General features: G+C 38.3%; 1 protein-coding gene across 1 annotated transcript; it reads right to left on the bottom strand.

Annotated features, from left to right (window-relative positions):
- Positions 1 to 12966: 12966 nt before the first annotated feature.
- Positions 12967 to 68357, bottom strand: LURAP1L (leucine rich adaptor protein 1 like). Its single transcript, XM_005891016.3, has 2 exons — positions 67349 to 68357; positions 12967 to 14767 (listed from the first exon to the last, which is right to left on the bottom strand). The coding sequence occupies exons 1-2, from the start codon at positions 67652 to 67654 to the stop codon at positions 14393 to 14395; spliced, it is 681 nt and encodes a 226-aa protein (XP_005891078.2). The 5' UTR covers positions 67655 to 68357; the 3' UTR covers positions 12967 to 14392.
- Positions 68358 to 72089: the final 3732 nt, after the last annotated feature.

Here is a 72089-nt window from a genome sequence, read left to right as displayed (position 1 = left end):
TTAAAAAAAGCACAGAACTACACAGAGAAAGACACTTGGGTAGAGGTGCTATGTAAGGTAATATACATATCAGTCGCTCAGTCGTGTCCGACTCTTTGTAAATTAGGTAACATAATCACAGGTTTTTAAAAATGGGGAGGTAGATATCTTTGGGGGTTCATTACACTTCATAACAAATTCTGCTCTCTGGACCTCACAGTGTATAACCATCTCACATGTAAATGCATTCACTCCATTTCAACATTCCCAAATGTTTCAACTCAACACAGCATCTCATCACCTCAAATGTCCCACATTTATTGAGCTAAATCATCTAAATCAGGTATGTGTGTGGCTTGGGTATAACCCATTCCCAAAACACAATTCTTCACTATATTCAAACCTGTGAAACTCAAGAAATAGATTATATGCTCCCAAAATACAGTGGTGGGGCATTTATAGAATAGCAGTGAATTTGATATCTCTATTGCTTTCAGTCCAAGCTAACAAAGGATTTGTTGGTATAAGATTATCAAGAATGTTATGAGTCTCCTGTGTATGTCACAGAAATTCATTCCATTAGATAAGAAGCCCTTCCACAGTCCTTTCTTGGAAAATTCCATCTCTATTTTTGGCTTTCGCTCACATAGTTCAGAGAATCCATTAGTCGGTCACATGTCTGATCTCTTCAAAGAGACATCACTGTGCTTGAATGAATACTCAGAACTCTGTATTTTTTTAAAGCATTAGAAAAAGGTTGTCCAGACACAATCTTGGTTTTCCCTCCAGAACATTCTTTCTCAACAGTGACTCTCCTAACAGTAGTGTCTTTTGCAATCTAGACAGCTAAGAACTATTTCATCAAGTCCTGACTTCCTTTTGACTCAACTCTTTCCTCTTCCTTATCTTTTTCCTCTTGCATTTTACTATAAGAAGCAGTAAGAAACCAAGCCATATCTTCAACATCTTCAACAATTTCCTGGGTTCAGAAAAAATATCCAAGTTCATCACTTAAAAGTTCTGCTTTCCATGTAACTGTAGGACATAGTTCTGCTAAACTTTCCGCCTCCGTATAACCAGAATTTTCTTTCTGCCAATTTCTGGTAATGTTTCCCATTTCCTTTTGAGCCTTTACCAACAATGCTTTTACATTCCTTTCAAGAGACAGCTTATGATAACTAAGTATTCTCTAAGAAATACAGCTTTTCTCTACTTTTCTTCTCACTTCCAAGTCTTTACTAGCAGAGTCATTAAAATCCATATTTTTACCAACAGTCTTTTCAGAGCAATCTGGGCTTTTTCTATCATGCTCCTCAAAATTCATCCAGTATCTATCCAAAGCCACTTCCACATTTTTAGATACTTCTTTCATCAGCATCTCACTTTTTGTTACAAAAGTCTTAATAGTTTCCTATTGCTACTTTAACAAATTACTACAAACTTCGTGACTTTAGTGACTTAAAACAACACTAATTTATTGTTTTATAATTATGGAGGTCAGAAGACCAAAATACATCTTACTGGGCTAAAATCAAGATGTCAGTAGAGTTCTAGGTGGTATTTATTCCTTTGTCTTTTGAAGCTTCTGGAAGCTTTGTCTATGTGGATAATCCAGGGACATCTTCCCATCTCAAGATTCTTACCTTAGTCACATTTGTGAAGTTTCTTTTTTCCATGTAAGGCATTCACAGGTTCCAGGGATTAGGACATGACATCTTTGGGTGGTGGGAGTGAGTATTATTATTTGCCTCTTGAGGAATTTGTATGCAGGTCAGGAAGCAACAGTTAGAACTGGACATGGAACAACAGACTGGTTCCAAATAGGAAAAGGAGTATGTCAAGGCTGTATATTGTCACCCTGCTTATTTAACTTATATGCAGAGTACATCATGAGAAATGCTGGGCTGGAAGAAACACAAGCTGGAATCAAGATTGCAGGGAGAAATATCAATAACCTCAGATATGCAGATGACACCACCCTTATGGCAGAAAGTGAAGAGGAACTCAAAACCCTCTTGATGAAAGTGAAAGTGGAGAGTGAAACAGTTGGCTTAAAGCTCAACATTCAGAAAACGAAGATCATGGCATCCGGTCCTATCACTTCATGGGAAATAGATGGGGAAACAGTGGAAACAGTGTCAGGCTTTTTTTTTCTGGGCTCCAAAATCACTACAGATGGTGACTGCAGCCATGAAATTAGAAGACGCTTACTCCTTGGAAGGAAAGTTATGACCAACCTAGACAGCATATTCAAAAGTGGAGACATTACTTTGCCAACAAAGGTTCATCTAGTCAAGGCTATGGTTTTTCCTGTGGTCATGTATGAATGTGAGAGTTGGACTGTGAAGAAGGCTGAGCGCTGAAGAATTGATGCTTTTGAACTGAGGCGTTGGAGAAGATTCCTGAGAGTCCCTTGGACTGCAAGGAGATCCAACCAGTCCATTCTGAAGGAGATCAGCCCTGGGATTTCTTTGGAAGGAATGATGCTAAAGCTGAAACTCCAGTACTTTGGCCACCTCATGTGAAGAGTTGACTCATTGGAAAAGACTCTGATGCTGGGAAGGATTGGGGGCAGGAAGAGAAGAGGACGCCAGAGGATGAGATGGCTGGATGGCATCACTGGCTCGATGGACGTGAGTCTGGGTGAACTCCGGGAGTTGGTGATGGATAGGGAGGCCTGGCGTGCTGCGATTCATGGGGTCACAAAGATTCGGACACGACTGAGCGACTGAAATGAACTGAACTGAACTGAACCATGAAAACATACTACACAAGAGTTTCTTGAGATCAGGGTTTGTACCTTCCTTTTTCCATCACAAATCCCTAGAATAGTCATTGCCTGTTACCTAGGAGGCACTCAGGAAATTAATAATTGTTTCAATAAAAATAAAAATGTATTTGGTATCTATTGTAAGACACAGATTTTCTAGTTGATGGGAGATACAGTGGTAGAGGAAACATAGTTTTTGTTTTCCTAGAACTTATATTCCTGTGTGAGAAAGCACAAAATATACACACAAAATAGGTATCAGATGATAATATGAAGAAAAATAAACCAAGGTAAGAACAAAATGTTCTAGGTGTGCTTTGTAAGAAATCCCTTGCCATTTGATTGGAGATTGGAAAGAACTGTGTAATCAAGACTTATGAACATTTCAGAAAAAGGATATAAGAAGTGCAAAGATTCTAAGGTAGGAACTTGTGTAGATTTTGAAATTTTTAAAGAATTGTACAGATGTAAATAAGGCTTACAATGAGAGAGGGTGGAGAATGGTATAAGGTGAGTTCAGACACTAGAAAGGTGAAAGACTGCATAGGATTTTGTAGTCTATGGTAAAGAGTTGACTTATATGCATATATGAAGTATAAAAACATTACAGCATTGGAATTCAGTTCAGTCGCTCAGTCGTGTCCAACTCCTTGTGACCCCATGAATTGCAGCACGCCAGGCCTCCCTCTCCATCACCAACACCTGGAGTTTACTCAAACTCGTGTCCATTGAGTCAGTAATGCCATCCAACCATCTCATTTTCTGTCGTCCCCTTCTCCTCCCACCTTCAATCTTTCCCAGCATCAGGGTCTTTTCCAATGAGTCAGTTCTTCACATCAGGTGGCCAAAGTATTGGAGTTTCAGCTTTAGCATCAGTCCTTCCAATGAATATTCAGGACTGATTTCCTTTAGGATGGACTGGTTGGATCTCCATGCTGTCCAAGGGACTCTCAAGAGTCTTCTCCAACACCACAGTTCAAAAGAAAGGCTGGCAAAAATCCAGCTTGTTTCTTAATAGATTACTCTTGTTGCTGTGATGAAAATTAACTGTGGGGAGGTAAAGGTAGAAGCAATAAGACAAGACAGGGCTATTTAAATAATCCCAGGGATAAGTGACACTGACTTCATTAGAGTCATAACAGGGGTAAGGGACACAGATGTAAGGAACAAACATATGAACACCAGGGTGGGGAAGAAGGGGTGCAATAAATTGGGAGATTGGCATTGACATATTTACACTACTATGTATAAACTAGATAATCAATGAGAACCTACTCTATACCATAGAGAACTCTATTCAATGGTCTGTGGTGACCTAAATGGGAAGGAAATCCATAAAAAGAAAGGGATTTGTAGTTGTTTAGATGCTAAGTCATGTCCAACTCTTTGTGACTCCATGGACTTTAGCCTGCCAGGCTCCTCAGTTCATATAATTTCTGAGGCAAGAATACTGAAGTGGATTGCCATTTTCTTATCCAAGGGATGTTTCTGACCCAGGGATAAAACCCATGTCTACTTCTTGGGAGGTCTTCACCACTGAGCAACCTGGAAATTCTACCTAAAATGAAGGGATGTATGTATACATATAGCTGATTCACTTTGCTGTACAACAGAAACTAACACAACATTGTAAAATAACAGTACTCGCTAAAAATTTTTAAAAGTCTATAGCTCGTTCTGGATATATTTCTAAGGTGGTTCTTTTATGATTTACATGACAGATTGCATGTGGTAGACGTGGTGTGAGAGAAAGAGAGCACTTTAAGAAATGAGTTCAAGGATCTGGGCTGAGCATTTGGTAAATAGAGAAAGCATTTACTGAACTGGAGATTACAGAACAAGAGCACAATTTCAATGTTGGTTGTGTTTTGACTGAGATTTTTTATCAGAGATCAAGTAGAGATGCTGTGGTATCAGATGGATGTGGGAGACTGAAGTTCAGAAGGGAGACTCGGGCTAGAGATAGACTTGGAAGAATCTCAGCATGTAGATGACATTTAAAGCTATAAAACTGGATGAAATCCCCATGGGGACAATTTCAGAAAATGTTGCCAGAACTATGCCAAGAGACACTCGTGTGTGTGGAGGTCAGGAGGATGAAGAAAATCTAGCAACAGAGTATTCCAACAAGCGGGCAGCAGCAATGAGGGAATGCGTGAGATAGGGGTGTGCTGGATGTCAAACGAAGACAGTCTTCAAGAAAGGAGCGATCAAATTGGTCAGTTATTGCTGAGATGTCAATGATAGGAGAACCTCAAAATAACCATTCATTTTGGCATCACGGAAGCAATGGTGTTTTGATGGACTCAGGAAGAATACATATTGACGACATTAATGGTGGAGTCCCAAGTACCTTTACAATTCACTCAGCAACAAAGAATCATATTGCATTTCTTGTTGTTGTTTAGTTGCTAAGTCATGTCTGACTCTTTAGCAACCCCATTGACTTTAGCCCACCAGGCTTCTTGGTCCATGGAATTCTCTAGCCAAGAATACTGGAGTGGGTTGCCATTTCCTTCTTCAGGATATCCTCCTAACTCAGGCATCAAACCCAAGTCTCCTGCCTTGGCAGGCAGATTCTTTACCACTGAGCCATCAGGAAAGTCCACATTGCATTTCTAATGGTTGGTAAATACCTAGAACTAATTGATGCTGTGTATGCAGTTTGGGGCTGACATAGTATAAATACTGGAGTTTCTTTGAAATTAAGACTTCTAAGTTGATTATCTTGAGTTTCTTTATTTGCAGAACTCCAAATATGTACTAGCTTTAAATTGCCTAAATTCCTTACCTCCAATTGTATTCTTCCCAGCATAAGACAGACAAATCCATAAAATGTAGAGGCTACTGTAACTGAGGAAAATTCCATTTTTCTGGGAGAACACAACTCAATGCAGGCAGAATAGTTTGAAGGCACTTTAACTTTTTACCCCATTTCTTCATGGTGCTGACAGAGATCAAGTATCAAGTGTTCCAGCTCATACATTGGTTATGGGAATTATTTATTTGAAAATGCATCCATTCTCTTGAGACCAATGAATATGTCAATAATTAGTGTTTAGCTTCATATTCCCCTCTTCTTAGTAAAATCAACTATCAAAACATTGTTGGCTTATGTGTGACTCCATGTCTAAATCATAGACTGTATATTTGGTATCTTCTACAAAAAATAGGAATTACAGTGAAGTACATAAAATAATGAAACTTATATAGCCAAAACACTTTCAAGTTTTCTGCCAGTGTTCATTATAGATTCCTTAAAATAAGATGCATAAATGAAAACTGTTCTACACATTTAATTCATATTGTATTCAGGCTTTTTCATTTCCTTTCTATAGAGATGAAATTTATAGAGGGCCTGGGATGGAGATAGCAGGGGAACATGATTGGAAAATGGAGCATGTGAAAGAAATTGGTCAGATTGAATTTACAATGTGAAACAGTGATCTGAGGACAGAACTCATCTTTCCTGTGCCTGGCTTATTCTAGACAAATCTCAGGTTTTGAAGAGGTTAGAATTTAGCCTTGATGCCTCTTATAGTTTTGCTGTCTCATTTCCCTCTTGTTGAACATGTTCTTGCAGTGCTGTAGACATATAGTTACAAATGTCATTACTCTGTGTTTGAAATTCATTAACTTAGTTCTATCTACTAGATCATAATGCATGATCTTGGATTTTAATCTGGTAAAAAACTCTGTGCTAAAAGTTGCTTGGTTTAATTCCACATTAAAACCAAACAAAATAGCCAACCCACCAGCCTTTACTAAAAGTTTAAAATGAAAGCAAGTAGAAAGGGGTAAAAAAATGGGGAATAGCTGGCACATGGCCAACTCCCTGCTTCACCTATAAACACAACACTGACTATGGACATGTGATGTCAGGAATGGACTCAAAAACCTCAGGATTTGAGCATGTATGTCCTACTAATTTAGAAGAAAAATGATAGGTCACTTTTTGTCATGGGTTAAGTTTGCTTTCTCATTTCCACTTTATTATTTAACTTCCATAGGTACCAAGTTTTTTTGTTTTTTGTTTTCTTTTTTTGAATGTTGAGTTTTTTTTTCTAATTTTTTTAAATTAATTTTATTTTATTTTTAAAATTTACATAATTGTATTAGTTTTGCCAAATATCAAAATGAATCCACCACAGGTATACATGTGTTCCCCATCCTGAACCCTCCTCCCTCCTCCCTCCCCATACCATCCCTCTGGGTCGTCCCAGTGCACTAGCCCCAAGCATCCAGTATTGTGCATCAAACCTGGACTGGCATCTCATTTCATACATGATATTTTACATGTTTCAATGCCATTCTCCCAAATCTTCCCACCCTCTCCCTCTCCCACAGAGTCCATAAGACTGTTCTATACATCAGTGTCTCTTTTGCTGTCTCGTACACAGGGTTATTGTTACCATCTTTCTAAATTCCATATATATGCGTTAGTATACTGTATTGGTGTTTTTCCTTCTGGCTTACTTCACTCTGTATAATAGGCTCCAGTTTCATCTACCTCATTAGAACTGATTCAAATGTCTTCTTTTTAATGGCTGAGTAATACTCCATTGTGTATATGTACCACAGCTTTCTTATCCATTCATCTGCTGATGGGCATCTAGATTGCTTCCATGTCCTGGCTATTATAAACAGTGCTGCAATGAACATTGGGGTACACGTGTCTCTGTCCCTTCTGGTTTCCTCAGTGTGTATGCCCAGCAGTGGGATTGCTGGATCATAAGGCAGTTCTATTTCCAGTTTTTAAAGGAATCTCCACACTGTTCTCCATAGTGGCTGTACTAGTTTGCATTCCCACCAACAGTGTAAGAGGGTTCCCTTTTCTCCACACCCTCTCCAGCATTTATTATTTGTAGACTTTTGGATCGCAGCCATTCTGACTGGTGTGAAATGGTACCTCATAGTGGTTTTGATTTGCATTTCTCTGATAATGAGTGATGTTGAGCATCTTTTCATGTGTTTGTTAGCCATCTGTATGTCTTCTTTGGAGAAATGTCTATTTAGTTCTTTGGCCCATTTTTTGATTGGATCATTTATTTTTCCAGAGTTGAGCTGTAGGAGTTGCTTGTATATTTTTGAGATTAGTTGTTTGTCAGTTGCTTCATTTGCTATTATTTTCTCCCATTCTGAAGGCTGTCTTTTCACCTTGCTAATAGTTTCCTTTGATGTGCAGAAGCTTTTAAGGTTAATTAGGTCCCATTTGTTTATTTTTTGCTTATTTCCAATATTCTGGGAGGTGGGTCATAGAGGATCCTGCTGTGACGTATGTCAGAGAGTGTTTTGCCTATGTTCTCCTCTAGGAGTTTTATAGTTTCTGGTCTTACATTTAGATCTTTAATCCATTTTGAGTTTATTTTTGTGTATGGTGTTAGAAAGTGTTCTAGTTTCATTCTTTTACAAGTGGTTGACCAGATTTCCCAGCACCACTTGTTAAAGAGATTGTCTTTAATCCATTGTATATTCTTGCCTCCTTTGTCAAAGATAAGGTGTCCATATGTGCGTGGATTTATCTCTGGGCTTTCTATTTTGTTCCATTGATCTATATTTCTGTCTTTGTGCCAGTACCATACTGTCTTGATAACTGTGGCTTTGTAATAGAGCCTGAAGTCAGGTAGGTTGATTCCTCCAGTTCCATTCTTCTTTCTCAGGATCGCTTTGGCTATTCGAGGTTTTTTGTATTTCCATACAAACTGTGAAATTATTTGTTCTAGCTCTGTGAAGAATACTGTTGGTAGCTTGATAGGGATTGCATTGAATCTATAAATTGCTTTGGGTAGTATACTCATTTTCACTATATTGATTCTTCCAATCCATGAGCATGGTATATTTCTCCATCTATTAGTATCCTCTTTGATTTCTTTCACCAGTGTTTTATAGTTTTCTATATATAGGTCTTTAGTTTCTTTAGGTAGATATATTCCTAAGTATTTTATTCTTTCTGTTGCAATGGTGAATGGAATTGTTTCCTTAATTTCTCTTTCTGTTTTCTCATTATTAATGTATAGGAATGCAAGGGATTTCTGTGTGTTGATTTTATATCCTGCAACTTTACTATAGTCATTGATTACTTCTAGTAATTTTCTGGTGGGGTCTTTAGGGTTTTCTATGTAGAGGATCATGTCATCTGCAAATAGTGAGAGTTTTACTTCTTCTTTTCCAATTTGGATTCCTTTTATTTCTTTTTCTGCTCTGATTGCTGTGGCCAAAACTTCCAAAACTATGTTGAATAGTAATGGTGAAAGTGGGCAGCCTTGTCTTGTTCCTGACTTTAGAGGAAATGCTTTCAATTTTTCACCATTGAGGATAATGTTTGCTGTGGGTTTGTCATATATAGCTTTTATTATGTTGAGGTATGTTCCTTCTATTCCTGCTTTCTGAAGAGTTTTTATCATAAATGGGTGTTGAATTTTGTCAAAGGCTTTCTCTGCATCTATTGAGATAATCATATGGTTTTTATTTTTCAATTTGTTAATGTGGTGTATTACATTGATTGATTTGCGGATATTGAAGAATCCTTGCATCTCTGGGATAAAGCCCACTTGGTCATGGTGTATGATCTTTTTAATGTGTTGTTGGATTCTGATTGCTAGAATTTTGTTAAGGATTTTTGCATCTATGTTCATCAGTGATATTGGCCTGTAGTTTTCTTTTTGACTGCTTTCTCTCCCTTTGGACTCTCCTTTTTCTCCACCAGGTCGCTTGTGTCTCCTCCCTAACCCCTCTCTACTCTACCCAACTCTGTGACTTTCTGTGTGTTCCAGACGGTGGACAACACTTAGGGAACTGATTACTGGCTGGATCTGTCTCCCTCCTTTTCATTCCCCCCTTTTATCCTTCTGGCCACCTCTGTCTCCTTCCTCCTTCTTCTCTTCTCTGTATAACTCCGTGAACATGTCTGAGTGGTCCAGTTGTGGAGTGCACATAAGGAAGTGACTACTGCTACCCCACTCTCTCCACTATTGATTCCACCTCATCTCATTTGGGTCACCTCTAACTCCCTCCTCCCAATTCTCTTCTCCATGTAACGCTGTGAACCTCTCTGAGTGACCCTCACAGTAGAGAAACTTTTCATCTTTAACGTAGATGTTTTATCAATGGTGCTGTATAGAAGGAGAAGTTTTGAAACTACTGTAAAAATAAGACTGATAACTGGAAGCAGGAGGCTTAAGTCCAAACCCTGACTCCAGGGAACTCCTGACTCCAAGGAACATTAATTGACAGGAGCTCATCAAACGCCTCCATACCGACACTGAAACCAAGTACCACACAAGGGCCAACGAGTTCCAGGGCAAGACATACCAAGCAAATTCTCCAGCAACAAAGGAACACAGCCCTGAGCTTCAAAATACAAGCTGCCCAAAGTCACCCCAATACCATAGACATCTCATAACTCATTACTGGACATTTCATTGCACTCCAGAGAGAAGAAATACAGCTCCACCCACCAGAACACCGACACAAGCTTCCCTAACCAGGAAACCTTGACAAGCCACCTGTACAAACCCACACACAGCGAGGAAAAGACACAATAAAGAGAACTCCACAAACTGCCAGAATACAGAAAGGACACCCCAAACTCAGCAATTTAAACAAGATGAAGAGACAGAGGAATACCCAGCAGATAAAGGAACAGGATAAATGCCCACCAAGCCAAACAAAAGAGGAAGAGATAGGGAATCTACCTGATAAAGAATTCCGAATAATGATAGTGAAATTGATCCAAAATCTTGAAATTAAAATGGAATCACAGATAAATAGCCTGGAGACAAGGATTGAGAAGATGCAAGAAAGGTTTAATAAGGACCTAGAAGAAATAAAAGAGTCAATATATAATGAATAATGCAATAAATGAAATTAAAAACACTCTGGAGGCAACAAATAGTAGAATAACAGAGGCAGAAGATAGGATTACTGAATTAGAAGATAGAATGGTAGAAATAAATGAATCAGAGAGGATAAAAGAAAAACGAATTAAAAGAAATGAGGACAATCTCAGAGACCTCCAGGACAGTATTAAACGCTACAACATTCGAATCATAGGGGTTCCAGAAGAAGAAGACAAAAAGAAAGACCATGAGAAAATACTTGAGGAGAAAATACTTGAGGGGATAATAGTTGAAAACTTCCCTAAAATGGGGAAGGAAATAATCACCCAAGTCCAAGAAACCCAGAGAGTCCCAAACAGGATAAACCCAAGGCGAAACACCCCAAGACACATATTAATCAAATTAACAAAGATCAAACACAAAGAAAAAATATTAAAAGCAGCAAGGGAAAAACAACAAATAACACACAAGGGAATTCCCATAAGGATAACAGCTGATCTTTCAATAGAAACTCTTCAAGCCAGGAAGGAATGGCAAGACATACTTAAAATGATGAAAGAAAATAACCTACAGCCCACATTATTGTACCCAGCAAGGATCTCATTCAAGTATGAAGGAGAAATCAAAAGCTTCTCAGACAAGCAAAAGCTGAGAGAATTCTGCACCACCAAACCAGCTCTCCAACAAATACTAAAGGATATTCTCTAGACAGGAAACACAAAAATGGTGTATAAACTCAAACCCAAAACAATAAAGTAAATGGCAACGGGATCATACTTATCAGTAATTACCTTAAACGTAAATGGGTTGAATGCCCCAATCAAAAGACAAAGACTGGCTGAATGGATACAAAAATAAGACCACTACATATGTTGTCTACAGGAGACCCACCTCAAAACAGGGGACACATACAGACTGAAAGTGAAGGGCTGGAAAAAGATTTTCCATGCAAATAGGGACCAAAAGAAAGCAGGAGTAGCAATACTCACATCAGATAAAATAGACTTTAAAACAAAGGCTGTGAAAAGAGACAAAGAAGGTCACTACATAATGATCAAAGGATCAATCCAAGAAGAAGATATAACAATTATAAATATATATGCACCCAACACAGGAGCACCGCAGTATGTAAGGCAAATGCTAACAAGTATGAAAGGAGAAATTAACAATAACACAATAATAGTGGGAGACTTTAATACCCCACTCACACCTATGGATAGATCAACTAAACAGAAAATTAACAAGGAAACACAAACTTTAAATGATACAATAGACCAGTTAGACCTAATTGATATCTATAGGACATTTCACCCCAAAACAATGAATTTCACCTTTTTCTCAAGCGCACATGGAACCTTCTCCAGGATAGATCACATCCTGGGCCATAAAGCTAGCCTTGGTAAATTCAAAAAAATAGAAATCATTCCAAGCATCTTTTCTGACCACAATGCAGTAAGATTAGATCTCAATTACAGGAGAAAAACTATTAAAAATTCCAACATATGGAGGCTGAACAACATGCTGCTGAATAACCAACAAATCACAGAAGAAATCAAAAAAGAAATCAAAATTTGCATAGAAACGAATGAAAATGAAAACACAACAACCCCAAACCTGTGGGACACGGTAAAAGCAGTGCTAAGGGGAAAGTTCATAGCAATACAGGCATACCTCAAGAAACAAGAAAAAAGTCAAATAAATAACCTAACTCTACACCCAAAGCAACTAGAAAAGGAAGAAATGAAGAACCCCAGGGTTAGTAGAAGAAAAGAAATCTTAAAAATTAGAGCAGAAATAAATGCAAAAGAAACAAAAGAGACCATAGCAAAAATCAACAAAGCCAAAAGCTGGTTCTTTGAAAGGATAAATAAAATTGACAAACCATTAGCCAGACTAACCAAGAAACAAAGGGAGAAAAATCAAATCAATAAAATTAGAAACGAAAATGGAGAGATCACAACAGACAACACAGAAATACAAAGGATCATAAGAGACTACTATCAACAATTATATGCCAATAAAATGGACAACGAGGAAGAAATGGACAAATTCTTAGAAAAGTACAACTTTCCAAAACTCGACCAGGAAGAAATAGAAAACCTTAACAGACCCATCACAAGCACGGAAATTGAAACTGTAATCAAAAATCTTCCAGCACACAAAAGCCCAGGTCCAGATGGCTTCACAGCTGAATTCTACCAAAAATTTAGAGAAGAGCTAACACCTATCCTGCTCAAACTCTTCCAGAAAATTGCAGAGGAAGGTAAACTTCCAAACTCATTCTATGAGGCCACCTAATACCAAAACCTGACAAAGATCCCACAAAAAAAGAAAACTACAGGTACCAAGTTTTATTACCAAGTTTTATTTTTAGAATCAGACAGACTTAAGTTTAAATTCCAATTTTGACAATTACTGGGAGATCTGACCCAGTTACCTGCCTTCTTTGTGTTTCATTTTCCTCAAACACAGAAGGGAGACAATCCTGACATCTTGAGATTGTTGTTGATCAGGATTTTATCTACGATTTATGAAAAAAGGACCAGTGTGAAATATAGACCCCGTAGATCTTAATTGGAAATTGAATAATATATAACTTGGAAATAATAAATTTGACCGTGTGTAATATGTATAATAACAAAGGAAATTTGGGGGAAATTATTTCTGGAGTATGGCCATTTTTCAGTTACGAGTAGAGTTTTTGGTTCACATTGTCAAGTGTTTAGTGCAGAAACATGTATCATTACAGAGAACAGTTTGAAATCTCAATTAGATTTACTCACGAGGAATCATCAAGATAAAGGAAATGTAGAAGATTAATATCACATTGAAATTTTCACTACATGAATGATATTTCAGACATCATTCCAGAAAACAAAGAAATTATTTATTCTTCTCAGAATGAAAGGATCTGTTAGGTTTTGTAAGTAAATAGTGATACTACTTCCGACTTCATTCATCCATCATACATCCATTGTATGAATCTATGTTTTTATATACCCTATAATTGTAAAGTGCTTATAGTAAACATCAACAAAATCTCAGAATACAATAAATCTAGGACACCTTAACCTCTAATCACCTTTTTACTTAATTTCAATTATTCTTTGAAATTTGGGAGAATCATATATTTAATTACACAAATTTGTCTACAGCTTGAGTTAGAATCACTGGTGACAAAATGATCATCTACAGTATGAACACAAACTTGAATTGAATAGATTGCATAGAGTTGGGGCTTCCTAATGGTTGTCATGAGCAATGTGTGGTTAGCGGTATTATTGATTACACACTAGGAACTTGTGGCCTCAAAATAATGCCTAGCTTAGTCCCAAGCATGTTGTCCAACCAATATAAAAACAGTAATAAACCACAGTGTTTTCTGGAAAACAAACCTTTGAATCATTTAAGAATACAGACAACAAAATCAGCTATTATGAGATTTTGGTTTATTGTAAAATTTAGCGAAGTTTATCTTGTAATCCCTGACCCCTTGCTCTGAAAACAAAAGCAAAGATATAATTATTGCTTATTCTTTTCCCCCTACTTTATTTGTGCCACTGTGAAAGAAGGGAGAAAAATCATCATAATAAATAGAGAGACTTAAGAGAGAAAGAGAAATCAGTCCAGACGAGAAATACTAGGAGCAACAGAAACACCATCAAGCCATTCAAAATAAGCTTCCTTTTAAAAGGTTGTCGTACTAAAAAAAAAAAAAAAAAAATTCACACCAAAAATATAGCAGCGGAGAAGGAGGATAAATACAAGTTAATTGCACACCAATCCCATGCATTAAACTGGGGCATTAGCCAAAGCAGTAGTATTCAGAATCCAACTTGGGACGCTTGTACAGTGCGTGTGAGTCCCCTACGACTGAACTGTCACTGAACTGGTCCAAGTCTGAGGGGGTGTGATGGCCTGGGACGTCATCCGCCAAAGTGTCCAGGTAGCTCCCCACGGAGATGCCGTCGAGCCCATCACTGCCATCGTGGAGGCTGTTGCAGCTGCCGTGTAAGGAGGTGCTCTGACTCTCCAGTAAGCTGCACAGGCTGCCACTCAGACTGCTGCCTCGGCTGGTGATGGTGGCTTTCTCTTCAATCATCCACTTGATGGACTCAATGCTCTCATTGATGAGGAGCAACTGGCGCATGAGCTTCCCGTCTGTGGCTCTGAGGTTAACCTGTGGAGGGCAGGGAGAGAGGAGAGACCTGCCAGTTAGTCTGTGTTCTTGAAAGACCCCAAAGTCATTTAAATTCTGTCTCCTGCAGTCCATCATTTTACATTCAGAGAATAAAATACAAATTTACTTGAGCGCGGGATCTTTTTGAAAACTGCTGACAAAGGCTAGGAGTCATATTCAAAGAACTCACTTCCTTCCAGCCTTAACAGGCTCTGAAAGGGACTATGAACTCTCACTGCATCTCTGACCTTCACCAAGCTGCCTGGAAATAGCCTATTGAATGACAGATTCTGTCAAGAGACTTGTGCTCTCTATGGCCAGATTGTTTGTTGTTGTTGTTTTAGTTGCTTGGTTGTGTCTGACTCTTTTGTGACCCCATGGACTGTAGTCCTCTATCCAAGTGATTTCCCAGGCAAGAATACTGGAGTGGCTTGCCATTTCCTTCTCCAGGGGATCTTCCTGACCCAGGGATTGAACCTGTGTCTCCTGCATTGGCAGGCAGAATTCTTTACCACTGAGCCACCAGGGAAGCTCAGATTTAATAGTTTATCCTTGTTAATTGAGTATGTGTGTGGATATTGAGAGAAGGGGGGATAGGAATCTGTAGAAATTAAGGAATCATCATCATCATTGTAGCAGCTCCTATTTTTGAGAGATTAGGTGACAAACACCATTAATAAAAGCTCTACATGCATTATATTGGGTTGGCCAAAAAGTTCATTCAGGTTTTTCGATGTTATAGAAATGACCAAGCGAACATTTGGTCAACTCAATAATAACCCTGTGCCTTAAGTATTATTATTTCTATCCTTCTTTTATAGATGAAGAAACTGAAATCTGCAAATAAAAAATTAAGAGTACAGAAAATGTCTGTACCTTTTATGACTATACTGACAAATATGTAGTGCTGAAAAATGCTTTCATGTTTAACAGGAACCAAATTGTTTCAATATTCCCTGAATCCAAGAGGCTGATAAATGAGGCTGATCTACTTTACACAATGAAGTGTACAAGTATTTTCTGTATATTTCATTATTTCCTTCAGATGTGTCAAGAGCAGCTCCAATCAAAACTGGGATATGAGACTCTGGGACAGTTCCCTTAAATGACTTCTAGGTATGTAGTCTTTCTGATGGTTTTAAATTACTTCAGAGAAATCTGTCTTAGTTACAAAGCAGAATTTCTCTGTAGGCCCTACAGTTCAACAGGAATATCTATTAACATGAAGATTGTTTCTGAAGGAAGTAGGGGGAGAGCGCTGCAAGATAGCCCTTGTTCTGGTTGGAATTGAAGAGATAAGGCTCCTACAGAGATTCCAGTGGACTGGACTGTGAGGCAAGGACAGATTTAGCCACCAGAGGTCCTAGTCACATTCATCAGGGTTTAAATGAAATTCCAATTTTTTTTCGCCTGAGGTCTTTTAACCCAGGAGACTGGGCCTTGCTTATTCTCTCTTGAACACCCAGGATAATTCAGATTTATGGGTTTCTAGAATTATCCAAGGCACTCTGTTGTGAGTGACTCAAGTCAAAAGAGAGAAAGAAGCTTATATATGCATTTATATTGTAAATGTATTTCTAGGAAACAATCCATCTCTGAAGGAGAACTTTGGATTGAGTGAATGTGACAGACAGCTATTAAGAGAGATGAAATTTTTAGGATGACTTCAGAGATTTAAGATTGCAGGTAAATTCCATGTGTATATGTACAAAAATGCTTACGTATGTATGTATAAAGTATGAAGTATAATTTAAAAACCGTTAATCTACCTAGGATATTAAATAAAGTGACTTAGGAGACTACCTTATCTTCTCTGAGAAATGTACCAAAAATTCTTAGGCAGTCAGCAAGGAAAATCAATTTTCTCTGAGACATCCATGAACAGAACTTAGTAAGTCTTGAGATGGTTTTCTATTTGTGGTGTTGTCTCAGTGACCTTGCTTTAAGGTTGTGTGGGGGAAGGAGGTTTTGTGGCAATTTTTTTATATTTGAATTTACCCCCACACCCTATGAGTCATCAAAATACTGTTCAAATTACAAGTAATACAACAAATATTTACAAATGACCAACAATTTGCCTAGAACATCCACAGAGGAGCCAGGAAAATCAATAGAAGTCAAAGTCTTGCAAAATTGTTCAGTTAAGCATCTGTAGCCGATAAAACATGCTGTGCCCATTGTAGGAACAGTGCAATGGAAGTGTGGCCATTTCCCAACAGCTCCCCAGATGAACCACAGCTGCATTTGTTCACATCCCCACCCTGTCCTGTCAGAATGTTCCTGCGCATGCCCAGATCTGGACATATTCCCTGTTACTCCCTTCACTTGAAATACTGTTTTCCCCTCCAAATCCTCCCCATTCTTAAAGTCCTAATTCTTCCATGAAGTATCTCTTCTGCTGGCCTGTTTACCCTCTACTGTGTAGTTTGTATCTGACAGTCTACCTTAATTTTGTACACTTATGTTGCTACCTATTATTGTGTCTTTTAGCTGTTTCTTCAGCTAAGCTTTCAGTTCCTTAAAAAAGCTGTGTCTTATGTTTTGTCCATCTCTTATGGTCTGTTTTAAGGATGGATTGATTTTGCGGAGGGGAAATAGTCGTAATTTTAGGATCTGAGAAAGTTCAGCTCTTAAGACAATAATGCACATTCCCAGCAACTGTGTCACTGGAGGGTTAAAACATACTTATACTCTTTTCCCAGCAGTTTTTGTCTGAGCTACACAGTGGCTGCATCACATAAGAAGTGTTCAGTTTTGTTGAGCAATATGAATGAGAGGGGAGTAGACTCTGAAGTAACAAAAGCTTCCTTTGACCATGAAATGATTTATTTAAATAAAAAAATTCTTTTCTTCTGAAAGCAAACATTCACAGGCCATTGAACCACTGTAGGGGAAAATATGACGAAAGCAAGTCACTAAGAACGTGTTGGTCAGGCTGATAATGATTACACACTTAACTGCATCTAACCCTGTGTCCTCCGGGGAGAGAGTAAACAGCTTCCCACCGTGGGAGCGAGCCCTGGGCCATTCGGTTCACACGGCTGTCTGCCTGTTACCTGGCACTCCACCTAATAGTGCTTTCTCCTGGAATTAAGGTACAGTTATGTTACTCCTGGTGAACCTTCAAAGCAGGAACGATCCACCACCAGGGCTAAATCACCATGTGGCTTCTGTCCCCAGCAGCTGCCCTGCCTTTCCTCACTGTTATGCACATCAGTCCTTAGGAAGTCTGCCCATCCATTCAGAAGACAGCAGTCTTGCCCAGTGGGCGGGAACCTGTGTGGTTTTCCCACTTGAGGTCTTACAAGATCCCAGGATGTTTCTCTGAGGACAGTGGTGGTTGGGAGGACTTCCTCATGGTCTGAGTTTAAGTGACCCCTCCTTGGAGAGCCCCTTGCTGATCAATCATAGTATCTAATTCCTGTGCTTAGTTGTACACAGCATTTCTACATTTTTATGTTCCCTTCATAATACTTATGACTAATGGAAATCATCCTACTTATTACTTGTTTACTTTTTATTTTCTGTCTCCCATATGAGCATGTAAGCCATCACAGAGGGCAGGGGACTTGGTCTGTCCTGTTCACCACTGTACCCAAGACCTCTAAGAGTGCTTAACGCATAGTGGATGTACAAGTCTTATTTGTCCAAGGCCTGAATGATTGCCATAAGATGAACCATCTGTCAAGAATGCCCCTCCCTTGAGTTTTGCTATAAGTCAGTAATACCATAGGGCTTCTCTAGTGGCTTAGATGGTTAAGAATCTGCCTGCAATATGCGAGACCCAGGTTCAATCCCTGGGTTGGGAAGATCCCCTGGAGAAGGGAATGACAACCGACTCCAGGGTTCTTGCCTGAAGAATCGGCAAGAGTCGGACACAAATGACTGACTAACACTTGCTAGTGATACAGTGCTTGAGGGGAAAGAATAAGGTAGCAAGAAAGAGCTCTTCAGTATTAAAGCATTCCAAGCACGGAATCCCACTCCCACCAACTCACAGAGTTCAAACACTGAGTAACTAGGGCAAGGTTATTCCCAGCTTAAATGTATAGGTTACAAGAGAGTATCTCTGAAAGGAAGTGGACTTCACGACGTAAATCACACTCCAAGCATTATTCTGTGTGTTCGGAGGTGGTAACTCGTACTAATACAACAACACTGTTCTGTAAACACTTGGTGAAAGAAATTAAACAAAGGGAACAAACAAATAGGATGCTACCAAAAAAAGATTTTTTTATAAGGTTTGCATTAATTGATCCAAAGAGATGTCAATGTCCTTTCCTCTTTTCCTCTTCACTTGTCACCTCTGGCCCTTAGGTATTGCAGTACAGCCCATCTTCGTACTTAATAAGCCTCTCGTGCCTCAAAATTGTAGCAAAATAGGTCTCTCAACTCTAGACAGAATGAAGACTGAAATTTCATGTCAATTATGATCAATGAACTGGTCTATAGAAGAACTTAATGGGGGGTCTTGAAAAGCAAATATTCTTAATAATAAACTTTTCCAGATCTATGTTTTTGTCCGATCTATCATTTTACTACTACAAAAATACAAAGGTTATGAATTGTCTCACTGGAATCCAAGAAGGAATATGGCCATGCTTTCACTTCATCATGAAGTTGCCAAATAAACTGACTTCTTTGGTGGTGGTGTGTAAGGAACCCAGGACAGAGCTCTGGCCTGTCATTGTCACAGTCTACCTTTGGGCAAGGTGACTTGGCATATACAATCTTCTTATACAAGAAGAAGAATCCTGGGGATTAATTTTGAGCTCTGGTGAACCCCTGGACTCAATAGACATAGTAAAGCTGTCTGTGAACAAAGTCTAATTTCTGCCCAATATTGAAAATGTAATTCAGTAGAGAAATCCACGTATCACTTTTCTCTGCTCTCTGTATTGAGGTTTCATTGAAATTGTTATAAGAAGATTCTGTAGATCAGATCATCTCAGGACTTCCCTTCATTCTAACATAGTCTCTGATTGTCATTCCTGTGGCCATTTGATTACTAAATTGTTTCTGCTATGAGAGAATCATTCAAGCTATACAGGAGACAGAGCAATTAATTTACTGCTCCATCTCTGGCAAATTACTTAGCTAGTAAAAGCTCATGGCTAGAGTTTGAGCTCTATGTGAATTTTAATCACCTTATCAGAAATTCTGTGGCGATAGTAATTTTAGCTCTTGCCATTTGGGTTTCACTAAAAGTAATATTTGTGTTCTGTGCCAAGATAAACATACATACCATATTTAATGGGTCTATATATTAACTGAAATGTGCACATGAGCTGCTGAATATATCTGCCAAATAGGGACATTGCTTATTCCTTCTTGTCATCCTGCAGGCTTGCATAGCACCAGTGTTCATATCTCTCACAAAGCTCCCCTGTACCATTCTTATCTTTTTATTTATGGGAATTGACTAATCAGATAAAAGCAGGCCATCTCCCAGTTATGCAACCTACTGTAAAATCCACAGTATCCATGACCCAAATCCCAAATGTCCAGCAAGCTGTTATAGGAAGACTATTTTGCAAGCAAGTTAGTGATCATGAATATGAAGGAAGGAGAATAAATTAGATTTACCTTTTAATGTGATGTCCTAATCCTAGTGTCTAAGGTGAAAAAAACAATCAGCATTTTTTTTTTCAAATTTGTAATTGGCGGAAGGCCTTTTTTCTAGCTGTATTTATTTCTAAATATCTAAAAAAAAAATCAAAAGCATCTAATGTACTAAATTAAAGGGCTGTTGTAAAGATACTTAGAATATTATTTCTCTAATAGTTTATCCCAGTTTATCTGCATGTTCCCTTTGTATAACCTCCTCTTGTCTAAATGTACTCCCTCCTCAAATTTGCCACATCCTCTGAAGAATACAGATTTCCTGTCTACTCATCCTTAAAATTTCTAGCAGTTTCATTAATAGCTGTATTTCTAAAGCACTCCTGTTTTGTCCAGAGGACCCTTAAGGATGGCACCATCTTACTGCAGTCTGAGAAGACACAGTACAATACTTGCATCCAATGCTTTGGGTTTAGAATGCGTTAGGAGAAGAGCATGTAGCATTTGCAAGTCAGAGCTAGTCTGCCAAAGTTTTCCTCTGCTTTCGTAGCCAGTTCAAAATTTACAACAGAATTTGTTTTGAATTGGGCAACAGAGGATTCCATTTTTCTATCAGTCAGCTTTGTCTTCCTCCATTAGAATTGTTTTTATGTGGAAATGAACAATAACTAAAACAGTTCACTGTTTTCCCAAAACCTCATAGAGGGGTAATTTCCCCAAAGACTAAATTACATACATAAAAACACTATCATCAGCACAGCTGACCAATTGATATTGTTTTGATAAATTAGATAGCTGCATCTGGTTTATTTGAAAGGGGCACATGTGACTCTCCTGAATCTTGAACATAAATTCCTGCCATCAGGCCTGCTCATGAGATCTGTATAGTGTCTGCTGGTGAGTCCTCTGATTACCAAAGGAAGACAGAGAACTCTACAGCCTTATTCGGTCAGGTTTTTTTTTTTTTTTTTTTTCGGTCAGGTTTTAGCTCCAGTTGATACTTAGATGCCTGTGATGAAAACTCCTTTACCATAACCTAATACAGTGAAAATTTCTTTCTTGAGAGATTTCAATATGTATATGCAAAGTATAATTCTGGCTAATGTATAAGACTATAAATCACCTGAGCTTAAATTCATTTGGAATGATGTCACTGAAACATGGACTCCCCATATTTGTAATAGAAGAGCTCCCACACAGAACACAGACCAGAAGAGTTTCTGCTAACCTATAATAAATGTTCTTTCTGCATGTTCATTTTTCTAATTTAGAATTTAAAGTGCGATTTTTACACGGAAGGCTCGGATTTGGTAATGTGCCCCCCCGTGATTTGTAGTGGCTGTGTCTCCAATGGGAGGGAAGCAGGAGGCAGGGTGCTGTGCTGGGAAATGTTGAATGGTTGGCTGCCTGGAAAGCTACACACACACAAACATGCACACATGCACATAATAGAAACTGTGCTGATACAAATAATACTAAAATATTTATATAAAATTATATATAATTTATATAGAATGTTTTATAAAATAAAATATACAGTACCTTTTATTGTCAATTTCATGTACTGTAACTGATTCTCAGAAACTCCTTTTGTTTATTTTTGTTGAATTATTATACAGACAGCAACTTCTAGTTTCAGTCCAACCATAATTGAACAAATAGAATTGATCCCAGTCCACTAACTCTTTTCTAAATAATTTTTCTTCCTTAAGTCTGATATGTGATCTGTTGTTTAACCATTTTCCACCCTAGTGCAAATTATATTCATTAAACTGAAACCTGTTTCAGCCTCAGCATGAGTTAACATCTGAGCTTTATGGATTTGTCAGTGATGGGAGCAATTTGGCTAAGTTAGATATGTTTTTGACTGCATACAGAGTATTTCCCAGTAATTTTTTTATGCTATGGATAATGTAATAGCTAAGGACATGACACAGTTTTAAGTCAAATCTGTAGTATCAACATTTTCCCCATTGGATCATTTTCCCCTTAAGATCTTGTTATAAGATAATCAACAAAGTTAAGTCAAGTTCTGATTTATGAAGTTTTATAGTTTCTATGCTGTAAATACTCCTACAATGGCCAGTGTCAAGCTGCCAACATGATGTCACTAAGCATACAGTCAGTATGGAATGGAATTTTATCTTTTCCCCTAAGTAGAATTTGAGGGAGATGTAAAATATTTATACCAAAGTTATTAGTGGTCTTGTATGGAAAGGTTTCAAATACTGAATACAGATTATTCTTTTAAGCATCATTGAGATATAAAATCTATTTGGAAAGGGAATAATCAAGATACTTAGACCCACTTAGTATTTACATTTCTATAATTTTTCATGGATTTATTTCTAAAATATGCTGTGCACTTCTCCATCTCTGTAAATAGAACAAAGTAGTAGAACCAGACAGAATCAAGTAGTAGTAAGAGGCCACCACCATGAACAGAGTATTTCTAATTCAGAGTTATTCAACAATGCACTTAGGGGTTATTGAGGTAATCGCTTGTTAGTCCTTTGTTCATATGGTCCCTTCTTATAAAAGTGCTCAATTTTTTCTTTTAGTAACTACTAGATATTGATATTAGATCTGTTTGCCACAGTTCTTATGCCGTTTTTTCTTCCTGAGTCCCTCAATTTTTTCTAATCTGCTATCTGCAGCACAGCAGTACTTCAGTAATACTTCAGTAACTATAATTTTCCTATTTGTTGAGTATGAGAGAACTGAGTTGCAAGGAAAATTAACCTTTGCAATTCTTAGAAAGTGACTTTAAGCAGTGAGTAAAATTAGGTGAAGAAGCAGCCTCTGCAAAGCATAAAGCACGTAGGCCTTGCTCCCTGGAGCAGTGCTTCTTGACATACACATTACCTTGGAGTCTTGTTAAAATTCAGATTCTCTCCACTAATTCTGTGATCCTGCATTTCAAACAAGTTCTCAGCAGATGCCAGTAGAGATAGGCAGCCTCTAAGATGCCTCCAAATAAAACCCCCTCTTTCCTGATATCTACATCCCGGCCTGAGTGTAGACTGGACCTTTCGACTGGTTTCTTAGGAATACAATATGGCAAAAATGATGTGATGTCAGTTCTGAGAAAAGATTACAAAAAGACTGTTTTCTGTCGTGGGTACATTCTTTTACTTGCTGAGAGGAGAGGAATCTGCCAGGCTGTGTGGTGTACCATTGTGAGATATCCATGACAAGGAACTGATATCTCTGGACAATAGTTAGCAAGGGGCTAGGCACTGAAGAATTGATGCTTTTGAACTGTGGTGTTGGAGGAGACTCTTGAGAGTCCCTTGGACTGCAAGGAGATCCAACCAGTCCATTTTAAAGGAGATCAGCCCTGGGATTTCTTTGGAAGGAAGGATGCTAAAGCTGAAACTCCAGTACTTTGGCCACTTCATGCGAAGAGTTGACTCACTGGAAAAGGCTCTGATGCTGGGAGGGATTGGGGGCAGGAGGAGAAGGGGATGACAGAGGATGAGATGGCTGGATGGCATCACCGACTCGATGGATGTGAGTTTGAGTGAACTCCGGGAGTTGGTGATGGACAGGGAGGCCTGGTGTGCTGTGGGAGGCCTGGCGTGCTGCGATTCATGGGGTCGCAAAGAGTCGGACACGACTGAGTGACTGAACTGAACTGAACTGAACAGAGGCCTGCCCACTACTACTGCCTATGTGAGTGAGCATGAAGCAGTGAGGGGGCTGTGAAATGACTGCAGCTCCATCTGATGTGCTAATTGCAGACTTTGAAGAGACTCAAGCCAGAAACACTGTTTACCTGTGCCAGACTTCTGACTCACAGAAACTGAGATAACACATTTGTTGTTTGCCTTGCTAAATTTTGGAGTATTTGTTACACAGAATGGATAAACATACATCAATGCCATTGGTATATGGGCTACACCTTGAGTAGCAAGGACTTATATATCTTTTCTATTTGTGGATAATTTGGGGTAGTAGATGCTGGACCATCATGTCTGTGGAATGCTACTCTATTGGCATATTGTTTTATAGCTTGAGAAAAGTAAAAAATAGAGTAAATAGTGAAATATACATTGATGGAGACGAGATGTGTTAGAAGTCATGGTCTTCTTTGAGGGGCCATCTGCATCACCCACAGGACAAATGCATGGTTTATTACCCTGAAGGCTAAATGACAAATGATATCTCTGATATTTAGTGACACAGATAATGCTTTAAATAGAGAACACTTATAAATAATACTACTATAATTTGAGGGCCATAAAAAGTAGGGTGTACAATGATAAGATAATAAATTTAGATGTTAACATTCAGATAGCTTAAGAACTTAGAATACACTTACGACTAGTGACATCTTTGAGTTTTCAATACTGACAAATTGACTAAATTTTAACCCTGCTTTTCTGAATTCATTTAATTTGAAGAATTCACTTTAATGTGTCCTCACTAGGGGAAAGGAAGGAGGAGATAAGGAAAACAACAAATGTGTTTATTGTCTCCCATGAACCAGACTTTGTGTTTCACATATTAACCGATTTTTTTAGAAAGGGCTTCAGAAAATGCACTGGTCATAACAAACACCCTCTTCCAACAACACAAGAGAAGACTCTATACATGGACATCACCAGATGGTCAACACCGAAATAAGATTGATTATATTCTTTGCAGCCAAAGATGGAGAAGGTCTATACAGTCAGCAAAAACAAGACCAGGAGCTGACTGTGGCTCAGACCATGAACTCCTTATTGCCAAATTCAGACTCAAATTGAAGAAAGTAGGGAAAACCACTAGACCATTCAGGTATGACCTAAATCAAATCCCTTATGATTATACAGTAGAAGTGAGAAATAGATTTAAGGGCCTAGATCTGATAGATAGAGTGCCTGATGAACTATGGAATGAGGTTCATGACATTGTATAGGAGACAGGGATCAAGACCATCCCTATGGAAAAGAAATGCAAAAAAGCAAAATGGCTGTCTGGGGAGGCCTTACAAATAGCTGTGAAAAGAAGAGAAGCAAAAAGCAAAGGAGAAAAGGAAAGATACAAACATCTGAATGCAGAGTTCCAAAGAATAGCAAGAAGAGATAAGAAAGCCTTCTTCAGCAATCAATGCAAAGAAATAGAGGAAAACAACATAATGGGAAAGACTAGAGATCTCTTCAACAAAATTAGAGACACCAAAGGAACATTTCATGCAAAGATGAGCTTGATAAAGGACAGAAATGGTATGGACCTAAAAGAAGCAGAAGATATTAAGAAGAGATGGCAAGAATACACAGAAGAACTGTACAAAAAAGATCTTCACGACCCAGATAATCACAATGGTGTGATCACTGACCTAGAGCCATACATCCTGGAATGTGAAGTCAAGTGGGCCTTAGAAAGCATCACTATGAACAAAGCTAGTGGAGGTGATGGAATTCCAGTTGAGCTCTTCCAAATCCTGAAAGATGATGCTGTGAAAGTGCTGCACTCAATATGCCAGCAAATTTGGAAAACTCAGCAGTGGCCACAGGACTGGAAAAGGTCAGTTTTCATTCCAATCCCAAAGAAAGGCAATGCCAAAGAACGCTTAAACTACCGCACAGTTGCACTCATCTCACATGCTAGTAAAGTAATGCTCACAATTCTCCAAGCCAGGCTTCAGCAATATGTGAACCGTGAACTTCCTGATGTTCAAGCTGGTTTTAGAAAAGGCAGAAGAACCAGAGATCAAATTGCCAACATCCGCTGGATCATGGGAAAAGCAAGAGAGTTCCAGAAAAACATCTATTTCTGCTTTATTGACTATGCCAAAGCCTTTGACTTTGGGGATCACAGTCAACTGCAGAAAATTCTCAAAGAGATGGGAATATCAGACCACCTGATCTGCCTCTTGAGAAACCTGTATGCAGGTCAGGAAGCAACAGTTAGAAATGGACATGGAACAACAGACTGGTTCCAAATAGGAAAATGAGTTCGTCAAGGCTGTATATTGTCACCCTGCTTATTTAACTTATATGCAGAGTACATCATGAGAAACGCTGGACTGGAAGAAACACAAGCTGGAATCAAGATTGCCGGGAGAAATATCAATAACCTCAGATATGCAGATGACACCACCCTTATGGCAGAAAGTGAAGAAGAACTCAAAAGCCTCTTGATGAAAGTGAAAGTGGAGAGTAAAAAAGTTGGCTTAAAACTCAACATTCAGAAAATGAATATCATGGCATCCGGTCCCATCACTTCATGGGAAATAGATGGGGAAACAGTGGAAAGAGTGTCAGAGTTTATTTTTCTGGGCTCCAAAATCACTACAGATGGTGACTGCAGCCATGAAATTAAAAGATGCTTACTCCTTGGAAGAAAAGTTACGACCAACCTAGATAGCATATTCAAAAGCAGAGAAATTACTTTGCCAACAAAGGTTCGTCTAGTCAAGTCTATGGTTTTTCCTGTGGTCATGTATGGATGTGAGAGTTGGACTGTGAAGAAGGCTGAGTGCCGAAGAATTGATGCTTTTGAACTGTGGTGTTGGAGAAGACTCTTGAGAGTCCCTTGGACTGACAGGAGAGCCAACCAGTCCATTCTGAAGGAGATCAGCCCTGGGATTTCTTTGGAAGGAATGATACTAAAGCTGAAACTCCAGTACTTTGGCCACCTCATGCGAAGAGTTGACTCATTGGAAAAGACTGATGCTGGGAAGGATTGGGGGCAGGAGGAGAAGGGGATGACAGAGGATGAGATGGCTGGATGGCATCACTGACTCGATGGACGTGAGTCTCAGTGCACTCCGGGAGTTGGTGATGGACAGGGAGGCCTGGCGTGCTGTGATTCATGGGGTCACAGAGTCAGGCACGACTGAGTGACTGATTTGATCTGATCTGTAGAATGGTCCTTGTGCATAGGGAATATAACTGAGACACAAACCTTTTGTTAGAACCATTCATTTTTTAGCTAATGTTGATAATTTTATAATATTTGGAATGCTTCCTTTTATGATGAAGATTAGTTTTATTTTTTTATATGATGCCTAAACACCAACTAAATATTGACATTTGGGAAAATGTGAGTGGGGCTCTCCAGATGACATGAGTTGCAGTGCAGCAGTGATCTCACTCTATAAATTGTGGCCAGTGAGAAACAACTCACTGAAAATACACTGACTTTCTTATTTAGTTATTTTGTCTGATTAAAAAAATCTTTAGGAATATTAATAAACATATCTTCCATTTATTAGTTGCTTCCTATATATCATGTCTTAAATATTAACTTATATATTTAATGTCATTATCATAATAAATCTGTAAAGCTGATTATGATTCTCATTGTGGTTCCAGTCTGACATATAAAGAGGTTGAAAGTTATCACTGTTTCCCCAAAGAGAAAAAAATGGAATAAACTGAAGATCAACAACTCTTCTTACATCCACCGGAGACTTAAGGTCACAGGGTAAACTGCTGCCCCTAGGAGACAAAGAAGTGGATACAGAGAGTCTTTGCTTACCAAGAACAGATGCCCAGAAGCAGAAGGCCCCCCGCTGGAGTTAGTAGGAAGACTTAAAACTATAATTGAAGAATCGCTGGAGATTCATTGTAGACTAGTTACTAGCATTGTAACTAGTTTTTAAGTTAAAAACTCCACGTTAAAAATTTCAGGGGAAGCCCCACAGTTTCATGAGTTTTACCTCCAGCAGCCCCACCAGGTCCCAACTTTCCCTGATGCTCTGTTAGGGGCAGGAGCAAAGTAAAGTATGCCCAAAGCTCTCTGTTCTCTTTCTCAGGGCCTGCTGTCAAGGAAAACTATTTACCAGAGCCTCACTGACTGGGGTTTTACCAAAGCCTAACCAACCTTTTTTGTTGTTGTTTACTTGCTAAGTCACATCCAATTCTTTTGCGACTTCATGGACTGTAGCCTGCCGGGCTTCTCTGTCCATGGGATTTCCCAGGCAAGAACACAAAAGTGGCTTGCCATTTCCTTCTCCGGGGGATCTTCCTGACCCAGGGATCAAACCCTCATTTCCTGCATCTCCTGCATCGGCAGATGAATTCTTTACTGAGCCACCAAAGAACCAACTAGGGGTAAAGAGAAATGCCCATCTCAGGCTCACAAAAAGACTGAGACCTGACCATGGACTCTAGAATGCCTCTCCTCCCTACACCGTACACCATATCAATAGGGCTCCTGAAAATAACAGAGACTGCAGCTGAACGTCCCACAGGCCTCAGACTCTATTTAAGGAGTCTCTAGGAAAACCCAAAGGCAAAAAAAAAAAAAAAAAATAGACCAAAAAAGAAAAGATACTAGAGGAAATATTAGTCTCTGACACCTACAGCTAACAGTAAACACAATTAAACTCCTATTCAGATAAATATAAAACCTCACATCTCAGGTCTCTCTCAGTTCCTTTTATATCATACACAGCTTGCAACAAAAAATTACAGGACATTCTGAAAAAGCAAAAAGTCTGAAGAGACAAGTCATGCCTCAGAACCAGACTCAGATATGGCACAGATTTTGATATTATTAGACTGGGAATTTTAAGTAACTATGTGGAAAATTCTGAAAGAGATGGGAATACCAGACCAGCTGATCTGCCTCTTGAGAAACCTGTATGCAGGTCAGGAAGCAACAGTTAGAACTGGACATGGAACAACAGACTGGTTCCAAATAGGAAAAGGAGTATGTCAAGGCTGTATATTGTCACCCTGTTTGTTTAACTTATATGCAGAGTACATCATGAGACATGCTGGACTGGAAGAAACACAAGCTGGAATCAAGATTGCTGGGAGAAATCTCAATAACCTCAGATATGCAGATGACACCACCCTTATGGCAGAAAGTGAAGAGGAACTCAAAAGTCTCTTGATGAAAGTCAAAGTGGAGAGTGAAAAAATTGGCTTAAAGCTCACCATTCAGAAAACGAAGATCATGGCATCCGGTCCCATCACTTCATGGGAAATAGATGGGCAAACAGTGGAAACAGTGTCAGACTTCACTTTTCTGAGCTCCAAAATCACTACAGATGGTGACTGCAGCCATGAAATTAAAAGACGCTTACTCCTTGGAAGAAAAGTTATGACCAACCTAGATAGTATATTCAAAAGCAGAGACATTACTTTGCTAACAAAGGTTCGTCTAGTCAAGGCTATGGTTTTTCCTGCAGTCATGTATGGATGTGAGAGTTGGACTGTAAAGAAGGCTGAGAGCCAAAGAATTGATGCTTTTGAACTGTGGTGTTGGAGAAGACTCTTGAGAGTCCCTGGGACTGCAAGGAGATCCAACCAGTCCATTCGGAAGGAGATCAGCCCTGGGATTTCTTTGGAAGGAATCATGCTAAAGCTGAAACTCCAGTACTTTGGCCACCTCATGCGAAGAGTTGACTCATTGGAAAAGACCCTGATGCTGGGAGGGATTGGGGGCAAGAGGAGAAGGGGACGACAGAGGATGAGATGGCTGGATGGCATCACCGACTCGATGGACGTGAGTCTGCGTGAACTCTGGGAGTTGGTGATGGACAGGGAGGCCTGGCGTGCTGAGATTCATGGGATTGCAAAGAGTCAGACATGACTGAGCGACTGATCTGATCTGATGAATAATTTGATAAGGAATCTAATACAGAAAGTAGACAACATGCAAGAATAGGTGTGTCATGTGAGCAGAGAGATAACATTTGTACAATCAAAAGGAAATGCTGTAAGTCAGAAACACTGCAATATAAATGATGAATGCTTGTGATGAATATATCAGAAGACTGGACACAGCTAAGGAAAGGATCCATGAGCTCAAAGAGTTTAAAAATCTCTTCAACAATGTGTTGAAGCACAGCCTAAAAGGCTTACCAAAGCATAATTTAATTACCAATGGACAGATACGCTTGTATGACCTGTAATTTACTACTAATTTGGCTCAGACTTATGAAGTTGTAAGCTGACGTGTAGATTTGTGTTTTGAAGACCTGAAAATGATTTTGGCCCAGTGGAAAGAAAAACATCTCAAAGTTATGGTTTTATTGTCCTGTTTGATGTTAAATGGCTTTGTCTCTAAACAGATTATTTCATATGTCTTTCCTGAGAAATTACCTAAACTCTAATTCTCTTTTGGGCCAGCTGTATCATCTTGCTGCTTTTTTCATTAAATAAGCTAAATAAATCTTCGGCAAGTGCTCCCTCTATGTTTGTATGAGAACCATGTTTTCAACTACTTAAAAATTACATTTTGATAGGGTTGGAGGTTGCCATCAAAATACATAGTATGCCTGCCTGCTGGAACTGGTGAAACAGTTCCAAAGAAGTGGCCTCTGGAGTGAAATTCTGACTCTCCATTTTCTTCTGATTTGGTATCTTTTATTCTGGTTTCCTTGCTTCATTATTATTGTTTTAGATCCTTGGCTAATAGTTACCAGTTTTGGTTAACTCAATGTTAGGTAATGTCCATTTTCCCAACTGGGTACTGAACCCTCCTGTATTAAAAAAAAAAAAAAAAGTATGCAAAACCAGCCAATTCCAGGAACTCGTGCACTGAACCAACAGGCCAGTCAAGGTCCCATAATCTACAAATGATTTCCTGTTTGGGGTAGCTCTAATTGGCAATCTGGTTTCATGATGTATTCACTTGGGATCTCTATAGGATGATGGGAATCTATTCTCTGTTGGGCGAGAGATGACACAGAGTTTGGTCAGTTGGTCTCTATTGTTTGTCTTTTGTTGTGCTCAAATCCATGTAGAAAATATTATTTCCACTGACTAGGAGAAAAACACTTTGAGAATGTGTGTTTTGTGTTTTCTAGTGTCCTGTGCCTAGGGTGGTAGAACTGAAGTTTTAAGTCCTGTTGGTGGCTGTGTATTTGAGAAAAACCCTTTACTGCTCATAGATAAGAAAATGAAATATTTCCCTACTTCTAGAATAAATTAAGTTATAGTGTCTTAGGAAAAAAGAGAATTTTTTCATTAGAGATACTAATAAATACTTGGAAAATTTAATATTCTCAGAATTTCAAGAATGTAAGTTGAACGTTAATTTTTTGAATGTACTGACATTTTTAAGGGAAAAACAAATCCTTCACAATGTTAGCTTAGAAACATCAAAGTGAATCTTTAGACATGAATTGGTTTGGTAAATTTAGGTTATAAATAACTAAATGTCTTTTCCTTGCTTTTTTTCAATATGGAGACTAAACATATAATTTAATTTTTCTTGTTTAAGATTTGGATTTATTTTCTAATGAAGAGATAAGTTAATGCTAACTTCCTGAATTCCTTTAACTGGTTTACTGTTGAAATAAGCTAAGGTTAATGTATTCAACTATATTGTCTTGGGCTCCAAAATCAATGAGGACAGTGACTGCAACCATGAAATTAAAAGGTGCTTGCTCCTTGGAAGAATAGCTGTGACAAACCTAGATAGTATACTAAAAAGCAGAGCATCATTTTGCTGACAAAGGTCCATATAGTCAAAGCTATGGGTTTTCCAGTAGTCATATATGGATGTGAGAGATGGACCATAAAGAAGGCTGAGCGCTGAAGGATTGAGGCTTTGGAACTGTGGTTCTGGAGAAGTCTCTTGAGAGTCGCTTGGACAGAAAGGATATCAAATCAGTCAATCCTAAAGGAAATCAATCCTGACTATTCATTGGAAGGGCTGATTCTGAAGCTGAAGCTCCAATACTTTGTCCCCTGATGCGAAGAGCTGACTCACTGAAAAAGACCTTGATGCTGGGAAAAACTGAGGGCAAGACGAGGAGGGGGTGACAGAGGATGAGATGGTTGGATGGCATCACCGACTTGATGGATATGAGTTTGAGCAAACTCAGGGAGATAGTGCTGGACAGAGAAGCCTGGTGCACTACAATCCATGTGGTTACAAAGAGTCGGAAACAACTTAGCAACTGAACAAAAACAATATTAAGTTATAATTCTTAATCTTTTTTATTCAACGGTAATTGTGTTATGTTCTGTCAGTTCAAACATAATTTGGAGGATATTAATTGTAGAATTTAAACTAATATAAATCAAGTTAATAAATGAAAATTTATGGCTATAAATAATTTCTAAGGAAAATAGAATTTTCAGATGTGTCACCAGTTAGTTGTTATGTATATCATTGCTTTTTATTTAAATAGTAACAGAGTGGCTGAATCTTTGGGTCATTTTAATAAACATATTTTTGCATCCACAAAAGTGTTAAAGGTGTACACTTGGCTATGAAGATCTTATAAAGTAGTTGTGTAAGCTTTGCTGGTCTCCTTAATAGCTTGTATATGATAGTGGTTACTCTCCAGTTTTTCTCTGAAATGTTAGTAAGTTTGATTAAAACTTATGGCTTATCTAGGTGGTTCAGACTAGACTAGAAATAATCATGGCAAAGAACTATAACTAAAATATGCCAGGACATGGAAGCAACCTAGATGTCCATCAGCAGATGAATGGATAAGAAAGCTGTGGTACATATACACAATGGAGTATTATTCAGCCATTAAAAAGAATACATGTGAATCAGTTCTAATGAGGTGGATGGAACTGGAGCCTATTATACAGAGTGAAGTAAGCCAGAAAGAAAAACACCAATACAGTATACTAATGCATATATATGGAATTTAGAAAGATGGTAATGATAACCCTGTATGCAAGACAGCAAAAGAGACACAGATGTATAGAACAGTCTTTTGGACTCTATGGGAGAGGGAATGGGGGGATGATTTGGGAGAATGGCATTAAAACATGTATAATATCATATAAGAAACGAATCGCCAGTCCAGGTTCAATGCAGGATACAGGATGCTTGGAGCTGGTACACTGGGATGATCCAGAGGGATGGTATGGGGAGGGAGGGGAGGAGGGTTAAGGATTGGGAACACTGTATACCCATGGTGGATTCATGTTGATGTATGGCAAAACAAATACAATATTGTAAAGTAAAGAAAATAATTAATAAATAAAAAAAAAAAAATAAATAATACATTTATAAGTAAAAAAAAAAAAAAAAAAAAAAATATTTTTGTTCTCAGTAAAAGTGGTTTGTTCCAGAATGTGAAAGGAAATAGTAAAGAATAGAGCTTGAATTGAAATTGAAAACTGACTATACCAAAAAACCCCAAATTATTTGCCTTTAAATATCATATCTACAAAGGCTTTCCTGGTGGTTCAGATGGTAAAGAATCTGCCTGCAATGCAGGAGACCCAGGTTTGGTCCCTGAGTCGGGAAGATCCCCTGGAGAAGGAAATGGCTAGCACTCCAGTATTCTTGCCTGGAAAATTCCCAGGGACAGAGGAGCCTGGCTGGCATATATAGTCTATGGGGTTACAAAGAGTCAGAAATGACTGAGTGAATAACACACAAAGAATTATATGGGAAAAAAGCAATGTAATGTATAAAAATATTGGTAAAATTTGCTCAGTTTTGATGGCTTTATTAGGAGATAAAATTTTTTAATCTTTAAAGATTTAGATATTTATTAAAAGAAAAATAGGTTTAAAATAATGAATAGCAACAAATGTCATTGACTGTTAAACAGTTTAGTTATCAAAGACATTTAGTCAATATGTTAGGAAACAATTTTTTAAAGGAGTTTATGGATAAAATACTACATTACCAATGCAAAGCTCAGAGTTGCTTTTTTGCCTTCTTCTGTTGGAATGAAAAATTGGTGTAGAATTTAGTTTACTCTTAGTAAGATATAGTAAAAGGTTATTCTTCTGTTATCTGCCCAGATAGTAGAGATGCCTTATCTAACCTGAAAATTTTCTATTCTTTGGGCTGATTTTGGCTTGTCCTTGAAAAAAAAACAAGTTACTTAAAGAATTACTTAAAATTGTGTCGCGTTCTTAATGCCAAACAATGACCATTCATTATTTCCAAGCACATAATGCCAGTGTTTTAATCAAACAACTAAATATAGGCTAATAATACTTTAACCCTTTTGATTTTACCTTCCCAAGATAAGACCCTAAATTCAGGGGGAAATTTTTTGAATATCTTTTACGCCCAAGCTGTTCTTTATGGTCTTTGCAAAGGTCCCCATTTGCTAGACAGCGGGCACAGCAAATGACTGAACAAGCGTGTGTTCCAATAAAAGTATTTACAAAAACATGTGAACTGGATTTAGGCAGTGGCTGCCAGGGTCCTAGTCTTACAGGTATTAAAACAAACAAACAAAAAAAAACACATCCTGATGAATTTAACTCAATATATTTTTTTCAGGGACATATTTGACCTCTGCGCCTCTATTCTTCCTTTATCCACCTTTTCCATCCTTATAGTTTCCCCTCATTAAAGGGCTAAAGACACCTAAGCATATGCTTGCCTTAGGTTTGTATGAGTCATTCACCACCCCACAACACCGCCTTTTTTTTTTGGAATAATGTGCTTTGGTAGACTCAAACAGAGCCACTGCCAGAAATCTACTTAGATAAGACACAAATGCAGATGGGCCCAGGAAAGTATATGCAACACAGATGATGTATGTGAAGGAACCGAAAAATGTGACTTTGCTGTGACAAAAGTTTCTGTTAAGTATGTGTCACTAAGTCTAACTCCTTTTTATCTTTAATCACTTTTAATCTCCAATTTATTCCATAAAAAGTTGCCTTTATTGTATAAAAGAACTTGCATACTCTGAATTTAATACTTCAAGTAAGACTCCATAAGCTTTGTTTCTTCTGGGTGGGTCAAGGTGAATTCCAGGAGGAAGGAATGGATTAGCTCTTCATTTTGGTTGGCTTCCTCTCTCCGATTATCTGTGATTCAGCATATATCTAGTATTGTGATGATCCAGTGCTCTTCATTTTACTGAGTGCTTTAGATTTTCCACAAATAGCTTAATGATATCTCTGTCCCCAAAGATCATCAGTAACTAAATTTATATGCTTCTATCTTTAGTGTTTTAGAAACTCAAATGTTTAAACTGCCTCTTTGCATGATATGATTTTGAAAAATTATTGTATTTGCTTTATTTTAAGTGAAATTTGTTAGCTCTTTAACATTGCCTCAAACGCTATATTCATTTTCCCAATTTAGTACTCTCCTAGAATTTTACTCTAATTAGATGATTTCACCTGGATGTATAAGAATTTGTTCTTCTTTGAAGAGTGATGTAGTTTGTCATGTTTATATCTACACTGATCTATTTCTGGAAGAAATAACATACTATGCTTTTAAAACAGAGGTGATGGCTGAGTTGTTACTTACTGATACTCGTGATGTCCTGTGATTCAATTACCCATTGATGGTGGAGTTCAGTGAGGATAGCAAGAAAACCTAGAACTTTGAGTCTAGTCTTGCTTCCATTAGTAACTTGTAACAAGTCCCCTAATCTTCCCATGCCTCCATTTCCCCATTAGATTCCTTTCAGCCCTAAACTGTCTTGATTCTCAAATGTAACACGTTAATAGTAAATGACCAGTATACACTTTGCAAAGGAAATTGGAAGTTCCTCCATTTGTCCAATAGAACACTGTCGGGATGATCCCAGAGTTTGATTCTAGTAGATGACTGCATCAGTAGAAAGAGTTTATGCAGGAACGAGGGGATCTTTCAAGATAGAGAATTTTTCAAGACATGGCAGCAACAAATTTAGTGGTAACAATGGAATATAGAGGCAAATGACAAGGAAGTAGTAAGCAGGGTGTCCTCCAGTGCAGTGGGTCTATCCTGTCCATTCATCCTAGTTTCTTACTGGAATTATTAGTACATGCCAAATCTACAAAGGTATGTTGAATGAAGAAATGAGTGAGAATGGAAAAAACAGGTCCATATGTATATGGTAAGAGTCGGACAGGACTGAGTGACTTCACTTTCACTTCTCACTTTCATGCATTGGAGAAGGAAATGGCAACCCACTCCAGTGTTCTTGCCTGGAGAATCCCATGGACGGAGAAGCCTAGTAGGCTGCAGTCCATGGGGTCGCACAGAGTCGGACCCGACTGAAGTGACTTAGTAGCAGTAGTAGTAATGTAGCAGAGAATAAGTATGTATTAATTTTCTTTGGGAAAAGAGAATGTACTTCAGTTGCCTAATGAAAAACAAGATGGATTTGGATAGAGAGATGGGTACGGGTGGCCAGTCAGGAAGGACATTATAATTTGAGCCCATAATGAGGAAAATAGGCAAAGGTCTAGAAATGTATAAGTTCACTTCCTGCTCAGGCAGTGGAAAGCCAACTAGAGGACCTGAAGATCAAGAATGTGGTTGGAGGTGGGAATGTAGTTTGAAAGCATATCATGAAGAGAGTCTGGAGTGCTGGGCAAGGATAAGATGCTGTGACAATCTATGTCTTAGAAGAGTTCACCACATTCTCTTAAACAGAAGCTCTCAATCAGAGTCTCGCCACACTGCTGTGCTGTGGGTTACTAAATCTAGCTGCCCTCAGGAGAGCTTCAGAGGGCTTCATTAGTATCTCACGCCTATTTTTAGTACGGGCAAAATTTTACTAGTTGCAGCAACAAAAGATATTACAGAAAACAATTTGGCCATGTAGGGACATTAGCTAGGACTGGAGCTTAAACTGACACCAGAAAGCTTTATTGTGTGCATCTTTTTCTTCTTGTTCAGTTGCTCAGTCATGTCCAATTTCTTGCGACCCCATGGGCTGCAGCATGCCAGGCTTCCCTTATCCTTCACCATCTCCCAGATCTTGTTCAAACTCATGTCCATTGAGTCAGTGATGCCATCCAACCATCTCATCCTCTGCCGTCCCCTTTTCCTCCTGCCTTTAATCTTTCCTAGAATCAGGGTCTATTCTAATGAGTTGGCTCTTTGCATCAGATGGCCAAAATATTGGAGTTTCAACTTAAGTATCAGTCCTTCCAATGAATATTCAGGGCTGACTTCATTTAGGATTGATTGGTTTGATCTCAATACAGTCCAAGAGACTCTCAAGAGTCTTCTTCAACACATTTGAAAGCATTAATTCTTTGGTGCTCACCCTTCTTTATGGTCCAACTCTCACATCCAGGCATGACTACTGGAAAAACCATAGCTTTGCCTATACAGACCCTTGTTGGCAAAGTAATGTCTCTGCTTTTTAATATGCTGTCTGCTAAGTCACTTCAGTCATGTCTGACTCTGTGCAACCCCATAGACAGCAGCCCACCAGGCTCCCCCGTCCCTGGGATTCTCCAGGCAAGAACACTGGAGTGGGTTGCCATTTCCTTCGCCAGTGCATGAAAGTGAAAAGTGAAAGTGAAGTCGCTCAGTCGTGTCCGACTCTTAGCGACCCCATGGACTGCAGCCTACCAGGCTCTTCCATCCATGAGATTTTCCAGGCAAGAGTACTGGAATGGGGTGCCATTGCCTTCTCTGAATATGCTGTCTAGGTTGGTCATAGCTTTTCTTCCAAGGAGCACACATCTTTTAATTTCATGGCTGCAGTCACCATCTGCATTGATTTTGGAGCCCTCCAAAATAAAGTCTGTCGCTGTTTCCATTGTTTCCCTATCTATTTGCCATGAAGTGATGGGATCAGAGGCCATGGTCTTCATTTTTGAACACTGAGTTTTTTTTTTTTTTTTTTTTAAACTTTACAATATTGTATTAGTTTTGCCAAATATCGAAATGAATCTGCCACAGGTATACCCAGCGTTCCCCATCTTGAACCCTCCTCCCTCCTCCCTCCCCTACCCTCCCTCTTGGTCATCCCAGTGCACCAGCCCCAAGCATCCAGTATCGTGCAACGTGGACTGGCGACTCGTTTCATACATGATATTATACATGTTTCAATGCTATTCTCCCAAATCTCCCCACCCTCTCCCTCTCCCACAGAGTCCATAAGACTGATCTATACATCGGTGTCTCTTTTTGCTGTCTCGCATACAGGGTTATTGTTACCATCTTTCTAAATTCCATATATATGCGTTAGTATACTGTATTGGTGTTTTTCTTTCTGGCTTACTTCACTCTGTATAATAGGTTCCAGTTTCATCCATCTCATTAGAACTGATTCAAATGTATTCTTCTTAATGGCTGAGTAATATTCCATTGTGTATATGTACCACAGCTTTCTTATCCATTCATCTGCTGATGGGCATCTAGGTTGCTTCCATGTCCTGGCTATTATAAACAGTGCTGCAATGAACACTGGGGTACACGTGTCTCTTTCCCTTCTGGTTTCCTCAGTGTGTATGCCCAGCAGTGGGATTGCTGGATCATAAGGCAGTTCTATTTCCAGTTTTTTAAGGAATCTCCACACTGTTCTCCATAGTGGCTGTACTAGTTTGCATTCCCACCAACAGTGTAAGAGAGTTCCCTTTTCTCCACACCCTCTCCAGCATTTATTGCTTGTAGACTTTTGGATCGCAGCCATTCTGACTGGCGTGAAATGGTACCTCATAGTGGTTTTGATTTGCATTTCTCTGATAATGAGTGATGTTGAGCATCTTTTCATGTGTTTGTTAGCCATCTGTATGTCTTCTTTGGAGAAATGTCTATTTAGTTCTTTGGCCCATTTTTTGATTGGGTCATTTATTTTTCTGGAGTTGAGCAGTAGGAGTTGCTTGTATATTTTTGAGATTAGTTGTTTGTCCATTGCTTCATTTGCTATTATTTTCTCCCCATTCTGAAGGCTGCCTTTTCACCTTGTTAATAGTTTCCTTTGTTGTGCAGAAGCTTTTAAGTTTAATTAGGTCCCATTTGTTTATTTTTGCTTTTATTTCCAATATTCTGGGAGGTGGGTCATAGAGGATCCTGCTGTGATGTATGTCGGAGAGTGTTTTGCCTATGTTCTCCTCTAGGAGTTTTATAGTTTCTGGTCTTACGTTTAGATCTTTAATCCATTTTGAGTTTATTTTTGTGTATGGTCTTAGAAAGTGTTCTAGTTTCATTCTTTTACAAGTGGTTGACCAGTTTTCCCAGCACCACTTGTTAAAGAGATTGTCTTTAATCCATTGTATATTCTTGCCTCCTTTGTCAAAGATAAGGTGTCCATATGTGCGTGGATTTATCTCTGGGCTTTCTATTTTGTTCCATTGATCAATATTTCTGTCTTTGTGCCAGTACCATACTGTCTTGATAACTGTGGCTTTGTAATAGAGCCTGAAGTCAGGTAGGTTGATTCCTCCAGTTCCATTCTTCTTTCTCAAGATAGCTTTGGCTATTCGAGGTTTTTTGTATTTCCATACAAATTGTGAAATTATTTGTTCTAACTCTGTGAAGAATACCGTTGGTAGCTTGATAGGGATTGCATTGAATCTATAAATTGCTTTGGGTAGTATACTCATTTTCACTATATTGATTCTTCCAATCCATGAGCATGGTATATTTCTCCATCTATTAGTGTCCTCTTTGATTTCTTTCACCAGTGAACACTGAGTTTTAAGCCAGCTTTTTCTCTCTCTTCTTTCACCTTCATCAAGAGGCTCTTTAGTTCCTCTTCACTTTCTGCCATAAGGGTGATTGTTATCTGCATACCTGAGGTTATTGATATTTCTCCTGGCAATCTTGATTCCAGCTTGAGCTTCATCCAGCCTGGCATTTTATATGATGTACTCTGTACAGAAGTTAAATAAGAAGGGTGACAATATACAGCCTTGATATACTCCTTTCCCGATTTTGAACCAGTCCCTTGTTCCATGTCCGGTTCTAGCTATTGCTTCTTGACCTGCATACAGGTTTCTCGGGAGCCAGGTGAGGTGGTCTGGTATTCTCACCTCTTTAAGAACTTTCCACAGTTTGTTGTGATCCACACAGTCAAAGGTTTTAGCATAGTCGATGAAGCAGATGTTTTTAATGGAACTCTCTTGCTTTTTCAACGACCCAGCAGATATTGACAATTTCATTTCTGGTTCCTCTGCCTTTTCTAAATTCAGCTTGAACATCTGGATGTTCATGGTTCATATAATGTTGAAACCTAGCTTGGAGAATTTTGAGCACTACTTTGCTACCGTGTGAGATAAGTACAGTTGTACAGTAGTTTGAACAATATTTGGCATTGCCTTTCTTTGGAATTGGAATGAAAACTGACCTTTTCCAGTCCTGTCACCATTGTTGAGTTTTCCAAATTTGCTGGCATACTGAGTCCAGCACTTTCACAGCATCATCTTTCAGGATTTGAAATAGCTCAGCTGGAATTCCATCACCTTCACTAGCTTTGTTCATAGTGATGCTTCCTAGGTCCCATTTGACTTTGCACTTCAGGATATCTGGCTGTACATGAGTGATCACGCCATCATGGTTATCTGGGTCATTAAGATCTTTTTTGTATAGTTCTGTGTATTCTTGCCACCTCTTCTTAATATCTTCTGCTTCTGTTTGGTAGATACCATCTGTCCTTTATTGCACCTATCTGCATGAAATGTTCCTTGGGTGTCTCTAATTTTTTCTTGACGAGATCTCTAGTCTTTCTGATACTATTATTTTCCTATATTTCTTTGTATTGATCACTTCAGTTCAGTTCAGTTCAGTTGCTCAGTTGTGTCTGACTCTTTGCCACCCCATGAACTGCAGCATGCCAGGCCTCCCTGTCCATCACCAACTCCTGGAGTTCACTCAGACTCATGTCCATCGAGTCAGCGATGTCATCCAGCCATCTCATCCTCTGTCGTCCTCTTCTCCTCCTGCCCCCAATCCCTCCCAGCATCAGAGTCTTTTCCAATGAGTCAACTCTTCGCATGAGGTGGCCAAAGTACTGGAGTTTCAGCTTTAGCATCATTACTTTCAAAGAACACCCAGGACTGATCTCCTTTAGAATGGAGTGGTTAGATCTCCTTGCCGTCCAAGGGACTCTCAAGAGTCTTCACCTCCAACACCACAGCTCAAAAGCATCAATTCTTCGGCGCTCAGCCTTCTTCACACTCCAACTCTCACATCCATACATGACCACAGGAAAAACCATAGCCTTGACTAGATGGACCTTTGTTGGCAAATAATATTTCTGCTTTTGAATATGCCATCTAGGTTGGTCATAACTTTCCTTCCAAGGAGTAAGCGCCTTTTAATTTCATGGCTGCAATCACCATCTGCAGTGATTTTGGAGCCCCCCAAAATAAAGTCTGACACTGTTTCCACTGTTTCCCCATCTATTTCCCATGAAGTGATGGGACCAGATGCCATGATCTTCGTTTTCTGAATGTTGAGCTTTAAGCCAACTTTTTCACTCTCCACTTTCACTTTCATCAAGAGGCTTTTGAGTTCCTCTTCACTTTCTGCCATAAGGGTGGTGTCATCTGCATATCCGAGGTTATTGATATTTCTTCCAGCAATCTTGATTCCAGCTTGTGCTTCTTCCAGTCCAGCATTTCTCATGATGTACTCTGCATATAAGTTAAATAAGCAGGGTGACAATATAAAGCCTTGACATACTCCTTTTCCTATTTGGAACCAGTCTGTATTCCATGTTCAGTTCTAACTGTTGCTTCATGACCTGCATATAGGTTTCTCAAGAGGCAGGTCAGGTGGTCTGGTATTCCCATCTCTTTCAGAATTTTCCAGTTTATTGTGATCCACACAGTCAAAGGCTTTGGCATAGTCAGTAAAGCAGAAATAGATGTTTTTCTGGAACGCTCTTGCTTTGTTCACTTAGGAGGGCTTTTTATGTATTCTTTGGAACTCTGCATTCAGATAGGTATATCTTTCCTTTTCTCCTTTGCCTTTCACCTCTTTTTTCTCAGCTATTTGTAAGGCCTCTTCAGAGAACTGTTTTGCCAATTTGCATTTCATTTTCTTTTTCAGGATGGATGCAAACTCTTTCTAGGTCTAATTTGCCAAACTAAATAACCTACTAGTTCATGCTCCTGAATGAAAAATGATAGATTCATGTTTTGGAGGAACTGGGCTGAGCATTAAAAAAATAAATAAATAAAAGTCTGTTTGTACATGTGAAGCAAGGCTGTTTTCTGTTTTTCAATCAGAAGCAAAAATGTGGGTGAAGTGACAGAGAAAGGCCCAGAGGTCTTGACTCCAAATTCTTATTCTGATCTCTGATTTCCTCCCTGTAAACCCAGTCTTACTGTTCTTAAAATTCTCATAAGAAATATGCATTTCCTCTTGAGTTTTGACTTGTTCTCCCTATTTAAGGACATATTTAAATTTCTCTGAAGTCTATGTTTATGCTGCCTTTTTTTGTGTGACTACAAAGTAAGTTTGTTACATGCCTTTCAAATGCAATAACATTGTTTCTAACTTAATTACTAAACAATGTTTTAAATGCTAAACAAACTTTATGTTTTAAATGAGTGCATTTAAAGTGTTCTCAAGAAACAAGCAAGATTTCCTTTTGAAATTACATCCTTAACAGCAGTTTAATGAAGTTAATGCAGTAAATATTTCTTAAAAGGAGTGATGATTGAGAATTTCTGTTTCCCTTTATAAGAAGAAATGTCTGATACTCCATCCTATAAACAAGGATATAGATTCCTCAGATATACAGTGACACCTGGTTCATTTCATTGTGAGCCAATTTCTTGACAGCTTTAGCTATCTTTTATATATTTAACCACTTTCAAAATAATATCCTGAGGCTACCTCAGAGACCCTGCTAGCTAGTAGAGTTGTTAGATGTTCTTGGAAAAAAGATGCTGTGTGGAATAGCAATGTGATTATCATAATTAAAAAATCACATTCTCAGCTTATGCAACTCACTGGGGAAATTTTTCGTACCAAGGGTTAGAATTTGATCCTTATCTCTATGTATTAATAAAAGACCTAAATAGACTCAGTTGCTTTTACACCTTAATTTTATGATTAGTCCAAATTAAGAGGTATCAGTTTCTGTTTGAGCTTCTCAAGAGAGAGTGCTGTTCAGAAATAATTTCTTTTTCAATGTGAAAATTACAAAGATACCAGACATTTAAATGATCTTAACAGATTCTTGCTCACACATTGGCAATACCATTTTACAGAAAGACTTTGCCTCTTTCCTCCAAATAAACTAAGAGAAGTAGACATTTTTGCTTTATTTTGTCTTTTCCTTTTTGACTTAGTATATTTGGGCATTTCTTTTCTTTATGAAGTTACAGTCTCAAACAGGTAGGAAAATGGTATCCCAGGCAGTTTGGTATCCCGGAAAGAACCAGAGTTTGGATCTTGAAACTTCAGGTATAAAATCCATTTATTCCATTAATTAGCTCTTAGGTTTTGTCAGTGAGACATGATATTTAATATTTTCTCTGCACCAAAATTTTAATCCATAAAATGGTATATGTTACCCAATAGATTACTGTATTAGTATGGCTGGAAGAACTGCATGAAATAATATATACATATAACATAGAGCCTGGCCCAATGGTGCTCAACAAAGTGTAATTAACTCCTGAAGTTTGCAGCAGTAAACGCCTACTTGGAAAAGAAAAAAAGTCTCAAATCAACAACCTGATGTAATATACCTCAAGGAAACTATAGAAAGAACGAACTAAATTGAAACCTAGCAACATGAAAAAAAATTAAAAAAAAAAAACAGAAATAAAGAGAAAAGAGAATAGGAAAAATGATTTTAAAAAAAGAAATCAATGAAGCTAAGAGTTCCTCTTTTAAAAGATTAAAAAAATTGACAAACCCTTAGCTAGACTAAGAAAAAGGGAAAGAAAACTTAAATAAGAAAAATTAGAAATAAAAGAGGAGACATGAAAACTGAAGCCACAAAAACAAAAGATTTTAAGAGACTACTATAAACAATTATACACCAACAAATTGGATACCTAGTTGAAATGGCTACATTTCTAGAAAACCTACCAAGACCGAATCATAAATAAATAAGACAACCTAAAAAGACCTATTCATGACAGGCTACCTCTAAGAAAAAGGCACTTTGGTATACTGAATATTTCAAGCTGAAGGAGTTTGAGAAGATACCAGAAGCAGGAAGGTCACTCTGACCACCTTTCCACATTCTTTTCCTGAAACACACGCTAAAACTCTCAGGTGAGAAGTACCTTCCCTTTCTTCAGAGGAAAGACACATCCCTGTCTTTAAAAAACCAAGGGTATGCTAAAAAGAATCTGAACAAATAGGCCTTGTTAAATTTCCTCCAGTTCACTATACTGAGCACATACTCTTCAGCCTATGCTATTTCTCCATGAGTGTCCATTCTTCAGCAAACCTAACAGAAAATAGTCAGTTTTAATCTTTTCTTCAGATGTTAATTTCCTTATGCAGACTCCTGTGTTATATAAACTTTATATTAAATAAATTTGCATGCTTTCCTCCTGTTAATTTGTCTTTGTCAGTTTAATTTTCAGAGCCAGTTAGGGCACCTAAGAGGGTCAGGAAATTTTTTTCTTTCTTATAAATTAGTAGGAAAGTTGGATTATCAGTCAAAAACCTCCTTACAAAGAAAAGACCAGAACCAGACAGCATCACTGGAGAATTCTACCAAACATTTAAAGAATTAAGTACAATCCTTCTCAAACTCTTCCAAAAAACTTAAAAAGAAGGAAGTACTTCCTTAGTCCTTTTATGAGGCAGCATTACCTTGATACCAAAATCAAAGACACTACATAATATGAAAACTATAGCCCTAATAGCCCTGATTAACACTGATGCAAAAATCCGCAACAAAATGCTAGCAAATAGAATTAAAATACAAATTAAAAGGGCCTAAATTAAAAGGGCCTATGACCAAGTAGGATTTATTCCTGGAATGCAAAGATGATTCAAACATAGGAAAATCAATTAAATATACCACAGTAGCAGACTGAAGGACAAAAGCCACATGATCATCTCAACTGATGCAGAAAAAGCATTTGACAAAATTTGACATCCTGAATTGTTTCTAAAAAGTCTACCACATTTAAGGATGCTGAAATTCAAGGTAATTTAGCAGGTCAATGAAACTGACTGAATTTGTTTCCAATAAAAATCTGGTTGTTCCCTTGCTCAAAAAGATTATACTGTGGTTTCAGGATAGAAAATCTGCACGATACACGTGAGTTAAGTCATTTTTATTTTAATTTTTAAAGTCATTGATATTTCAATCAAAATATCTAATATCATTGATACCTATAATACTTCAGAATTACATGTACACAATGAAAAATTAAATGCATTGATGAACGCATGCATGATTAATTCCATGCAACCAAAAAGTATATACCTTAAAGACAGGAATAAGACTCTCAGATTGCTAGTGGTAAAAGAAACCACAGTTAATAATTAAATCAGGCTACCACATTCTATGAGACCTGTATGTCAACTTAAGATTGATGACTTGCCCCACACTGTATCACCACTTAGTGGCACAAATAGTAGTAACATCTCTATCTTCTAGTTTCAATTCATTAATAGTTCCACAACACTAAAAAGTTGAGGTATGTTAAATTATGGTCTGGTCTGTAGTATTAGCCTTTAACAGACCATCCATACCTTTTGATGATAGTTTAGGATTGGATAAAAATGAATCATTTTTTTAAAGAAATATACTTGGATTAAACAGGCACTGATTTGAATAAGGATTCATGAGCTATTCGATACTATTATATTTGATGTTATATTTCTTTGATCTAAATTTAACATGTATTTTAGAATCAAGAATCCCATCTCACATTTTGCTGTTGAAAAATTGGAGTCATGGAAGTACTATAATTACCTAAAACTTACACACCTATTCAAAAAGGTAACTGAGAATAAAAATATATTGTTGATTTCTATTCTTATCCTTGCATATTCTGTTCCACCTGAAAAATCACTGAGGTCAAATTAAATGGTTTGCAAATAGCAGTTCTCTTACAATAGAAAAACTAGCATAAATTCAATGTTAATTCATCACTTCTAGCTTTGAAAGATCACAAATGAGGGTGATAAAAACAGATGCCTGGCATATGGCAACAGATGGGTCACCACATTTAAAAAGAGCTACTGGGAACAGGATGGTTCACTTTACTTAATTCTTATCACATAAGGTGAAAAGGATGGAAATGAAAACAGTCAAGGCAATGCAGGCATAATTGGCTCCAATTTTCCTATAGTTTTAAAATGTGTTTTTAAAATACAGGACTTAGTTTGCCCCTGTTTTACATCATAGTGTTGTCCGTGACCATGTAGAAAAATCAATAATAGAAAGTCAAACAAATATGGATAGAAACCTACAATACCTATTGGCAAAAAATAAGTCTGCTAGTGGCAAGATTTATTGAACAGATGGCACATGATGAATTCATCAGGACATGTCTAGACACCCAGATTCATAATAATATGAAGTGTTACTATTTTTACTCAGATGATGCCTTATCCTAATATTACACTGAAAATTTCATCTATGAAGCAATTACAGTTTTATAATTATATATGCCCTTTTTAATAAATTTGAAATAAGAATGATGCCTATGATAAAACTTACTTAATACCTATAAACCAGTACAGAGATACCCTAAGATGTGATGCTTGCCTAATACATTAGCCTCTAAACTACTGTTCATTTTCAAGAAATAGTCAATAATCTATTTGGATTTGATTCTATAAATACAACTATAAATTCAGGTGATAAAAAAGAAACAAAATATTTGCATTCACACATGTTATATTGGCTTCCCTGGTAGCTCAGACAGTAGTCTGCCAGCAATGCAGAAGACTCCGGTTTGATCCCTGGGTTGGGAAGATCAGCTGGAGAAGGAAATGGCAACCCATTCCATTATTCTTGCATGGGGAATCCCATGGATGGAGGAGCCTGGTAGTACATGGAGTTGCAAAGAGTCGGACACGACTGAGCAACGTCACTTTCACTTTTCATGTTATACTACATAATAGCTGGATTTTATATAAGTGTGTGCCAAAGAATTAGCACAGATGATGCCAAATCATTTCTTTTCCTTTGGGTGTCAATCTTCTTAATAAAGCTCTCTATTAATATCTATTGATACCTGTCTATTAAAGAAAATACATAATTTCAATTGAAATAAAATCCTTGAAGAATTTTCTGAAGTTAAAAGTCAAAGTTCAGTTCAGTTCAGTTGCTCAGTTGTGTCTGACTCTTTGCAACCCCATGAATTGCAGCACGCCAGGCCTCCCTGTCCATCACCAACTCCCAGGGTTCACTCAGACTCACGTCCATCGAGTCAGTGATGCCATCCAGCCATCTCATCCTCTGTCATCCTCTTCTCCTCCTGCCCCCAATCCCTCCCAGCATCAGAGTCTTTTCCAATGAGTCAACTCTTCGCCATGAGGTGGCCAAAGTACTGGAGTTTCAGCTTTAGCATCATTCCTTCCAAAGAAATCCCAGGGCTGATCTCCTTTAGAATGGACTGGTTGGATCTCCTTGCAGTCCAAGGGACTCTCAAGAGTCTTCTCCACCACCACACTTCAAAAGCAGCAATTCTTTGGCACTCAGCTTTCTTCACTGTCCAACTCTCACATCCATACATGACCACAGGAAAAACCACAGCCTTGACTAGATGGACCTTTGTTGGCAAAGTAATGTCTCTGCTTTTAAATATGCTATTTAAGTTGGTCATAACTTTTCTTCCAAGGAGTAAGCATCTTTTAATTTCATGGCTGCAGTCACCATCTGCAGTGATTTTGGAGCCCAAAAAAATAAAGTCTGACACTGTTTCCATTGTTTCCCCATCTATTTCCCATGAAGTGATAGGACCAGATGCCATGATCTTCGTTTTCTGAATGTTGAGCTTTAAGCCAGCTTTTTCACTCTCCTCTTTCACTTTCATCAAGTCAAAAGCTTATCCTATTATTGATGTTGTCCTTGTTTAGTTGCTAAGTCTATCTGGCTCTTTTGCAACCCCAACGACTGTTTGTAGTCCACCAACCTCCTCTGTCCATGTGATTTCCCAAGCAAGAACATGGGACTGGGTTGCCATTTCCTTCTCAAGGGGATCTTCCTGACCCAGGGATAGAACCTGAGTCTCCTGGATTGGCAAGTGGATTCTTTACTGCTGAGCCATCAGGAAAGCCCCATTCTATATTGTTGTTGTTGAGTCGCTAAGTCATGTCCAACTTTTTGCGATGCCATGAACAGCAGCACGCCAGCCTTCCCTGTCCTTCAGAGCAGCCCTATCCCATATTGTGCTGGTGGTGGTTTAGTCGCTAAGTCATGTTGATTCTTGAGACCCCATGAACTATAGCCTGCCAGGCTCCTCTGTCCATGTGATTCTCCAGGCAAGAATACTGGAGTTGGTTGCCATTTCCTTCTCCAGGGGAATCTTCCGGACCCAGGGATTGAACCTGGGTCTCCTGCATTGCAAGTAGATTCTTTACCAACTGAGCTATGAGGGAAGTCCCTATCCCATATTTTAATACAGAATAAAAGCAAAACTACTATAATGTAAGTTCAGACTTACAGTCAAATATCACTAGAATTTATAATTATTGTCTAGAAGTTAAAATTTTGTTGGATGCAATTTAAAACATAACCAATTGTTATGCCTAGGTTCCTCTAAAACTAGGGAAATTTTTTTTTCTCTTTTCCTATTCTCCATCTTCTGATTCAGAGATGTTATTCTTGCAATCAGCTAAAACTTGACATTGGTCCCACCTAACAGTCTGTATATATGGCTTCTCTAAACTTATCAGAGTGATTCCCATTACCGTTCTTCAGTAATAGCATCTTTCTAGACTGGTTATACAATGTCAGAATTCACTGCTCAGATAAAGAGCAGCTGGAGCTTATGTACTGAATTCTGGGAAATAAGCATTAGGTACCATAAGTAAAGCCCTGTGACCAATGTCAGAAATAGGAGAAATCCTGGTAGCAGTGCTTTTTAAAGGTAGTGGAGGTTTTATTTTGATAAAAGTATTCAGAGTTTGAATTTTTGTTATATTGTTTATATAATCCCACTTAGAAATTTTAATAAGTTTTAATAAGTTTAATAAGTTTTAATAAGTTCAGAATAACTTCCAAAGTGACAACAAAGAATTCCAACAATAACCATATTGCATACAAAATAATGGCTAGTTTTTAGTAAAGCACTAGTTCATGATGTGTGTGTGTGTGTGTGTGTGTGTGTATTTCACCTAATTTTCACAAAAACTTTGATGGATATCATCATCTTCAAATTGCAACTCAAAGAGGATCTATAACTTGCCAGCTTCATACAACTGGAAACTGATGGAGCTGGGATTCAGTCTGAGATCTATAACGTGTGGTCACGCAGATGCTTACCTGCTCTTTTCCCCTCTGCAAGAGATCAGAGTATTCTTGCACCCTTTAAAGAAAAACAAACTACTCAAATATTCAGTCCGACAAAAGAAAAAAGGAATGAAAAGTTGGAAAATCTTGTTGCAAGAGGAATGACAATTATTCTGCCTGCCTAGGAATTATTAAGGAAATATTACATCATTACAACAAAAATATAAGAAACAAGTTAACTATCCAGTATTAGGGAAATGCAGACAAAACTGAGTATTTTTCAGGCAATAAAAATTAAGTTTAGAAAAATCATATAGGAAAAGGCTTATAATACAATGTCCAGCTACAAAAAGTAAAATATAAGGTGTAACTTCAACAATGGAAAGGAAAAATTACAGGAGAAAAATACTTTAAGACAAAAATGTTACACTAGTGGCCTCAGGGTAATGTAATCATTTTTGGTCCCTCCATCTTTTCCTTGTATTTTATGTACTTTCTAAAATATGTATCAGGAATGTATATTACATTTTAATCATAAAACTACTTTAATTTCAAAATAAATCAGTCAGAATTATATAATTAGTTCATAGATAAATGCCATTTGGATAATTAAAACATAATTTTTTTGCTTAGAAAATATCAACATACTAATAAAGGCAACTTAAATTTATTGAGGGCATATATTATAATCATATAATCTGTAGTTATGAAATTATACCTAGTAGGAAGAAACCAAAAATTTTTGACATATTTATATTTTGAATAAGTATAATCTTTTCTCTTTCCTCGTTCCAAAAATATTTTTGTCATTTTGTTATTCCGGTGCATACTTTCATTGCTCAGTAATAAACAGCATGCTTTCTTGTTTATGAGTATTTCAAAAAGACAGCATACTTTAAGGATCCTGTAATATAAAACACATGGAAACCATTTAGTTCTCAAGAAGAGAACTTAAGAGAAAAATAATATATTAAAAAATATAACACAGCTTTTGTTACATGGTCTTTAGTGAAAAAAGTGAAAGTGTTAGTTGCTTGGTTGTGGCCAACTCTTTGTGACCCCATGGACTATATACAGTCCACAGGACTCCTCTGCCCATGAAATTCTCTAGGCAAGAATACTGGAGTGGGTAGCCACTCTTTGTCCTTCGTGCCAGTCGAATCATATTCAAACTTCTTAGATTAGTATTTTCTATTCATTTGGGTAATTTTACCTTTCCAATATTCTTTTCATTGACTCCAGCATAATCTTCTCATCCACCTCAATCATTCTCATTACAGTTGAACAGGCAGTCAGTGCTTTATACTATCCTAAATTTGCTCAAGCTGTTATTTCTACTGACAGTTACTCTCCTAATTACTTTCTAGACAGATTTATTCATTTATTCCTCCAATACTGAGCTCTTAAACTTTGCTGAATTCTAGAAATGAAATAACTGAATGAGATTCTGGCTTTGAGAGAACTTATAGTCTTATGAGGGATATAAAAAAAATACAGTATTATCCATGATATGACTGGAAGGTTAAAAAATCAGAGTTAACAGGAAGTGGGAAGGATAAGGATGGGAGAGAAAAAAGATGCAGACATAAGGAATGGCATGTACAAATGTCGAGACAGGAGTATACACAGCACACTGAAGAAGTTGAGGTGGGTGAAAAGTGTGTATGCATAGTATAAATAGTTAGATATAATTTGTTTCCAATAAAAATTACATTTTATTATGGATCAGAACCTTTTGGCTTTAGACCAGAATTTTCAATAATGTGGAGGTTAAATATTGCTATTGTTTTAGTAACAACCTCATGCCTTATCTGATTGATTTGCAAGTTACCTGAAATTCTTGTCTCAAATTCATTTGTATTTTTCCTGGCGTTTATATGGTAGTGGGATAAAGATGATGTTTAGAATGTGTTTTATTTACTTGATCTCTATTCTAGAAAACATTTCTAGAAGCAGTGATGGGGAATAGTGTCCAGGGTGGACATTTACATAGTTAAATGATTTGCAATTGAGAGTTTCCATCTGTCTTTAAGGGCCAACAAAGAGTGAGGATTTGGAAAGATGTATATTTACTATAGATATTGGAACAACCAAAATTTCTGGCTTCAGCAAAGTTAATTTCATGTATAAGGGAGAGAAAATAGATTCACACACTTGGAAATGAGTCTAACAAGAATCAACTTGACATTCTTAGTATATACTTATTTTATTTGTTCTCAGAGGAGTTAGTGTCCTTGAGTAGCACAGAATTCTGCTTACAAAAAGGCCGTGGGTTTCACGTAGATAAATTTTTCAAGTTATTTGATCCTATTGACAAAAAATCGACTCAAAGATGTAGAAAAAGCTCTAAAAAGGAACAGTGTATCTCTCCTTAAGGAATACTGGGTGAAATCCAAACAGAATCAGTTTGTCTTAAGACTGAAAGCAAACAAACGTAACGCAACACTTAATATTAAGAAATTACTGAGAATCCCATAATGATATCTGGACTTTGGGAATTGACATACAAACGGAAACGCATCTCCTCTATTTATGTTGGCTGTTCCACAGCGTCCGGAACAGCCAGTCTGGAAAGTGGGAAGTCTGGCCTTGTCTCAACCTACTGTAAGTCACTCTGTCTCTGTATCTCCATTTCCGACTCAGCAATGTGAGCGTTTGATAGCGCTCCTAGGAAACTTAATTAGTGGTTCATGGTTTTAAGTAAAAGTGTTACCGACTCTTAACAGTAATCATTTAACCCATTTGCTTGTTAATGCCAATAAGGTAAGACAGTTGTGCTGGGATTATTTAAAAGTATACAACACAGAAAGTAGTATCCTTTTGTGAGTTTAGCCTTGTTTTTTAATTTATTGACTGCTAATCACAATATTCTGATCTCACTTTGTTTATTAATTAAATCAAAATGTTTGGGCAATTCCATTTTGAGCTGGCACCACCCTTCAAAGCCTGTTGATTTTCCTTGTCTATTGCCAAGTAAAGTTATGGCTCACTAAAAAGATTGCTTTGTATTGTGACTGGAAGGAATACTGTTTAAAGAAATTCTTTCACTGTCTTCTTAAATTCCCTTTAAAGCTATAGTATATGTTAATATTGGAGAAGGAAATGGCAACCCACTCCAGTATTCCTGCCTGGAAAATCCCATGAACAGAGGAGCTTGACATACTACAGTCCATGGGATCACAAAAGAGATGGACACAACCTAACGACTAAACAACAATACTACATTAATACAATACATGACAACCATTAAGGTCTCTTGATCTTAAAAATTCCTCCAAAATTCCTAATCTCATCATGCCTGAAAATGCAGGAGACCAGGGTTTGATCCCTGGGTCAGGGACATCCTCTGGAGAAAGGAAGAACTACTCACTCCAGCATTCTTGCCTGGAGAATTCTATGGACAGAGGAGTCTGGTGGGCTATAGTCCTTGGGGTCACAAAGAGTTGAACACGACTGAGTGACTACCACTTTTTATCATGTATGAATCCAGATGATATTTCAACTGCAACAGAATAGAAGTAGTCAGCTGCTTCACTGAATAAGTTTCCCATCTTCTGTGAAATTGGTGTTTTTTAATCCTACTTTTAAATGTAAGTGATAACTTGGTTGGAAAGGAGGGCCATTAAATTTACTGCCAGTGAGCAACTGAACAAGTTCAAAAAATGCTTACCAGGACCCACAGGATATTCATCAGACTCCACTTTGAAGTACAGATCAAGGCAATGGACAATACTATGCTGATAAAAATCAACCCAAATAATAACCCAAAGAAATTATACCAATACAGACATCTAAGAAAATAGTTTCATTATGCATAAGCATACTGACATGGAAAATTCAAATGTCATTTCCCTCTGGTACCAGATTATCTCGAAGCAGGACACATGATGGTAGACATGGCAGTTTAATTTCTGTATAATTTCATAGGCTGAAGGATGGTGGTTAGAGGGAGGGAACTGGACAGAGTGGAAGAAATTTCAAAATCCATGTCTAAGTCCTTATATAAGTTTGATCCGCATGAAAACTTGTGGGTTCATCATCATGGGTCCAGTGTCTACCAAAATAATCCTTGTCATATTCTAGTTCATTTTTTCCCACTGACAAAAATACACATATAAAGAAAACTATAAATCTCAACTCTTCGTTATCCTGACTTTCTTCTCACATATTTATTCTGGTTTTTCCAAACTAACTTTTAAAAACTTCCAAATAAGGAATAATTGGAACAAGTATTACTTTATAAAGCAAACAGAAATTTTAAAACTGAAGTAGTAAACTCAAAATTAACAAGCAGAATATAAAAGTTAAAATTCTCTTTCATCAAGCTTGTCAGAGCCATAGTTCTTGGCAAACTCTGAACATAGCCAGATTAAAGGAAAAACAAGTGGGTATTTTTCAAGACTTACTTCAATATATGGATTTTACTATTAAATATAATCCCCAAAAGGAGTTTGTCTGAATTTTAAATGCTAAATTTAACATAACACGATGATGGTCATAGCAAAGCTTGATTTATTACTTCTTTAGCCAAGTGAGTATAATATCAGGCAGAAGGCTGTTATTATTAGCCACATTTACTAGGCAGATACTATATTCTAACAAATGAATGCTATAAACATTGTAAAATAGCATATGCTATATTCATTGTCTAATTGTTGTAACCTCATAACCCCATGACTGAGAAAAGAAGATAGCATATGTGAAAATGCTTTGTAAACTATGGTGTACAGTGCAAAATAACAACTCAAAGGAGAAATATTTTCTTAGACAAAAAAAAGTGCTAAAAGATTATTTCCTTTTCCGGCATAGTCTTCTCTGCTCTTCCTCACTTCTAGCTTCCAGCATCCTTGCCCCTCTACAGCTTAAATATCAGTAGTAGAAAGTGTCTAACATTCCAAATGTATTTACTGAATACCACCTAGGGTCCAAAATCTTCCAGTTACCCTTTCATTGTTTCATATGGAGCCCAAACTCTGACTGAAAAGATGATTTTGTAAGAACAGGGTTTCTGGCATTAAGTCAATAGGAAGGTAGGAAACTGAGAGCATATTCTTCCAATTGCCCCAAATACACTTCAGATAGACACACTTGTAAAATTTAACTGAGTACTGGCCTGAGGTATGCTTCTTATTGATGTGAGGTGGCCACCTGTAGTGCTCTGTTGAAAAATATTCTTAGGACGGGTCTAAATTCAGCAGGAAAAAGTGATGTAAGTCATTAATTATGAATATACTGCATATAGGAGGGAGGAAGGACAATATTTATAACTTCTTGTGCTGAAACTTTCACTGAAGTATCTAGAGGGAAACTTTTAAGTTGAAGAATATTTAAGGAAAAGTGTGTTTTCGTATGTGTATGTGGATATGTGTGTAGGATGGAGAGAAGGAGGAAGGGGAGGGGGAAAGAATGAAAAGGTAAAGGTAACACATGGGAGAGCCTGGGAGGTGGTATAGCGTGATTTCAGTACTGTTTTTGTAGCTTTAACGTAAAGTCCAAAATTATTTTAAAATACAGTTTTAAAAAAATTCCCCACATATTTGTAAATTTTTCCTGTTGGTAATATAAACAAGAAGCAGGAAGATTAAAAGCAGCAAAAGACCATGCAGTGCAGCTTCTTGGAAGGGGATAAAACCAATGCTTTTGGGAAAGTGAGTAGTATTTAAAAGTTCACATAGGGACAAAAACAATTCTGAAGGAAACCCATGCAGTTGCTAGTTTAGTAGTGATACTAACATATCTGATAGCCATTTTTCATCTTTGAAATCTAGTTACAAATTAAAAACAGAAAACTTGGTTCATTCTCTGAAACAGTCTCCAGTTCTAGAATCTTATAATAAATACGGAAGAAACCTAACTTTTCTCATTCTGTCAATCTAATTTACCCCTCTGGACATTGCTGATGATGTTCACTGTGAGTTTGCAGACTGCCTTAAACACCTCAGACACAGGGTTCCCAAGTCTGTACTGAGGATGTGCCAAGGAGAGGCAGAGAAGTATGCCCAAGAAATCAGTGCTCTCTGAGTACCAAGGTAGACTGCAAAATAAATTATCATTTTCAACCAAAACCACATAAACTGTGTCATATATCAATATGTATTGTGCATAATATTATAAATGATGTCTCTCTTTCTTATAAGTTCCTTTTTTTTTTTTTTTTAACTCTGGGACTTCAGAACCTCATTCCAGAATAGGCAAAGAACATGGCAGAAACTAAAATGTGCATTTCTTTGTGCACCTAATGGAGATGAAAAACATCCTTTCATTCCTATGTGGCCAGTATCCCTCAGAGTAACAGATTCTGAAACTGACCATATGTGAGAATAGAATAGGTCCTGAAACCAAGAAAAATTCTTCTGTATCACTTCACAGAGGAAAAAAAGTTCTTTTCTTTTCCTTCCTCCTTTTCTTCAATGTCCTTCCCGCACTTCCTCTCTCTTCTCCCCACCCTCCCTCCTGTTTCTCTCTCTTAAGTCAAATGTCACAGTAACAGATAATAGGAAGAAAAACGTCTGTCTTTCTTAACCAAAAACTTAAGTTCCAGTGACTGGGCGTGGCTGGTGGGAAGCAGTGGAGGGATTGGGGTTCTATGTTCGAGTCCCAAAAGGCAGTGTTGTTAATGCCTTCCAAAACCAAAAATTAGAACCAGGAGTAAGATGTATTTTGATTTACACGTTAAACAAATGCTGAGTCCCTAAATGATTGCTTGGGCATTAGGGAAACACAAGCAGTGCTTAGTCACAGCTTCTGCCCTCAGGATTATTATAGAGAGGGAGAAAAAGACAGTAGTTTTCTTAACCAAACTGAAATATACAGCCAAAATTTGGCCCAAATACAAAGTGACAAATGAAGTCATGTACGTATAGATGGGGAAACAGGGGAAACAGTGGCTGACTTTATTTTTGGGCTCCAAAATCACTGCGGATGGTGATTGCAGCCATGAAATTAAAAGACGCTTACTCCTTGGAAGGAAAATTATGACCAACCTAGACAGCATATTAAAAAGCACAGACATCACTTTGCCAACAAAGGTCCATCTAGTCAAGGCTATGGTTTTTCCAGTAGTCATGTAAGGATGTGAGAGTTGGACTATAATGAAAGCTGAGAGCAGAAGAATTGATGTTTTTGAACTGTGGTGTTGGAAAAGACTCTTGAGAGTCCCTTGGACTGCAAGGAGATCCAACCAGTCCATCCTAAAGGAGATCAGTCCTGGGTGTTCATTGGTAGGACTAATGTTCAAGCTGAAACTTCAATACTTTGGCCACCTGATGCAAAGAGCTGCCTCATTTGAAAAGACCCTGATGCTGGGAAAGATTGAGGGTGGGAGGAGAAGGGGATGACAGAGGATGAGATGGTTGGATCGAGTCACCGACTCAATGGACATGAGTTTGAGTAAACTCCGGGAGTTGGTGATGGACAGGGAGGCCTGGCGTGCTGTGGTTCACGGGGTCTCAAAGAGTTGGACACGACTGAGCAACTGAACTGAACAAAGGATTTTATCAGAGTTTCACCTTATGGAACTCTTTAGCTCCAGAGATTTATAAATATATCTTAAATAATCATGTGCTTTTTCTGCAGAAAAATTGTGTCAATGAACAATATTTAAAATACCATTAAATCATTAAGTTTTATAGTGTGGTTATAAAATCACTGATTTAAGTGATGAAACTGGTGGCCTTCTAGCAATACTATTTTATCATCACCTTGTAAGATGGTAAGTGGCTTCCCTGGTGGCTCAGCTGATAAAGAATCCGTCTGCAATGCGGGAGACCCGGCTTCGATCCCTGGGTCAGGAAGATCCCCTGGAGAAGGAAATGGCAACCCACTCCAGGACTCCTGCCTGGAAAATCCCATGGATGGAGGAGCCTGGTCGGCTAGTCCATGGGGTTGCAGAGTCGGATGCGACTGAATGACTTCACCTTCCTTTCCTTTCCTTTGTAAGATGGTAAGAGGCTAGAGTATGGTTTCAGATGCTTATCCATGAAATCCTATAAAAGGCTTTGTCTGTTTATAATCAGTTACTTTTTGTCCTTTTGTGCATTCTGAGCACTGACTGGTTTTCTCACTAAAATCCTATGTAAAATCTACCAGAGTCAATATTTTCTACCCACCTATTTCTGGCATGAGGCATGAGCTCTTAGGAGGAAACTGTGGAATGTGTGGTAAATGTTCTCAAAGTAGTCGTCCAGTCCGTTACCTTCCTTGTGGTGGACTTGTCCACGATTACCATCAGCCATTTCAACTAAGATCCTAAGGACTCATTGATTTGTAATTCACCTTACTCAATAGAAAGGACTTGTCACTGTTGAAATGATCATTTCCTACTTGGGCAATAATAATTTCAGATGTTGCTTTTGGGAAAGTATGTTCCAGGCCTATTTGCTGCTGCTGCTGCTGCTAAGTTGCTTCAGTCGTGTCCGACTCTGTGCGACCCCATAGACGGCAGCCCACCAGGCTCCCCCGTCCCTGGGATTCTCCAGGCAAGAACACTGGAGTGGGTTGCCATATCCTTCTCCAAGGCATGAAAGAGAAAAGTGAAAGTGAAGTCGCTCAGTCATGTCTGACTCTTAGCGACCCCACGGACTACAGCCCACCAGGCTCCTCCGTCCATGGATTTTCCAGGCAAGAGCACTGGAGTGGGGCGCCATTGCTAGCAACCGGGATCTTGTTCATGCAGGACAAGAAGTTATTTTGTGTGTGTGCATACTAAGCTGCTTCAGTCGTGTCTGACTCTTTGCGACCTCATGGACTGTAGCCCTCCAGGCTTGTCTGTTCATGGGATTTTCCAGGCAAGAATACTGGAGTGGGTTGCCATGGCCTCCTCCAGAGGATCTTCCTGACCCAGGGATTGAACCTGCATCTCTTATGTCTCCTGCCTTGGCAGGCAGTTTCTTTACCACTCGTGCCACCTAGGAAGCCCTTTAATATCTCACTCTTCTGATTTTTTGCTTTGCAGTCTTCCAACTGTCCATAAGATGTGCCTTCAGGGAGAGGGCAAATTAGTCAGTAATATAGTCCCACTTTTATACATCACTTTCATGTAAGAATCAGTTTGAAGAATATTAGTTATTTCTTCAAATAAAGAATCCAGTGTTGTGATTATGTCTGACCTCTGCGAGTAGAATCTATTTTGTCCTCATGAGCCTTCCAAAGTCTGAAAAATCTAAGATGGTTTTGAGACATGACCACAGAGGGCACTTTAGTTTTAAGGATGGCCATTCTGGTTCCTCCATGCGGCATGAATCATCTTGTGCCATGTTAGCATTCTGACCCAACTTTAAAAAGTTTTGTTCATATTATTATTAAAAAAAACTCAACACGGAGATTATGTTAAATAGCAAGTGACTGATGAGAAGTACATTCCAATTTGAAGACTTGGTTACTTTCTTCAAAGGAGTGATGAAGTGGTCTGATTAAGTCAGATTTCCATGGGTGGAATTTGATTCTAAAAGAACTACTGAATATTGGGATAATTGTTTATTATTAAAAGCAAACTAATGGCTTTTTCATTTTAATGAGTGACTAGTTGAGATTCATATAAGTGAACTGACAGAATAAGATACAAATTGACTAGATAAACATTTCTTAAACTCTTATCAGTAATCTGTTTATATTACCTAACACCCCACAGGTCTTACCTCACAAGTGGGTTAGGAGTGAGAACGAAATGGCACAATTCATGAAACCTATGTACAGTTCCAACTGGTACATTGTACTAATCCAATAAATGCCAGGTGACATAATAAAATATTATTGTGTAAAACAAGAAACATGAAATCCACACATGTTAAATTCTGTAAGTGTATATATGCCTATATATGCAGGCAAAGACATAGAGGAAACACCCAAGAGGATTCACACCAAATTGCCAGCAGTAGTTTCCCTTGGGGTCAGGAATAACAGGGAAGATGTGTTAAAGGTAGGTGAAAAGGGACTTTTGTTTTCCTTTATATAATATTTCTGAAAGTTTTATAATAAGAAAGCATATATTTAAGTTCAAAAGGAAAAAATAATATTTTAAAGGGATACCTAAATATCCACTGGTAGTTGTGTGATGAAATTATTCTAAAAATGTCCATTCACAATAAATGCACACTTCATGGTGCTGAGATATAGCGCTGTTTGGGAATAATTTGGATCCAGCAGATACCCAGTGGTTCTTGTTTGAATGAATGGCTGGGAAACCACTTATGGTGACCTAGTCAAATTATTAACCCCTGTGAGCCATAGCTTCCTTATCTGTAAAATTAATATAATAAATATTGAGCACAGTATTTATCCCCTTTTTTCAAAGGAGAGTTACTTGAGTTTTATTTTAAAGACTGAGACTTTTGAAATGTATGTTTGAAAATATAATTTTTCCTTATGAAATTCTGTAACTAGTTTACATTGAGCACAGTTTGGATCAAGGTGTTTTGAGCACACATCTGTAAAGTCCTGGCAGGTGTAAGGATTTCTCATTTCTACTACTTTCTAGTGAGTTATCTAAGAGCCAAGCTTAATCTCAGAGAATGTCTCAGGGAACTAAAATGCTACCAGTGGTAAGTTTTTAAAACTCCAAGTCATGAACACAATCGAGCTCCAGTATTGAACTCTGAAGTTAAGGCAGAGCATTAATTCACCAGCAGCTTTTGTAGAAAAGTATTTATGGGGATGTTGGTGATGGTAGCAAAAAGAGAGGGTACAACTGCTGGAAACAAGCTGATTTTAAACATGTTCGTCCAAATCTTGGTTGTTCCTAGACAGATGTCTTTAGTTCTTGTTCCTCCTTGGAGGGCTTATGTTAAATAACCACACAGTTTAACTCATTTTGTAAATTCTAGAAGACAATCACACATGTACATTTAAACCTGAGTGTCAACACGGGCACCAGGGTTCTCTAAAGGGTGAAATGTAGCAACACAGGTTTAAAGCTCAGATTCTGACCCCAACCTAGCTTATCCCCACTCTCTCAGTAGTTTTGAGCATTAACAGCAAGCCTCAATGCTTTATCTATAAAAATATTTGTGAATAATATATTTAGTTATGATTATTATAAGAATGGGATAGTACATATAACTGTTAAAACTTACACAGTGCCTTCTACATAGAAAAGACTCACGATAAGTAACCAAATACTAGTCTCGATTCCTCAGATTTCCTAAAGAAATTAAGTTCTACAATTCTTTATGCTACTATATTTTGCTTGCATTAAAGCTGGGGAAAGGCTTCGCAGGTTTCTTCTTTGCTTTTTATGGAAAGGCAGTCTCTGTGGAAGATCTGATGATGAGAAGTGCTATGATGGTCAGTCTGATAGAAGAGGTGCCCACACTATCATCAGTCCCATCAAGGACTCTCTGTGTACAATCAACAGAACAGCCATGTAATTGACAGAACACCTATTACTGTCATCATTCTTACTGCTCTAGGATGCATCAATAATAGATGATTTCTTTTTTATATTATTTCATTGGATTCTTACAATGCCTTATGAGAGATGCTTTAATCACTATGTTAACAGAAAGCAGAGTCCTAGAGTAGTTCTATAACTTGCAGATGCCACATAGCAGTGAGTGAAAGAGCCAAGATTAGAATGAGGGTTGCTGAGAACGGGACAGGCCCTCCCACCAGGGAAGATCGACTAAAAGTCTCTGCAAGAACAGGGTTCAGGGCCTTGGCAGGCTGGTGGGCCCAGTGGTTTGTCTGCACCCTGACTTGCTCTAGGCTTGACTGGAAATCCCAGCTTGTCCGATTCCAAAGTTTACGAAGGTTCCACCGAACCAGAGTTTCACCACTTGAATAGTGACTGAACAAGCTTTAAAAGACAATCAAAAAGGAATGTTCTTCAAAGAACTGCCCCCGCGCCCCCCCCAAAAAAAATAACAACTTGTCAGGGATCCCAGAGATTCCAGCCATGAATCACAGTTTCAGAAGTAGTATCTTCAAAAACTAAAGTCTTATGTGAGAAAGTGTTTTAATTATGATTCATTACCATAAAATAGAAGGTAAACTGAATGTTTTTATGCTACCAAGGAAGTAAACATAATCTTTTATGAGAAGTTAAAAAATCCTCATAAAGTTTGTGGTCTCTCAAGACTGAAGCAGTATGGTTGTACAACTTGAATGAAAGGTAATTCTTTCCATCTGATGTACATTCCTGGGGACAGGGCAGGGCTCATCAGTTCTTTGATAGGTTACTTTTTTTTAACTTGTGCATACATCCTCTGAATTCTATGTGTTTCTAGCAAAGAAAAACTACTACCTTTGCCTACACTGCTGTCAGTTTTAAGCCACTGTGTAAGGAAACACATACCAACATAATTTATTAGATTAAGTATAATAACATTCCATGTGCAAAATAACAGAAGAAGCTACTGTTTAGGAATCAGATTTTCTCATCTCTTTGATGTCTTTATCACTAATATTTAGCCCTTAATTTGCATGGCTATCAGCACTTTTAATTCCTTGTACAAGACACGTTTGCCACGAGAAATCTCCTGAGCTTTATCTTTTAATCTCAGCAGTTATGTCCGATTTCCACTATGGCTTGCTGACATATTGGTTTGTAATCTTTCTCTGGCAAAATTATATCCCTGTTTTATCTTTTCAGCTGTCTTGTGAACTCATCAAGGAAAATGCCTTCCATGTTATGACTTCTCAAGTTTATACCCAAGAGTTTTACATAAAGTTTTGTCCAACTGAAAGAAAAAAAAAAAAAAACACTACATGATAAAACAGTAACAATACTACTGAAACAGTATTATGGAACAAATGATAGAAATCTCCTAGCCTAATTTGAAACATGTCCAAAGCAATTGTGAAATTAATTTAATGAAATTATGATCACTTTTTGAGGAAATATAAAGTAACTTTATTTTTTATTATAAAATAGACAAACCATTTGTTATGAGAAGGGGCATGGAAAAGATAAGAGAAAGTATTGATAAAAACCAAATACAATTCTATCCTTTTCAAAAATTTTCAATTTATGTTCCAGTATTATTATGTGCCTTGTATTTATGTGTGTTTGTGTCTAGCTCTGGGTATTATCTAGAAAACGTTATTAAAGCGAGAGTTGAAGAATTAGGTAGGGTATTTGAATGGTTTGATAGTAAGACAAATAACTAACTTGAAATTGTTTATCCCTCACTATTACACAGCTGCAACAGTAGTTGCTAAAATATGGGATGAAGAAACCATATTTTCAGATTAGTCGTTCTTAATGGCACAGCATTTACCATTCCAGCATGACAGAATTGACTAAAATTCCAAAAATCTGGGATGTGGCATAAATAGATAGTATATACTTCATTTAGCATACTTTGTTGTTCTGAACAGCAATTATCTAGGAAAGCAAACTTGGGTGGGTCCATTAGATCCCTTCTAACTCCAGACTCTGATTCTTGAGTGGTTACCATTATAATCTTATACATTCCAAAATTTTTCCAGAGTAAATCAACGCACATAACGTTCAGTCTTAAACTAGAGGTATGGTACAGATGTTATTGAGATAACACTAAAATCCCTGGAACATCTTGTTAAAGAAAACTGCAGTATAAAATTTACCGCTAACTGGTAAACACAGATTTTGACAGAGATTATTTACATTTATTAGAAAAATATTTCAGATATTATGTGACATTCTAAAACTTAGAACAGTATTTGACAAGCAATATTTAAAGTCTTATTCTTAAGAAAGCTTTGCAAGTGGAGTCTGCATAGATAGTAGAATGAAAAGTCCAAATATAGGACAGAGCCTGCAAAGACTGACTTTTTAAAGTAAGCATTTTGTACTAAATCCCCAGTGTCTCAAGGCAGGCCTGGTACAGTGTTGGCAGTTAATAAATATTTGTTGGTTATTGAATGAACCAATATCTGAAACTACCCAGGACATGACATCATGATGATTTCTTTTTGTTGGTCCTTTAAGTACTGTAAGGGTTGTGACTTATCATAGATTTATAAAAATTATTCTGTATTTTGAAGATAATTTATTGGGATGCAGACTAGAATGGGGGAAAAGCATAGTACACGGAGTCAGATGATATGCATTCAAATTGTGATTCTGTTTACTAATTAGCTATGTGACCCTAGCCTGTTTTCTCAACCACCTCTAAGCCACAATGATCTCATTCCCAAAATGTGAAGACACTTTTTTCTCAGTTATGACCTGAGGCTCAAATAATATGACAGATAGTAAAACACTCTGTGAAACTGAAGAGCAGTGAAAAAATACTACTGGGCAGACTTTGCACAAGACATCAGACATCTATTTCCAATTTTGTTGTAAATTTCCTATATGTATTCCTGCATTTGCTTATTGTATTGTCAAATTTCCTTATCTCTAAATTGAAAAATATTTTACCCATTGGGAAAATGTGCTCCCTCTCAAAAAATATCCTGATTGTTACTTTGAATTTGCCCTACTGTATCAAATATATGGGCTTCCCTGGTGGCTCAGTGGTAAAGAATCCACCTGCAAATGCAAGAGACATGGGTTCCATCCCTGCGTCGGGAAGATCCCCTGGACAGAGGAACCTGGTGGACTACAGTCTATAGGGCCACAGAAGAGTCAGACATGACTTAGCAACTAAAACAAAAACAGCAGCAATCAAATATATGCCTGAAAATTTTCTTTTCCAATATTTTCCTTCCGACAGTCTTCCTTCCCACGTGAACATGTGCTATTCATGTTTCTAACAAGAGTATCAAGGTTAAGAAGTTTGGCCACAAAAACAGCTCCTCCCCACTTCAATCTCTTTCATCTTCCTTCCTTTACACCTGAGTCTCACAGAGCTCTAAGAGCTTTGATTGTAATATTTACAGATAAGAATTAAGGTAATGATTCACAAAACCATAAAAGGAGATGAGAGAGAGAGACAATGAGAAAATCAGGTGCGTGTCAAGAACTTAAAGTGTTGAGATTCTATCTTAGAAAAGTCTATGGTGCCTTTTGTCAATGGTTAGCACATACATTTTAATAGGAAAAGAAGGAAGTCTTAATTCCTGCAAGTGTCCAGAAAGTCTTGTACAAGGCTAAGGTGTTTCATAGGAAGGGGTTCTGGGGGCAGGAGCCAAGCCTGATAATTCCAGATCATCCAGAAGAAAAATCTGTGAACACAAAGTAATGAGCATAAAATGTGGGTCAGGCATAAGTCCAAACAGGCTGACTCAGTGCTCACAGGAGAGGGCAGAAAAGAACATACAACTCACAGAGGCCTCACCCCAACTTCTCTCCAGGAGGATGCTAGAAGGAGACAGAAAGAACAGAAAGGAACTACATCTGTTCCACATTTATCACAAAAGTGCCAAGTCTACATAAAAACAAATATGTTGCTTTGCAATTGTGCTGAAGCTGGAGGTTTTAGCACCCACAAGAGTTACATAAAATGGGGGAAAATTATCTCATTGGCAGGGAATATACCTGTTTTTGATTCCTACCCTCTAAACTCCCATGGCCAGTGTCAGTGTTATCATTTGCTCAGTGGAGACCTTTATTAGAGGACAAAGTTGAAGATAAAAACATCTGATCTGGCATAAATTCTCCCAGATGCATAGATAGCTATGCTTCATATAGGAAATATAGTCAATTTAATAATCTGCCCCTGCTGTTGTTGCTGTTTCTGTTTGTTATTTTTTAATGTATTTACTTATATAACTTAGTCATCATATATAGCCAGATCTGGCTTGGGAAAACAGATTTTTATGAAGCAGCCATGAAATTAAAAGATGCTTTCTCCTTGGAAGGAAAGTTATGACCAACCTAGATAGCATATTCAAAAGCAGAGACATTACTTTGCCAACAAAGGTTCGTTTAGTCAAGGCTATGGTTTTTCCTGTGCTCATGTATGGATGTGAGAGTTGGACTGTGAAGAAGTCTGAGCGTCAAAGAATTGATGCTTTTGAACTGTGGTGTTGGAGAAGACTCTTGAGAGTCCCTTGGACTGCAAGGAGATCCAACCAGTCCATTCTGAAGGAGATCAGCCCTGGGATTTCTTTGGAAAGAATGATGCTAAAGCTGAAACTCCAGTACTTTGGCCACCTCATGGGAAGAGTTGATTCATTGGAAAAGACCCTGATGCTGGGAGGGATTGGGGGCAGGAAGAGAAGGGGACGACAGAGGATGAGATGGCTGGATGGCATCACTGACTCAATGGATGTGAGTCTGAGTGAACTCCGGGAGTTGGTGATGGACAGGGAGGCTTGGCATGCTGCGATTCATGGGGTCGCAGAGAGTCTAACACGACTGAGCGACTGATGTGATCTGATCTGATGACATTTTCATAGAGAAAAATAAATAAGGCTAGAAAATACCTTTCATTGAAAAATAACAATTTTCTAAAAATCTTACAAAATTCTTCAGTACACTTGGCTTGATATACTATTAATATAAATAATTAATGGTGAGTGCAAGAGATTTGAGAGCCCTAAATGGCAACCCACTCCAGTCTTCTTGCCTGGAGAATCCCAGGGATGGGGGAGCCCGGTGGGCTGCCGTCTACAGGGTCTGCACAGTCAGACGCAACTAAAGTGACTTAGCAGCAGCAGGAGCAGCAAATAGGCTCCTTGAACTTTTATGTTGTGTATTTTGAGCACCTGGTTAGTTACCAGATATAGTAAATGTGCTTACTGAATAATTATTGAGTAATATGTATAACCTGTGGTGTGTGTATATATTTAGTGAAACATAGTAAGAGTGAATAGAGTAATGATATCTTTGCATTACATATATATACATGCATACATAGAACTATGTATGTATGAATCTCTACATGTTTGCTTTCCACATCTGGTGCATTCTAGTTGGGAAGAAAATGGATACTTGAGGCATAAAAAGTAAAGTTCTTAAGTAGACCAGTTTAAGAGATCTTAAAAGCGGTTTTTGGAGCCCTTGTGTTGATAGTGTGGTAAAAATTCTGAACGTAGGACATGATCTCTGAAGAATGGCTTTTTGTACAAATATGTTTGCCAAGATTACTTTATGCTTTGGAATTTATTCCCTCCCAGAGTTCCAACTGCAAAAAGAGAGGAGCTAGGGTAACACTACGGGTTACTTCTTTTTCATGCAAAGCCCCTATAGATAGGATGTATGTAGAAGTGGCTGAGGCTTCTGTTGTTACTTTCCTCCTTTCCAAGCTGGTGGGAAATGCGGTTTTGTTGTGTGGTCATCTTAAAAGGATTTGGGAAGGAATCATTTCCTCCAACCAGTTCATTGTAAAAAATAAACCAAGGTCCAGAAAGGTTAAGTAATTTGCCCGAGTTCAGGCAAGTAAATAAAGTGTCTCTCTCTAAGTACATCCGGAATAACAAGTATTCTAGGACCCCTGTTAGCCCCATTGTCCTATTCTTAGGCTAACGTTTGCAAACAGCACAGAAAACAATTGCAGATTGAGGACTGGGGGCGGGGGGAAGGGTAGGAAGTGGTTATTAGCAAATCCCTGGTCCTGGGGATCACCTGCTCTTTCGGATCAACCGTGAAACAAGCTATTCATAAGGACATCGAGGACGACTGAGCCATTGTTTTCAGAACCAGCAGTGGAGAATCAGCTCCACGGTGGCTTTGGGGGGGGTTGCACCAAAGGGCGGGAGCAGTAGTGGTGTAAAAGAAGTGAGCCAGGAAGAAGGGCTGCAGGGACCCCGCCGCGCCACCTTTCGGCAAACCAGGAAGTGTTTTTGCAATAAGCGCAATGGACCGACCCACGTTTCGAAACGAAAGTGTGAACGGCAGACAGCAGGCCCCAGTTGGGTGCAGTAACTGCAGACCCTCGGGTGGGTTTATGCCTGGGAGGCTGTGGACCGGCAGCTGAATGGTCAGAGCCGGTAGCAGCGAGTTGGCTTCAGAAAGTACACAGAGCAGGGCAGGCTTTCCCGTCTTAGCGAACTGCGACTGAGCAAAGTCTCCGGTAAACAAGCTTCCTGCAGCTACATCCATATGCGCGCCCGCTGCGCGCCCCTCTCACCAGTGTTTCCCATGCACCCAGCCCTCTGCTCGGCCGCCCCAGTTGCCCTCTCTCCCCTGCCCCACCTCCCGGGTCTTGCTTCCCAGGTTCCCACTCCCACAGCCGGCGCACCACACTCACCATCTCTTGCCTGAGGAGGTGAATCTTGGTTTCCAGCCTCTCCAGGGTGCTACTGGAGTGGCTGGGTCGTGGGGAGCCAGAGGTTGGGGAGGATGAAGAAGAGGACGACAAGGAGAGAGGGAAACTGCAGCAGCTGCTGCTGCTGCTGCAACCGCTGCCGCTGCCCCCGCTCCCCCCTCCGGGGTCTCTGTCCCTCTCCGGGGGAACCGGCTCCTCCCCACGGAGCGAGCGCACTAGGCTCTCGGGCACTTTGCGTCCCAGCTTCAGCTCGATGTCTCTGAGGTCGGGCAGCGGGCCGTCTTCCATGACTTTTCAAGAACGATGAAAATGGTAATAAAATACTACGGATGAGAGTCAGCAGCGGCCTCCAAGGCTGCCTGGAGATCGACACACCCCTCCCAAGCCCGGGTGTCTATCCTCCGTGGTTCAAACGCACTGTCCACTCCATAGCCGCCTGCGCGCAGTTTAAGTCCTGAAATCCACACAGGACGCGGCGGGTCGCAGCCGCAGTTCCCGGGGCGCTGTGACTCGTCCAGCACTTATAAGATTATAAAGCCCTCTTCATCCTCTTCCTTTTTGGCCACCCCACTGCAAAGTTGAGTTAATTGATATTGCAGAGAGGGGGAAATTCCGAGTGCTAGAGACCAAAAGACAAGAGAGGGAAATGTCTGTTTCAGCTCAATGGGGGAAAAATTCACGTTATAAAACTGTCCATTCACATCCCAGCGCCATTCACCGACTGCCCATCTGGTACCATGCGACACAAAATAATGATGTGGCCACACTCCAGGGTTGTTTCATTTCCCAGCCATATGTCTTCAAGCTTTTGGTATATCCTGGATTATCAGAAATAATTTCTGATCCATGAGAGAGGAGGTCTGACGTGTGCACAGACACATTAAAAAAAAAAAAAAAAAGTTTGCTTAACAGGAGTTTAACGGCTTTCTCAATGCTGCAGAAATCCCCGTCTTCCCATTTAGGCTGTTAGATCCAAGTCATTGTGTTCCCCCAAGCCTCAGAAACTTTAAACTCTGCTGGCAGGTGGACCAAACCAGGGCCAACCCTTGTACCGTAAAGCATAGGCAAGAAGAGCAACAGAAAATTTCCCACCCCTGCTGCTCCCTGTAGTTTCAACGTCCTGTTTTAGTTGAAAGCACTTTGATTAGACTTAAAGGTTCAGTTTTTCAAAATTGCCGGGTAACTACAACTTCTAGAACTGGTAACAAATACTAGAGGCAGAAAAATGTCTTTAACTGTAGTATTCCCCCTCCCTCATCTTCCTATATGGCAAAAATTTTGCTTCAGAGAAGCCTTTCCTAATAATTTTGTACTAATGTAAGGTGTAATAATTCCACCAAAAGTTCATTGAGAGTGTGCCACCAAAGTTAATTGTCTTATCAAACGTTACGCTATGGTAGCACAAGCAGATGTGAAAAATTAAATAGCCAGAATAACCTATATGATTACTGAGTGGTAGATTTTAAAAGGGGAAAGTTGCTGATATACTTTTACCTTAATTATGGAGGAAAAATATTGAATCTAACTAGTAAAAAGTTGTCTTTGGTAATTTATCTTTTTTTTTTTTCCCCCAGCTATTTAAAAGAAACCCAAAGCATGCCATCTATGGATCTGAGACACTTCTACCAAATAAGTTATTATGAACTCTGTGGATTATAGTCTTGATTTAACATTGAATTTGTATTAAGAATCTTCAAGCAGAGGGTACTGTTTTTCAGTCTACTAAACTAATATTTGGGATTCCATTAGGATTTTTCAAAATAGGGACCCCTCTCTTTCTGGGATAAATAAGTACTTGTGTTCTCGGTCTTTCCCAGAGACATCGCTCAGGTTTTACACTTATGAGAACATGGGCAGGTACATCTCAGAGTATGTTTTTAAGCAGAGCCATATCCAAGAAGCCTAAGGATAGAAAATAGGCCTTCTGAGTAAAATATTTCATATCGGGGAGGAAGTTGCTAAAGTTCTCTTGTCAGCATGTCAGAAATTATAGGTTATTTCTTCTCTTAAAAAAAAAAAAAAAAAAAAGCTGTAAATTAAGTGACCCAATCAAAGGGGAAGAAAACTAAATCTCAACTCACTGATAAAACTTCATGCTTTGTCCTAAATTTGGAAAACCACAAGTTCATTGGGTAGGAATTATAATGAAGAGGTTTTTTACTTAAAAAAATTTTTTTTTTTGTCATAAAGCCCTTACAAAGTTCAGCATAGGGCTGGTTGTGAAAAGGAGCATATAAACACAGTATCTAACTTGAACTTGGTCCATAAAAATAGTTTATTTTAAAATTATCATCGATGTAACTGTATAAAAGAGGAACACCTCTTTGCTGTGAGTCACAGACAGTAAAATGTGTGTTTGGTACTGAAGGTAATTAAAAAATAGAAAATGGTTTTTTTCTGTTTTAGATTTCTGCAGAGAAAGCATCTCCAAAAGTAAAAATATGATCTATATGTAAATTAATACTTTGTGCCAGTGCAATATAAAACAAACATAAACTTTTTAGGAAAAGTTTAATTATGTTACACCTTTAAAATTTCTCAACTTAATGCCTAATGACATTTTAGTTTAAAATAGAGATGTTTTGAATGCCAAAATGATCATTTTCAAAACATGTTAGAATCACAGTAGTCTTAGTAGGCTACTAATAGATTGTATGAACCCTGTCACTACTGTTTTATTTGGTTTGATCTGAGGACATTCCTTACCCAAAATGTTCAAAAATAAGGGTCTTTTTTACTTTTGGGTCTTGAGAATATTTTGTTTTCAAGATTTTTCTATGATGAAAAAACATGTGTGAGAGCTTTAACTAATTGTTGTTAGCCCTATATCACACACTGATTTGGGGGATTAGTTGACAAGAACTGCAGTACTGGGTCTAGGATGCCGGCTGAGGAGGAAGTAGGGTCATCAACAAGAAGAGGGCACATGGTGAGTAAAGCGGAAAAAAAATGGGAAGGAAAAACTCTTCAGAGCAATTTTCTTTTTTTTCTGTATTTCACTAAGCCCTCAGTCTTAGCAGTGCTGACTTCCTACTCCTGCTTGTCTCATCCATCTCCAACCACCTCTTATTTCCATAATTGATTGCATCTTCCAGCAACAACCTAAATTCAGGATGTTTCCCCAAGGCCTAATATATTGAAGAGTAAAATCCTAAAAGTTAAAGTTAGGGTTACTGTATTATTTGTAATATAATTTTCTGGACCCAGACTACTTTATTATATACATCCTTTATCTGACTGCATTATATATGAACTGTATTTGCCTTTTGTCCGTTTAAATGCCTAAGGAATCTAGGACTTCCCTGGTGGTTCAGATGGTAAAGAATCCACCTGCAATGCAGGAGACCTGAGTTTGATCCCTGGGTAGGGAAGATCCCCTGGAGAAGGGAATGGCAAAACACTTGGTATTCTGGCCTGAAGAATTTCATGGACAGAGGAGTCTGGTAGGCTACCGTCCATGGAGTTGCAAAGAGTCAGACACGACTGAGCGACTAGCTAGGAGTCTAAGAATGGTCATTAAACTATGGGGAACTTTAAGAGACTGGGTTTCTTCCCCAGTTGGATTCTGTTCACAGAGAAAGAAAGAGAGCCTCTTATTTATTATCATTTTAAAAAATCCAGTATCTAATGAAGTGGGAACATTGTTGAACTCAGATGACAAATTTTAAAAGAATGCCTCAGTCACAAAAACAGAGTGATGTGATCTAAGCTTCACACATTCCACCCTTAGAACACTTCCTTGTATGAGACAGTGTTTAGAGCAAAAGTACACTCTCTAAGACTGTGTATGTTGTGAGTAATGTCACTCTTTAATCTGCTGCTGGCCTTGTGGTGAAAGGGAAAAAAAATTTAAAAAGTCCTTCTACCTTCTCTCTGTCACTGATTGGAAGTTTTCAGCTTTCCCAGCTCTGCTGGCACAGAGTTCAAGGATTAGGACAAAGTCTCTAACCTGAGATTCCACTCCCCACAGTTCAAAGGAATATCAAGCAGTCAACAGCCTCAGGTTACCTTTAATAATTTTAGGAAATATCTGTTATATTTAATGGGTGTGGGGTTCTTTAAATCTTTGTTTTAAATGTGTAGAGGTGTTGTTCCTCTTTGCTGTTGTTGTTGTTCAGCTGATTATGTGTTTAACAAGGAAGTTGTCATAGCAAAACTGAAGACTGTTGATCTTATAGTGGAATTACATATCTGCTAAAGCTGCAAAGATTTTTCCCTGCCTGTTTATTGTCATTCAATTTGTGTATAATTTTGTAGCTGAGTTGGATCTGTTTAACTAAGTAAAATCATCTGGTTTGTTACCAACTTGAACAACTTATACATGTGTATGCTCTATATATCCATCTAATATATTTCTGAAATATCTCTTCCCAAGAAGCACAGATCCTTTAAATAGTACTCTGATTGGAATCTAATTAATATTTATAACCAGAGCTAAACACTATCCTGAGAGGTTCACTAGACAATACTAAAAGTAGGTCACCAGCATTTAAGTCTGTCTTATCCCCTCTTCATAATCCCTGTCAAATCTCTCTGCCTTCATTGTTTGTAATAAGAGTCTTTTATTTCCTTTTACTTGATGTCCTAAACCCTGAATTTCTACCGCTCTTTTCTTCTGTAGCCATCCCAGTTTGAATGGACTTAAAGGTTGTTTCAGTGGAGTGCCGCTAAATGTTTACAATTAGCTGTTTGAAAATATAGAAATACCTGACTTGTAGCTTTT

Source organism: Bos mutus, chromosome 8, assembly GCF_027580195.1.
Source record: "Bos mutus isolate GX-2022 chromosome 8, NWIPB_WYAK_1.1, whole genome shotgun sequence".
NCBI lineage: Eukaryota > Metazoa > Chordata > Mammalia > Artiodactyla > Bovidae > Bos > Bos mutus.
Note: the sequence above shows the minus strand (reverse complement) of the source record. Positions and strands in the feature narration are given on the sequence as shown.

Bases quoted from the DNA above. Each gene is read 5' to 3' on its own strand.
- LURAP1L (XM_005891016.3), bottom strand. From the start codon at position 67,654: ATGGAAGACGGCCCGCTGCCCGACCTCAGAGACATCGAGCTGAAGCTG. The intron at 14,768-67,348 runs GTGAGTGTGGTG...TGCCCTCCACAG, and splicing joins ACCTCCTCAGGCAAGAGATG to GTTAACCTCAGAGCCACAGA.